At 31.3% G+C, this 61945-nt stretch overlaps 2 protein-coding genes and 2 long non-coding RNA genes across 8 annotated transcripts; 1 reads left to right on the plus strand and 3 right to left on the minus strand.

The window, feature by feature from the left end:
* Positions 1–1164: 1164 nt before the first annotated feature.
* LOC146955290 (uncharacterized) lies at positions 1165–7703 on the plus strand. 2 transcript variants are annotated; one of them, XR_015016563.1, is made up of 7 exons: positions 1165–1574; positions 1655–1790; positions 2124–2721; positions 2943–5805; positions 5920–6071; positions 6958–7385; positions 7500–7703. It is a non-coding gene; the product is annotated as an uncharacterized LOC146955290 (long non-coding RNA). The 2 variants fall into 2 exon arrangements; XR_015016564.1 differs by having other exon boundaries at positions 2594–2721; positions 7500–7701.
* Positions 7704–10725: 3022 nt separating this feature from the next.
* LOC146955291 (uncharacterized) lies at positions 10726–13873 on the minus strand. Of its 4 annotated transcripts, none has more exons than XR_015009307.1 (8): positions 13514–13871; positions 13043–13129; positions 12601–12645; positions 11977–12003; positions 11791–11841; positions 11592–11658; positions 11188–11404; positions 10726–10943 (listed from the first exon to the last, which is right to left on the minus strand). It is a non-coding gene; the product is annotated as an uncharacterized LOC146955291 (long non-coding RNA). The 4 variants fall into 4 exon arrangements; XR_015009260.1 differs by having other exon boundaries at positions 11188–11416; XR_015009210.1 differs by having other exon boundaries at positions 11188–11658; positions 13514–13872.
* Positions 13874–19045: 5172 nt separating this feature from the next.
* LOC146955292 (putative pectinesterase/pectinesterase inhibitor 7) lies at positions 19046–21332 on the minus strand. Its single transcript, XM_085720978.1, has 2 exons — positions 20292–21332; positions 19046–19951 (listed from the first exon to the last, which is right to left on the minus strand). Exons 1-2 carry the CDS (start codon positions 21277–21279, stop codon positions 19260–19262), a joined length of 1680 nt encoding a protein of 559 aa, XP_085577104.1. The 5' UTR covers positions 21280–21332; the 3' UTR covers positions 19046–19259.
* Positions 21333–33363: 12031 nt separating this feature from the next.
* Positions 33364–37215, minus strand: LOC146955293 (protein trichome birefringence-like). Its single transcript, XM_085720984.1, has 5 exons — positions 36311–37215; positions 35720–35912; positions 35409–35602; positions 34962–35120; positions 33364–34091 (listed from the first exon to the last, which is right to left on the minus strand). Exons 1-5 carry the CDS (start codon positions 37000–37002, stop codon positions 33728–33730), a joined length of 1602 nt encoding a protein of 533 aa, XP_085577110.1. The 5' UTR covers positions 37003–37215; the 3' UTR covers positions 33364–33727.
* Between the last annotated feature and the right edge of the window lie 24730 nt (positions 37216–61945).

Consider the following 61945-nt stretch of genomic DNA (forward strand, 5'->3'; position numbering starts at 1 on the left):
ATTCTCAATCTCAAGACCTAATTACTAAATAAACGTTGTTTTCTATCAAACCAAGTAAGTAAATTGGACAATTATCAATTATTAGGAGATCTTGTAGATTGAATCAAAAGTCTATCTTTATCTTGGTTCATTTGCAAGGATTGTAGCAATAAAAGCCAAGTCTTTTCGGATTCCTGGTCAATAATTTCAATTGCTTGTTTTTAAATATAAATCTAACTATTAATTTTGTTTTAATAGGTTTCGAGTACCCTGTTGTCCAAAAAGTTTTGCTTATAAAAAAAAAAAAAAACATGGATGTCTTATAAAAAGTATGTACTGAAGTTCTATGGTCTATCATTCACACATTTGTCGCAATGTACCCTGCATGACTTTATTTAATTGCGCATGCTAGCCTTGGCCTTTTGGGCCTACTCACGTGTTTAGGTATTACTTCACTATCATCAATTGCATGAATAGAAAACAGGTTAAAGCAATTAGGTATGGAAGAAAGTACACCTCTAATAGAAATATTTAGACTTTTGAAATATCATCACATTCACATGGCTTCTTTCCATACTCCTAACATATATATAATAATACTTATTGAATGAAGTTAATAATTTCAACTTTCAAGTGATAGACAATGGCATGTGAAAACTGAAATGGTGATGAAAGAAAGAGTTTTTTTTTTTTTAATCAGCAAATATTATTAAACGACATCCCTTCAAGACGCAAGGTATGGACGAACAAGATACAAATGGTGCCGCATATAGACGGTACACCATAACCACCTAACAAAGCCCCTGAAGATAACCAACCAAAACACATCACCACCTAAGACGGACACCTTAACAGAAACAAACACTATAAACACAGTCCACAATCACCCATCATCACTACTCACCCCCAACGAACACCCCTAAAATAAAACTCCAAGACTTCAACACCTAAGTCGAGCCACAAGCGAAAAGCTCCTAACCAAATGAACATGAAAGAAAGAGTGTATGATGATTTATCATTATTGCTTTGTTTGCACAACATGATAAGAAGATGGAGAATAGTACTATACCATCTTTTCTCTTATTTCACAATCTTCATCTAAATAAGGAAGGAATCTAATTTCTAATTCTGGTAACAAATTCATTCATTCATTCATCCGTGACTATGCTATGCACAATTGCACATGGATGGACCACTGCCAAACCCAAAAGCATCAAGGACATTTGTTCACGGTCTCGTTTTTTTGCCATTGTACCAAATTGTTCACAGGTCTGTTTTATTTTTTATGTGTCAAAATTGAATATAAAGTTAGCTAAAATTGAGATGAGTTGATTGAATTAGTAGAGGGTTCACTCATATCTCATAATATGGTCTAAACATGGATTCACTACACGTGTTAAAACTACAACACAACCTCTGGATACCAATCACAATATTTTGAAGATAATATCTTTCAGCCACTTCTTCTCTATATTTAGGAGCTTAATGACCCTTTCACTATCACTTTCTACAATCACCTTTCATAAACTACAATCCTTCGCAAGCACCAACGTCTGCCGCCGTCAACTACCGCACCGGAGTGCTGTTGTGGTCGTGTAAGTCTTTCTTCCAGAAAATTGTGTAGTTTTTGCTTTAAATTAAATTTTTTTTTAAATATTTGATTTGATGTAACCAGCAAGGATTATGAAATGAGGAAGAAGAGAGGACAAAGTATAATAAACGGTCTACATTCAAAGGTGAGGAAAGCAGTTCTCAAAAATGATCCTTCAACTGAGGAAAGATTCGAAGGATTACTTTAATCTCCGGGCAAGGTAAAAAAACAATTTCTTTAGCTTACTAGATAGATATATTTTCTAAAATGATACATAAGCATAAAAAGATATTGAAAACTGAAATTTATATTAAATATATTTGATTTTTTTTAATCCGTTTTACTTATATTTTATTCTCATAAGGAGTATTAGTATAATTCCTTAAAAAAATATCATTATGATAACATCTATTTAATTATACTTTTTAGTAAAAAAATTAACTTTTCAATAATCTCATGAATATGCCTAATTTGTCAAATATTAGATTTAAATTTGGCAAATTGGTCCCTATTTTGATAAATATAAGAAATATTTTTTATCATATTTGTGCAGATTGGAAGGCATGAAAATCAAGGAGATAGGATGACTGCTTTTGTCACTGACACTCTTCTAAATTTATTGCAAACTAAATAATCAATTTAGTCTCTAAAATCAAACACATTAAACTCTATGCTGCATGACATTAACCGAACTTTCAACATAATATATAAAATTGAAAATCTTTGATCGCATCAACATAAGTCTTTTTGGATCGGTACATTTCTACATTAAATATTTTTTCCGGAAAAGATTAATGTGATCAATGCTTTTCAATTTCAAGAATTATTTTGAAGTTTCTTTAATTTAAGAGATAGCATTATACAAGGACTACAATTTTAAAGACTAAATTGATAATTATGCACACTTCTCATTCTCATAACTTGTAATTTCTTTTCTAAAGTTTCATTCATTAAAATCAAACATTTTTTGGTTAAGAATGTCAAACTCATATTTTCCACTTTGATTTGTTTTATGTACATCAGCATTGTTGGAGGAGTGGTGGTGGTCAATGCTTCTCTTTCTTGGGGATGAAGCTAACGTCAGCATCTTTTGGATCTGCTGTGATGAGCTCCGTTCCTTCTATGACCTTTATACTTGCATTAATTTTTCGGTAAGGCAATTATTCTAATTCAAATGATCATATTATTTAATTAAATAATAACTAGTTATGCATATTGCTCACGAACTTAGTATACCGTAATAATAGAAACAAGCACGAATATATATCATTTTCTTATGACAAATTGAGAGAATCCGACTAAAAGTGTTTTAGATACTTGAGATTTTAATAAGTGATTTAAATTCATTTATATACATTTTATTTTTGAGCAGATTGGAACGTATGAAGATAAAGGAGATTGGAAGTCAAGTGAAAGCGATTGGAACTATAGTCAGCCTTGAAGGAGCACTATTAATGATACTCTACAAAGGTCCTTTTCTTCAAGCTGCTAAGTCATCAGCACATACTATGTACCCTGAAAATGTGAATGACCCTAGTGGTTCACATTGGCTCGTTGGAGCATTGTATCCTTATTATAAGAAATTGTTTTGAGAATTTCTTATCACTTTGAAACATGTCATGAACTTGATAGTGTCTTCTAAATGAAATTAATGTACCATTTTGAAAACTGAGTGAAAATGAAATGCATATGTATTGTTACTTGAAATTGTGTACTTATTAATGAACTTAAGAATGACTACAAGCATTTGGAAAATCGATTTAGGAGAATTTGAGTAGTTGAGCCAAGGTAGGAGGAACTTAGACTGAACAAATAGTGCATTAGATGCGCAGGTAATAGTTGAGACTTTTCTGCATACATTTTACTATCCTAGTTGATATCCATATGCTGGAGCGTTAATGTTGGTTGCGAGATCTTTGTGCACATGATTAATAGTAATTCTCCCATGTAAAAAGACCTTCCTCAATAAAATTAAGTCCTATCAAGAATTAATCGGTCAATCAAGTTGCATGTAGAAATTTAAATATAAGTTTTTTTTTTAAACAAAATTTAAATATAAGTATAGACATATGGTTTTGCATATTATATACTTTGATGTTGACAAGAAACCAAAGTTGATAGAAAGGGAAGCATTTATAACACGACTCTTCTACATGTGGTGTATTAAACTATTTTTTTTGTTGAGCAAATTAAACTATTAATTATGAAAACTAGAAATATATTTTTGCAAACAACTGAATTGAAACTTAACTTCAATAAAGAATATGAAATATAACACAATAACTTGTGTTGCATACTGGCAAGAAACAATTACGTGTCCAGCCAAAAGCATTTCAATTCTATCTAAAATGTAACTGTAATCAGAATTTGAAGGATATCTCTGAAACCAATTTACTATAAGCATACGCGCTAGAAAATTATGACGAAATCGTATCATAAGTTTGCGACGGGCACACTCCTCTCTAAATTCTAGTGCTAAATTATATTATGTTGTTCCTTAAAAAAAAAATTATTATGTTAAGTGACTATTCTTTACGTATTTCGTGGCAAATCTGCCACTTAAATGTAGATTTATAGTATTGGAAAAACATATATTTGGTCTTAATAATATTTTTTTTAGTTACATGCGAAAGAAGAAAAAAGCAAAGAAAAAGCTATAAAAGTACCTCTTAATACAAGACACATGATTATAATGGATGATTCTCCATCACAAAATATTCATAATGATTAGCACCCTTGTAGAAATTGTATATTATTGAATCAGTACAATGTGTAAAGGCTTTTATATTGATTACCATACACAACAATAGATAGATGTTACTTTTGACTTTGTACACCCAAAAATGATAGATGTTTGCTTTTGTATATTGCTACTCGTTCTTTTTATTAAAGTTACAGAAAGAGAGAACAAAGCTTGGATGTCTTGATGACTAAGGTATGAACGAAGGAATTCCAAATTTCCAAAACTAATATGTTGCACGCTTATTGTGATTTAAGGCAACATATGTAATATGTTGTGAATAATTTTTTTTAACAAGAATTATATTTAAGACATAAAAATATGAATGTATGTATGTATGTGTATATAAATTGTGTGTGCGCGCGCGCGTGCGTGTCTAAAAATTATGTTATATTTTATTTATATTGTATTGAAAAAAGTATATACATATTCTACAATTTTTCTCTACACAGTGACAAGCCTATGCCCTGAGCAATGAGTGCAAACTTTTAACTTTAATTAATAATTACTACCTTTGATCCTTATTATAAGAAATTGTTTTGAGACTTTCTTATTACTTTTTTTTAAAACCCAATATTATAGCAAGCTCCTTAACCTCTCAAAAGAAAGCAGGTGCGAAGAAAAATACAAATCCCGAACGCTGAGACAACAATTTTTCAGTACTATTTATAAAAAAAATATCAAAAATTTTTAATTTATAGTTATTAATTATAACACTTTTTCCAACTCTCATTTAATTTTTTTTTATATTAATGAGTGTATTTAATGCTTTACTAATTTTTTACGATATATTTATAAACATATTTAACAAGTTACAATTATTAATAATCGTATTGATTTTGATATTTTTTTTACTTATAATAAAGACAAAAGTGAGTACATGGTAATGAACAAAATAGACACCATAGAAAAAACTTAAAAACTTGTTAGGTTTACATCTATTGAATGAATATAATATAATATTATATCATTAGCAAAATATAATATAATACTATACTATTAGTAACTAACTAAATTAGACACGTAAGAAAAAAACTGATTTGAAAGCTATTGTTGTGTGTTGTAGGAGGTGCAACAAATATTTTTCAGGGTGTTTATAGTGCATGAAATATCAGAAATTAGTGTGGATTTTGAAATTTGAGGGAATGCAGTTGCATCCCCTGTCTCCAACGTGCCTCCGCCAATGATTATACAGGTGAGTCACATATAAAATTTCAAACAATGTAGATCTATTTTGATTTTAACCCTTGTTTTTTTTTTCATATGGTGCTTTTAACCCTTGTTTTATCTTCTAGTTCTCTCTAAAGGGTTTTTGATTTTGTATCAATCGCAAGTCAAAACACTGAAAAAGTATCCAGCAGAAATGTCCCTAGCGACATGGATTTGCTTTGCTGGTGCTATTCAAAACAGTGTCGTAACTATCTTCATGAAGTGAAAACACCCGGAAGCGTGGTGTTTGGGCCTAGACTCCAGGCTATTCGCTCCAATATACGCGGTATTGCTAAATTTTAATTTTATTTTTTATTTTTAAGAAGTTAGGACTAAGTTACAACGTTAAGCAAATATTTAAATTTGTTTGACATTTTTTCTTTTAATGTGTTTTTCACAGGGAATAGTTGCATCCACAATTTCATACTTTGTGCAAGGCTATGTAACAAAGACTATGCGACCTGTCTTTGTTTCTTCGTTTACTCCGTTGCGAATGATTATCGTCACTGCCTTTTCTTGCATTTTCCTCAAAGAGAAACTCCACCTAGGAAGGTACCATTATAGCAACCCAGAGTGTATTGCAAACTAAATAATCAAGGGGGTTCAAACTTTTGAACTTTTATATATGTATGTATGTATGTATGTATGTATGTATGTATGTATGTATGTATGTATGTATGTATGTATGTATGTAGGTATGTATGTATGTATGTATGTATGTATTGTATGCGTGCGCGCGCGTGCGTGTCTAAAAATTATGTTATATTTTATTTATATTGTATTGAAAAAAGTATATACATATTCTACAATTTTTCTCTACACAGTGACAAGCCTATGCCCTGAGCAATGAGTGCAAACTTTTAACTTTAATTAATAATTACTACCTTTGATCCTTATTATAAGAAATTGTTTTGAGACTTTCTTATTACTTTTTTTTAAAACCCAATATTATAGCAAGCTCCTTAACCTCTCAAAAGAAAGCAGGTGCGAAGAAAAATACAAATCCCGAACGCTGAGACAACAATTTTTCAGTACTATTTATAAAAAAAATATCTAAAATTTTTAATTTATAGTTATTAATTATAACACTTTTTCCAACTCTCATTTAATTTTTTTTAATATTAATGAGTGTATTTAATGCTTTACTAATTTTTTACGATATATTTATAAACATATTTAACAAGTTACAATTATTAATAATCGTATTGATTTTGATATTTTTTTTACTTATAATAAAGACAAAAGTGAGTACATGGTAATGAACAAAATAGACACCATAGAAAAAACTTAAAAACTTGTTAGGTTTACATCTATTGAATGAATATAATATAATATTATATCATTAGCAAAATATAATATAATACTATACTATTAGTAACTAACTAAATTAGACACGTACGAAAAAAACTGATTTGAAAGCTATTGTTGTGTGTTGTAGGAGGTGCAACAAATATTTTTCAGGGTGTTTATAGTGCATGAAATATCAGAAATAAGTGTGGATTTTGAAATTTGAGGGGATGCAGTTGCATCCCCTGTCTCCAACGTGCCTCCGCCAATGATTATACAGGTAAGTCACATATAAAATTTCAAACAATGTAGATCTATTTTGATTTTAACCCTTGTTTTTTTTTCATATGGTGCTTTTAACCCTTGTTTTATCTTCTAGTTCTCTCTAAAGGGTTTTTGATTTTGTATCAATCGCAAGTCAAAACACTGAAAAAGTATCCAGCAGAAATGTCCCTAGCGACAAGAATTTGCTTTGCTGGTGCTATTCAAAACAGTGTCGTAACTATCTTCATGAAGCGAAAACACCCGGAAGCGTGGTGTTTGGGCCTAGACTCCAGGCTATTCGCTCCAATATACGCGGTATTGCTAAATTTTAATTTTATTTTTTATTTTTAAGAAGTTAGGACTAAGTTACAACGTTAAGCAAATATTTAAATTTGTTTGACATTTTTTCTTTTAATGTGTTTTTCGCAGGGAATAGTTGCATCCACAATTTCATACTTTGTGCAAGGCTATGTAACAAAGACTATGCGACCTGTCTTTGTTTCTTCGTTTACTCCATTGCGAATGATTATCGTCACTGCCTTTTCTTGCATTTTCCTCAAAGAGAAACTCCACCTAGGAAGGTACCATTATAGCAACCCAGAGTGTATTGCAAACTAAATAATCAAGGGGGTTCAAACTTTTGAACTTTTATATATGTATGTATGTATGTATGTATGTATGTATGTATGTATGTATGTATGTATGTATGTATGTATTGTAGGCGTGCGCGCGCGTGCGTGTCTAAAAATTATGTTATATTTTATTTATATTGTATTGAAAAAAGTATATACATATTCTACAATTTTTCTCTACACAGTGACAAGCCTATGCCCTGAGCAATGAGTGCAAACTTTTAACTTTAATTAATAATTACTACCTTTGATCCTTATTATAAGAAATTGTTTTGAGACTTTCGTATTACTTTTTTTTAAAACCAAATATTATAGCAAGCTCCTTAACCTCTCAAGAGAAAGCAGGTCCAAAGAAAAATACAAATCCCGAACGCTGAGACAACAATTTTTCAGTACTATTTATAAAAAAATATCAAATTTTTTTAATTTATAGTTATTAATTATAACACTTTTTCCAACTCTCATTTAATTTTTTTAATATTAATGAGTCTATTTAATACTTTACGAATTTTTTACGATATATTTATAAACATATTTAACAAGTTACAATTATTAATAATCGTATTGATTTTGATATTTTTTTACTTTTAATAAAGACCAAAGTGAGTGCATGGTAATGAACAAAATAGACACCCTAGAAAAAACTTAAAAACTTGTTAGATTTACCTCTATTGAATAAATATAATATAATATTATACCATTAGCAAAATATAATATAATACTATACTATTAGTAACTAACTAAATTAGACACGTAAGAAAAAAAAACTGATTTGAAAGCTATTGATGTGTGTTGTAGAAGGTGCAACAATTATTTTTCAGGGTGTTTATATTGCATGAAATATGAGAAATTAGTGTGGATTTTGAAATTTGAGGGGATGCAGCTGCATCCCCTGTCTCCAACGTGCCTCCGCCAATGCTCTTGCCCAAATAAATTGGTTTTTGTTATTTTTTTTATTTTAATTTACGGTTATCTGGTATTGTTTATGGTGAGATTTAGCCTGGGAAAGACAAGTTGTTTCCCATGATGGGAAAGGCTGGTTTTTTAGGACAGCTGGAGGTTGTCACCTGTTGAGTCCAAACAAAAAAAACTGTAGATTTCATATTTTAATATTGTCTATCGTTCTACTAATTCACCACCCCTTTTATCATGACAGCATAAACTACTTTTACTAACAATTTATTTTAATATACAGCATCTTATTTTGTTTCAGATTCTTTTCTAACTCAGACATAAAACTGCAAGTTTGGTGAAGTTCTTCATAGAAAAACCCAGCAAAGCCAAAAAACCAAATACTCTCCTACTATTGTTTAACGAAAGATTCCTTGAAAACATCCATTTTTCTTTCACTTGCTGATAGAATTTCGACAATGGCAGTTGGAGAATTTCCTTAAAATTTGTTCAACCACACCCATCAGATCTAGAACAACTATTGTTTTTAGTCAAAGAAATGTAAAGTTTTTCACAATATGTACGATTTACCCACTTAATATGTACAGTTAAAAAGGTTATGGTTCTATTGATGTGGTGATTTTCTAAATCTTTACATTTTCTTCTTGTTGTGGTTCTTTAGATCTGAACTTTTAGTAAGAAAAATTGGTGGAGATAATGAAGATTCCTTTGTAGAACACATGAAGATGAATAATTAATTTTTAATTAAAAAATATGTTAAATTAAGTTCACAAATCTTAATAATCTGGGTTTTTTTTTTGGGGACAACTCTTAGAAAGAAGAAGAAAAAATTACAGGGGTGATGGTGAGCGGCCAAAACGCACAGTGTTGGGAGCAAAGAAGAAGAGGAAAAGCATGTTTTCTGTGTGAATATAATATTCATTTGATATTTAAATAAATAAAAAGGGTAATTTAATTAGTTAAGGCAATTAAATTTTCTCACCAAAAAAGTAATTGAATTTAATTAGTCAGAGAATGATCTCCTTTTTCAAAAGAAGAACACCGTACCCAAAAAAGTAAACAACCGGTTGCCAGTGTTTAATCTTATCCGTTGAATATTTTTATTATTATATCAATGGTTCAAATTCAACTTTCCCATGATGGGAAAATACTTTGCTTTCCCAGGCTAAATCTCACCATTGTTTATGGTTTGATTTTTCATCTTATAATCTTATCCTTGTGTGCATGTCTTCCTCAATGAATATCAAATTGGCAAAATCAAAAAAATGATGAGCAGAACTTTAGCCTTGGCATTGATATGGATAATGTATCTTGGTACGAAAAAATGTAATATGCATAGAACTTGTTCTCTGATACTAACCTTATTTCTAAATTGAGCAAAAGCATTGCATGAAGGATTAATTTTGGTTTTGTGCTATCTTCTTTGATTCCCTTCATCACGGATTTATATTCAGTCTTTGTATATCAGCTTTGTCTTCTTCGCTGTTTTGCCTAGAGATAGTAAAGTTCATAGTTTGATCCTTTGGAGGAAACAGTTGGTCAAATCTGAAATCTACCATGAGACGGACACTATATTGGGCTGCCATTCATGTTATAATAAGAACTTGACAGAACTTGGGTTTAACTTTCCTTATCGCAAAAGAATCACTACAAAAAAACGCGTGAATTCCGGCGGTTAAATTTTGCATATTGCGGCGGTTTTAGCCGCCACTATTAGCCAAACTGGCGGTTCAGAAAAATGCCGGAATTTTGGCTGCCACAAAGATTAAAACGGCAGTTTAATACTAACCGCCATGAAAACTGCCGTAATACGCAATGCATATAGCGGCGGCTAGTTGATTGATTAAAACGGCGGTTTCAACCGCCCTATTGTACACAATTTCAGAAGAAAAAATTGCGCATAGTGGCAGTTTTAACCGCCAAAATTGTTGTAATTTAATTTTTTTTAAAAAGGAACTATGGCAGTTTCAACCGCCACAATTGCCTCTTTTTTAATAAAAAAATTGAATAATGATTATTAGGTAGAAAGCAAACATTTTTTTGGCCCAAAAATCATAAAGGAAATGATAAGAAACGTAGAAAAATATGGACATCATATAAAAATATAAGAATTGTAACAAATCATATAAGTATTTTTCTTTTTAATAAGCAAATGAATTAAATGAGTACAAGGGTCTAACCCATACAAAGAGAGTTTTTGACATACAACACAGGAGATGATTACATTGCCAACTAGAGTACAAATAGCTAACATCGCCATTCTTTTTACTGCAAAACCAGTCCCAAAAAAATTTAGTTCTCTCCCAAAAGCCATTGATGTCAGCACCTCCTGCAAAAGTGATATTATTTCTGTAATTTCTGTAACAAATATTTATCACAACATTATTTACTTCTTAAACTGTTGTAATGTTTCATGCCATGATTCAACAAGTTTATTGTCATTGATTCATTAAGTGTTCCAACATACTTATCCTCCAATTGAATCCCAAATTTCAAGTAATTAAAATGATGGTCAATGCTAGATAACATAACTCAGAAGAAACACATAGATTGCAAAGTAATAAAACCAATACCTTGGACATGTCGACAACAATGTATGATTATCGTATTGCCCTTGTGAATTTGAGCAGTAGCTGTGTTTGAAGCAAGGGTGCGAAGGCGCCTACAATACTAGGCGTGTTGAATAGAAATCGTATCTATGGGGTGAAGAAGTCCAAATTCATCTTCCAGCAAGGACTCCCATGATCTATCTCTTATGTATAAGCTCTCTCCCAAAGATCAATTACATGCCTAGTAGAAAACCTGAATTGTCTTTAGTAATTCAATATCTTACTTTGTATTGAAGTTTTATATATCCTATACTTCAAATGTTATCAAGGTTAGTAGTTGCAAACACAAAACTCCAATGTTAGACATGTCATTTAAGTTTCTTAAACCAGGGAACAAAGAAAGAACCAAAATCCTCATTTGTCATTACCTGCCTCTTGAGAAGAAAGCTAATGCCAAATGTAAATCCCCAATGGTTGCAGTTGCCATGATTCAAGCTAACAAAAAAAAATTCAAAAATAAAAATTCAAGCTGTTAGAATAAATTCACAACAGATAAAGCTAACAAATTCCCTATAAACCCAACTTCAAATTCTTCATTTTCCATTCAATTGTATATCAAATCAATACCTTAATCATCTCTACCAAATGATGGACCCCCCTCTCTCCAAGAAACAATGGCTGAAAAAATAAAACATAGTCACTTATTATATAAATTCAAAACAAGCAAAAACAAAAATGAAATCGTTGGTGGCAAAATAGAAGACAAAGCATTATCCAAATCAACAATCATTAATTTTCTTCAAACATCTATACCATGTTGTAATGTAATGAAGCTGGCACCTGCAGCCACATAACACACATTCAGTTACTTCAAAACTCTAAACTTTTGTAGTTCTATGTGAATTCACAGTCATATTAATAAAAGAACCCATCTGAAGATTAATGATAATCAGGACAAAATGTATAGACACCAAAAAACAAAAGAATATGACAACATCAGACACAAACAACTTCAATAAAAGGTAAATCAATTTCAGAAGCATGTAGACTAAATAATGAGAAGGATTCACAATTGAAAACAAGGAATTCATCCCAACAACACACCAAATCTAGAATTTATCAATTCAGAAACCAGTTCGCAAATAAACAAGCAACCTAGGGTTGTCCAAAACAGAAAAAACCTAAAACATAGAACCACAACTTTTTGGATTTAACAAAAGCAAAAGTAATTTAAAACAAAGAGAGCGGAAATAAACAGTGCAGAAGCAAAAGAACTAAAGTTGAGATATGGTTTTAGGATCAAATCGAGTTCAAAACTGAACGAAAGAGGTACAATCAGTTTACCAAATCCTTGAAATGCAATAAGCACGAGAAATTTAAAAAAGAACAAGAAAACCAATGCGAAAAAAAGAAAGAAATACAATACAATCAATTTACCCTAATTCAAGGAAGCCTCGGAGCATCAGAGACTTGATAGAAATCCTGAAATGGTAGAGAATATGAGATCAATATATTCCATCAATCGTTTCAGCATTACTTTATTACTTAACATCCATAGAATGACAAACAAACTATGATATACAACAAAATGTTATTTCATGCAATGGAGGACTCAAACATCATTGTTTACAATATACAGTACACCACAACTTTCTTTCTTTTTGTTTGTTTATCATTTAACTGATTAATCCAACCTAATTAATATACTAAAATCTGAATCACAAATCAGCTAACAAGATCAAATGAGTTCAAACCACCATATGATACAACTTCAAATAGCTTCAAAACTTAAAAATTAAATTGAAATTGCACTAAACAGAAAGTAATAAATCCAAAGATACACCAAATCAAAAAGTTCATATCAGAAGTGGTAACATACACAATATTTGTTCAAGAACCTGGATGAAGGGCTCTTTCTATTCTGACTTTGTCCTCTTCGACAGCAGGAGACTGAGGTAATTTTCAACTGCATGAATCACAACACCAACTAAAATAAAGAATAATACAAACCAAAGATTAAGCAAACTTCATACCCAGTTTCAGGTTCCAGATTAAGCATAGATATATTATCTTAAATTTATCTCTTCACTCCAATTTCAGTAACTCATTCATCGATATAAAAGACAAAAGTTATATATGATTAAGAAAAATAACACAAACTAATCCAAAATTAATAAATTCATAAATAACATTTTAAAATCATGAAGAAAAACAAATCAGTAAATAATAACAATATTACTAAAAAAAAATACCAAAGAATCCAATAACACTTCAGAAATAAGCTTCGTGAAATTTTACAAAAATTAAAATTAGAAAGTGAAAAAAGAAAAAAGAAGCATTATCGCAATACCAGGGACATTTGTGAAGGTAGAAAGTGAAGAGAATGTGAGATCCGAACAATCTTTTACTGGATTCAAAGGTGAAGGTTTTGAGGGTTTTGGAAGTTAGGGATTTGGATTAATCGATGGTGTTTGAAGTTTTGGAATTGAGGGTTTCGGTGTTTGAATCGATGGGTTTTGGATGAATCGATGGTGTTTGAGGGTTTGGAATCGATGAAATTGAGGGTTTCATCTTCTGCATGTGGTGTTCTGGATTGAGAAAAAAAATTATGTGTTGAGAAAAAAAAGATGAAGGTTTGGGTTTTTAGTTATAAAAATATATTGTGTTGAGACAAAAAAGATGGAGGGATTTTCTAAATAATTGGGAAAAAAAGAAGAGGGAAGCTAGTGCGCCAAAGTAGTGGCTGGAAAAATTAGAAAGGTTAATACCGGCAGTCTAAAATGCCATTATATACAAGGAATATTATTCAATTAAATTTTGTTAATACTGGCAGTCGAAACCGACGTAATGTACCGTAAAAAGCGGAGGCTATAAAAACTGCCGTAATACACTAGATATAGCGGCGGTCAACACTGACCGCCGAAAAAAAACCGCCGGAAAAAACGCGTTTTTTTGTAGTGAATGAAATATGTCACGAACTTGATAGTGTCTTCTAAATGAAATTAATGTACCATTTTGAAAACCGAGTGAAATTGAAATGCATATGTATTGTTACTTGAAATTGTGTACTTATTAATGAACTTAAGAATGACTACGAGCATTCGGAAAATCGATTTAGGAGAATTTGAGTAGTTGAGCCAAGCTAGGAGGAACTTCTAGACTGAACAAATAGTGCATTAGATGCGCAGGTAATAGTTGCGACTTTTCTGCATACATTTTACTATCCTAGTTGATATCCATATGCTGGAGCGTTAATGTTGGTTGCGAGATCTTTGCGCACATGATTAATAGTAATTCTCCCATGTAAAAAGACCTTCCTCAATAAAATTAAGTCCTATCAAGAATTAATTGATCAATCAAGTTGCATGTAGAAATTTAAATATAAGTTTTTTTTTTTAAACAAAATTTAAATATAAGTATAGACATATAGTTTTGCATATTATATACTTTGATGTTGACAAGAAACCAAAGTTGATAGAAAGGGAAGCATTTATAACACGACTCTTCTACATGTGATGTATTAAACTATTTTTTTTTTGTTGAGCAAATTAAACTATTAATTATGAAAACTAGAAATATATTTTTGCAAACAACTGAATTGAAACACAACTTCACTAAATAATATGAAATATAACACAATAACTTGTGTTGCATACTGGCAAGAAACAATTACATGTCCAGCCAAAAGCATTTCAACTCTATCTAAAATGTGACTGTAATCAGAATTTGAAGGATATCTCTGAAACCAATTTACTATAAGCATACGCACTAGAAAATCATGAGGAAATCGTATCATAACTTTGCGACAGGCACACTCATCTCTAAATTCTAGTGCTAAATTATATTATGTTGAGTGATTATTCTTTACGTATTTCGTGGCAAATTTGTCATTAAAATGTAGATTTATAGTACTGGAAAAACATATATTTGGTCTTAATAATATTTTTTTTTAGTTACATGAAAGAAGAAAAAAGCAAAGAAAAAGCTATAAAAGTACGTCTTAATAAAAGACATCCCCTTTAAGACCAAAATACCCATAAAGACATCCCCTTATAACATCAACTAGTAAAGTTGAGGAGACACATGATGATAATGGACGATTCTCCATCACAAAATATTCATAATGATTAGCACCCAAGTACAAATTATATATTATTGAATCAGTACAATGTGTAAAGGCTTTTTTATATTGATGACCATACACAACAATAGATAGATGTTACTTTTGACTTTGTACACCCAAAAATGATAGATGTTTGCTTTTGTATATTGCTACTCGCTCTTTTTATTAAAGTTACAAAAAGAGAGAACGAAGCTTGGATGTCTTGATGACTAAGGCATGAACGAAGGAATTCCAAATTTCCAAAACTAACATGGGATAATGATTAATGAACATGTTGCACGCTTATTGTGATTTAAGGCAACATATGTAATATGTTGTGAATAAAAATTTTTTAACAAGAATTATATTTAAGACTTAAAAATATGAAACATAATTTAAGGTAAATGTACTAGATTAAAAGACAATTTTGATATTAAAAATAATAATAAAATCAAAGATTAAGCATTCCAGGCTTCCAAATTACTACAATATTGGCCATTCCTGCAGGCCTCATGATCAAAGAGTCAGCCTTTGCCCAAAAACCATAACATCAATTCAAAAGTCAATTTGATTCAAACCATGAAAAAACTAATTTGTAGAGGAAAACTAATAAAGTAATCAAGCTATCGAAAAATGTTACTATTCCAACAGCAATGTAGACAGAAATAACATACATCTTGTAAAGTTCAAATTCATTTTCATATCTTGTTGCTATAAAACTGGAGAGACAAATGTTTATACACTGAATGAATTTATCCAGGCACTATTCATTTCAGAAAGTACAATTTCTTAAATGTAAAATCAATTCAATATCAACTAAATACCTATGTTCTAGAAGTGCCACCATGTTCCCTCTCAACATGCTCCACAAGGGACACGAGATCTGTGAATCCTTTACTACACTTAGGACACGCATCAGATCGGCTGCCACTTCTTTCATGAACTTTTTGCACATGATCGATTAAAGTAGTGATTGAGGAAAACTTGGCACCACATTGAGGGCATTGCTCCACTTGACCACTGTCGTTGCTCTTTCTCCCACCATCGCTTGATGTCCCCCATGCTTGGTTAATTTCACCACTCAACTTTGACATTCCAGCCTCAGCCGAAGCTCGAATATTAGAAGCGGCATTAACAAACCTCTATTTTCTAGATCCACGATTGACAACACTGATTCCTTCCAATTTTTCCCCATGATAATTTGATGATATTTTTATTTTGTGGGTTTTTAAGCTTATTAAAATAAAATAAACCTGAAGCTTCAATTGGTTTTGATTTCCCAGTTCCCACTGTAAACCATCACTTTCCTATCATATAAACTATAAAGGCCATAATATAACTGCTCTGTGCAAAAATTCTCTTGGAAAACCGCTTTTTTTCCTTCAAACTCAGTTTGAAATGGAGGCAAAGAGAAAGTGGCTTTTGCAAACTCGGTTTGCAAGCAAATGAGGTTGGTTCAAATTTCAGTTTACATTCTTTAATCCAAACATGCAACTAGATGACATCTAGACGAAAATGGTTGGGACGAGAACATCTAGATGACAAACCACCTTCATGACTACGTGCTGGTATTTGTGGAAATGGAGGAACAAAACTATCTTTGAAGCTGATTTCCAAAGGCTGAATAATCCAAATATTTTAATCCAGAGATTCGTTAGAGATATTGAAGACTACAACTTGGAGCACCTTCATAGAGGGCCTAAGGTGAAGGACACTATCTACATAGGATGGAAACGACCTCAGGAAGGTTGGATCAAGCTCAACAGCGACGGTGCCTGCAAGGATCTGGGTCATATTTCCGGTTGTGGTGGTATTTTTCGTGATGCAGATGATAAATGGATTAAAGGCTACACTAAGAAGATTGGAGCTTGTAATGCCTTGCATGCTGAGATGTGGGGGGTTGTATTTGGGTATAGAGATGGCTTGGAGGGAGCATTTTGATCATCTTATAGCGGAAAGTGACTCGAAGATATTTATTAGAGTATAGTGAGTAAACCATAGTTGATGTGTAACCTATGGTTAGTTAGTAGGTTAGGTGGTTAGGAGTTAGTTAGACTAACTCACCCTATAAATAACCTTCACCATTGTATCCCTATATTGATCGACATGATTTCTGACAAGTTCAAGTTTAATGGGAATATTCCTATTTTAGTTCATCGTATCAGGAAGCTGCTGAGGATGGATTGGCATGTGCAAATCAACCATACTTGACGCGAAGGAAATAGAAGTGCGGATTGGCTTGCTAATTTTAGCATTTCTGTGAATCATTTGAATTTGATTATTTTGGAGACTCCTTCTATCGAGCTTCAAAAGCTCATGTTTGATGATATTTCCAGGGGCTTGCATGCCTAGGAATGTCCGGTTAAATTCGTAGTTTCTTTTCTTTTGGGCTTTGCCATCTTTTTGTACAAAAAAAAAAAAAAATCTTACACAGTCAATGATTCAGGGTAGGTCATTAATGATTGATTGAACCACTATCTTATTAGTTGAACCACATGATTGAGTTGGATAGAAATAGATGACTCAAAATGATCATATCTAGAGGTGTTCCCGGTTTGGTTTGGTTTGGTTCGATTTTGAGACTAAAAGTCATCCGAATCACAAGATAAAAAACATGTGGTTTGGTTTGGTTTGTGCAGTTTTTATCGGTACAATATAATTTTTTTTTCAACAATAAAACAAGTTAATAAACTAAAACACAACATTTTTTCAGCAATGTTTTCAACAATTTTTAAATTTCATCGGACATTAAAATTTCATTTTCATCTAACCATATTCTCAACAACATAAACCAAATTAAAAACATGTGCAAAAAATAATTTTATTCCGTAAGAAATGCAAATACTAAGATTTTATCATTCTCTAAAGTTCAAGTAACACAAATATATATTTTTGAAATGAGAAAAAACATGTCATTTTATAAAAGTTTTGATTGAGTTTAGTTTCTATGTGTTGGAACAAAATGTGTTGGAACAAAATGTGTTTAACATTATCACCTTAAGTTTTGATGATAACAATGTATTAAAATGTCAATTGGATATGATAATATTTGTTTAAATGTGCATGATCATAAACAAAAATTTATACGTCTTTAATTCAAGTATTGGTTCTGAAAAAACAAATGAGAGCAATGGAATTTACAAAAGAAACTTTTGTTGCAAGATTTAAGACAGAGTCTGAAGACAAAGAGCGTTTGAAGACCATCAGAAGCTTACTACCAAAAGTTGACGTCATCACAGAGTCTGAAGAGCCTCAAAAGCTGGAGTTCATCAGAGTCTGAAGACTGCAAGCTGGAATTAGTTAAAAGTTGTTATTTTGAATTCATATCATTGCAGAAGGAATGGAAGCCTGGAGCAACGGCTATTTCAGAGGAATTATAAGGCATTGTATGCTTATCCACTTAAGAGCGCAGGAAAAGGACATAGTACAATTGTACAACCACTAGTCCACTACTCCACTCCTCATGTCTGCAGTAGTACAAGATAACAGTTGTGTCTACGCTGGTTATTCTCTATTCAAGGAATGAATTTGAATTTGAATTTGTTCCCTCCTAGGACAATAACCAAATCAAGTAACATATCAGTGGTGATTATACAGCTTCAGCAACGACTCTTTTGATGTGCTGACAAACAACGTCTCTTTCACACCTCTATATAAAGGAGTGAAGGATTGAAGATTGTAAGAGACTCACAACAATTTTAAAACAATTTTAAAACCAATCCCTAACTGTGTAAGATTTTAAAACATTGATAATCATACCTACTTTAGAGAGAAAAGAGATACGGACAAACATTAATTATTAATTAATTAGTTTAGAATAATCTTTACAATGAATTTTCATATCCCCTTGTGAAACTACACACAAATGTCTTTTTTTTTGTTACAAGAAATGTTTATAAAAAGAAAACGTACCATTTGCAAAATAAAAATAAAAATAAAAATAAAAATAAAAATAAAAATTCAACAAATTGATATAGTAGGTGTTTGAATTTGACTATATCAATCCACTCATGTAAGGGACACCAGTTTGAGGAATCCAATCATCACCACTAACAAAGTTAGACACTGTGAAATTTGCTGCATCAGTGGCACCAATAACATGATAACCAGGCCATGTTACTCTATTTGCAGTGCTTGAACCTGGTCCTCTATTATCATATTCTGCATAATATAAAGTGCTCAATGCAAAATCACCATTCCATTCACGCCAACCAGAAGGGTTTATGAAACTATCCATAAAGGATTGCATATAAACTGTTCTTGAATATTCTTTCCATGGTCTCCCTAGGTATGTTTGAACAGTTCCAACTTTAGGAGCCAAATCATCTGCTGGTTTAATAGTTGCATTTTGTATAGAAATTCCAGTGTTTTGATTCGGGTCGGTTCGACCTTGAGCTGTGATAGGATTAAATTGTCCACTTAAAGGAAGGCGAGGATAGATGTTACAATTTTGCAAAACAACTGCACCATTTCCAAATATGAAGTCAACTGTTCCATAGATATCACATTCTCTATAAAACTGCCTCAAAGAATGTGTATATAGTGTGTCTTGATACCCTTCAAAGCTGCAACTATAAAAGGTAGACATGTCTGCTCCACTTCTTAGTGCAACTGCTTGATGTTTTGCTGCTCCAGCGGTGTTGCGAAATGTTATGTTAACTGCCACGAACCCTTGAGCAACCACAGCTGCAAATCCACATGAACCATCAAGTTAGTGAAATTGTTGACAACTAACGTATCTTCATGCATGCCATAAGTCATGGCATAGTATAGATTAACAATATGTTTGTGTGATTAAATGTGGACTACCAAAAATCCGTTGTTAAAAACCAACCAAAATTATCAATCGTTATTCAAAACAATTTTGTGAAATAAATTACTAAATTATTTTGTGGTTTGATGTCATTACGCTCTTGATTCAGCAAAAAAAAAATATTTTATGATTTGGTCACTAAATGAGTTGTGAATATGTAGCAATTTATGGTTTGTGGTCTATTTAATACGTCTAAATATTAATTTTTCTTACCGAAGGTGGCTGAATTGAATGTTGTGAAACCATCAGCGACATTGCGATTGCCTGTAATAATTGTTTGATTGATTCCTTCTCCAATCATCATTAAGTATTTCTTCTTTTTGTCAATAGAGACATACTCTTCATACACACCTTCTATGATAAAAATGAGGAAGTATCCATCACTTGCAACTGTGTTATTTGGTGCAGCAGCTATTGCATCATTGATAGTGGTAAAGTTTCCACTTCCATCTTGACTAACAACAACAATATCACTAACCAAAATACTATCTTCATCAGTTTGAAGTAGTTTTCTCCCATGGCGTCTAGCAGAATCATAAATAGTGCGTGCTTTATTTGACATCTTCAATGGTAAATTACCATTTTTGAAATTCAAGTGTTTCCCTTTTTGTGGCCATGATGTTCTTATTTTATTCTCGGGCATCCAACCCTTCAGGAACAAGGCTAGGGTTACGCTATGAAGCTTTATGTCATCAGAGAGAGATAATGACAAGTCATTTTTCACTCTTTGATCAGAAGCTGTGGTGTTTAGACCATCCAAACATGTTTGTTGGTTAGTCAAAACGGCGCTAAGGAAAGTTTCAAAATCTTCGGCTTGAGAAGCTGGAAGAACGTTACTAGATTGATTTGTTGTGCCATAAGTATTTGATAAGTATTCAAAACTTAGGTTAGCAAGGTATTGACAATCTTCAAGAGCGCGAATTGTGGATTGAGACAAAGATGAACTACCTTGAAGATATGAGTCCAATAAGTTCACAAACTTACGGGATTGGGATAAGGACTTTCGAATAGAAATGCGACCATAGTCATATATGTTTCCATTTTGACTACCAAGAACGGTTTTACAATAAGTAGGGTTTATGGTACCCTTGCAAATGGTTTCTGGTGGAACATTATTTGCTACACACAATGATACAAAGAACAAGATTGAAAGTAGAAAGGAAACATACAACTTCATAAAGGTGAAGTTTTTGAAAGCCATTGGTATTTAGATGAATGGATAAAAGGGTTGTTATAGCTAGATTGATGAATATAAGATGCATGGCTTCTAGGGTTTATATAGTAGCTATGAAGATTTTTTGTCACATTAATAGTATAATATCATTAGTGAGAATGAAGAAAAGTCAACTATATTCTTGGTAGCTAGCTACAAGGAATTTGTCTTAATTTGTATCTTTGATGTTGATATTTTGGCTACCGTGAATGCATTCACCAATACCAACCTACTATTGTGAATATTTAATTTCATTAGACATTTAGGATGAACTTAAACATTCATCAAGTTCAATGTAATGGTGTATGTATACAAATATTCCTTGGGATTTTATTTACTTGTTTACATTTGGTACAAGGTTAGTTCGGTACACGACTTGTGATCTTATATCCTTAGAATATAAAATTATAGCTTAGTTGTCAACTGTGAGGTTGGTTCCCAGCAATCACAAGACACTAATATTCAAATGAAAATATTTTCGACAAGACAACATAAACGTGGATGCCATGTATTGTTGCTCGACGTTATGTTTGGTAAAACCGCAAATGTGATGTGAGTGATATTTCTAATTATAGCTACTACATATTTATACGTACGAACATCCTTGTGCTAAGTTTACTAAAATAATATAGGGGAGCAGCAGTTGATTATAATTCCATTTTGTATAGTATTTTGTTTTTTTTAAGGAATTTTGTATAGTATTATATTAAGGATTAAGGATATATATATATATAGGGTTATGATAGAAGACACCTTTTATGAAGGTGTCTTTTATCAAGTTACTCTATGAGCATTTGCGAAAAGACACCAACTTACTTTTATGAAGGTGTCTTTTAGCAAAGTTATAACTAAAAAGTGAAAATCACACCTTAAGGTGTGACTTGTTAAAAGACACCACCAAAGGGTGGCTTGTAACAAAACTCATATACAGTTAAAACTCTATAAATTAATAATGTCAGGACCGGAGAAATTTATTAATTTAGAGAGTTATTAATTTATCGATAAATTAATAATTATTAATTTAAAGAGTTTTTAAGTAATTATACTGTACATACCAAACAAAAAGGCAAATTAGTCTATGCCTCTTAGAATTACGTTGCAGCGAACCTTGAGACTCAACGTAAATTAGTAACTACTGTGTTCATATGCATTGGAAATCAATAATGACTTTTGAACTACAGTAAATGTAAACAAGAGGAACAAATGTGTTCAATGTATTCTTAATATATTTTTTTCAGTTTCTATGAATTATTAATTTATGATTTTCTTGGGACCGAAAATTATATAGGGATCTCCCGAAAAATTATTATCTTATTATTTTATCGAGTTTTTCAATTTTTTACATTGGCCCAAGTCGGGACCGGACAAATTTATTATTTTAGAGAGTTTATTAATTTACCGAGTATTAATTCAAAGAGTTTCTACTATATATATATATATATATATATATATATATCATTTGGTTTCTTAATTTCTTAGTGATGTACAATATAGATTGCAATCCAATGGTACCTGCCAAAATAAATAGTCAATGACGCCTGCCAATGAAAATAGTCAATGGCAATCCAATGGTTCTACTTTCCTATTTGTTAGTTGAATTTCTCACTATTGGATATTAATGAAAATTGTTGAGAAGAAGATTCAAACCTTTACCAACTTTTATTTTTTGTTATGTTAGGTTTTATCCAATATTTTCTTTGAATATAGATATTCTAAAATTAATTTGTGCGCACTGATTTAAGCTAAAGATAAGGGGTTGAAGACCTTGAATTCAATCCAGAACGAATGAAAAAAAATTAATCTAACTATATTAACATTTTTTATTAAAAAAAAAAAATTGTGGGCTGAAGTTGTTTTGTATAATTAATTAGTGAAGAGTATAGTTAAATCTGTCCTTCGTTGAGATTAGACATAAACATGAGGACAAATTTAATCGAGTTGAAATAGTTAATCACATAAGATTATAGTTAATTACATCTACTCTCAACAAAGGACATATTTAGGCACCCGAACTCATGGTAACTTTACAGAAATGAGATGAAAACATCAATAGTTGGAGTCCTCCTTCCTTGAATTCACTATGTTTATGTCCTCTCTAAGAGTGTACATATCAAAATGAGTGAGCTTTGATCTATTTATACTAGCAGGGTAAGTGGAATTCCACTAATTGAATTTGTAGTTTGTTTAGCGAATTGACTTTTCTTCATTTTAAAGTAATTATCAGTTGTTCTTAGTGAGTCACTAAACCGCCATAATTTGCTAAGCACAATATTCACTTTGCTAAGAGAATTTTCCTTGTTTTACTTCAAATATCTCTACTTGCTTCGCTAAGTTAGCTTCCGCTCACTTATCGAGTTGACTCATATCCTTGTCTTTGGCTCAAGAATCATCTTATCTCTTCCTCATTGAGTGAATATGAGAGATAAGTGATTCAACTCGATATGAGTGTAATAACGGATGCACACCTATAATTTGTGTGGTGTTTCCGTTCGTTATTTGTTTGCGAGATGTCCCAAGATGTTGAACGTATGAAATGACATTATTAAATTGAGAAATCTTTGGGTTGGATTGCCAATTTTGCATAAAGATGAAAATAAAGAGACTAAAACTGTAATTATTTATTAAAAACAAGCAATTGAATTATTGACCACGACGAATCCGAAAAACAAAACTTTTATTACTACAATCCTTACAAATGAACTAAGATAAAGATAGACATTTAATTTAACATACCACGCCTAAGAAATTAACCACTTAGTCATCGACCAAAGCCTCGTTTCTCTTCGATTAAATACATCAAACCGTTTTCAACCACTAAGATTAGACACTTTTTTAATTAGGCTTAATTGCAATTTTGATCCCCTTATTTTATTTTTTTGTGAAATTGGTCCTCCTATTTTAAAATTCAACAGTTTTGGTCCTTCTATCTAAAATTTTGTCTAAAATATAGTGATATAACATGTGTTTAAATGGTGTTTTCAAGGGAATTTTCTGACGATTTCATCGATGTTGATATTATCTCGTCTTCATATCATATATCACGACATTTAAAATTTATCACATCACCTTTTTTAGTTAAAAAATATGATTGATTGAGAACCAAAACTGTCGCATTTTAAAATAAGAGGATCAATTCACAAAAAGATGAAAATAGGAGCACCAAAACTGCAATTAAGCCTAAATTCTAACTATTGATTTTTTTAATAGGTTTTGAGTATCCTCTTGTCCAAAATGTTTTGCTTATAAAAAAAAAAATGGATGTCGTATAAATATGTACTGAAGTTCTTCTAATTATGGTCCATCATTCATACATTTGTCGTTTTACCGAACATAACACGTATAAACAATTCATGGCACCCACGTTTATGTTGTCTATATACTATTTATTATTATTATTATTAAAATTAATGCCATGTGAAATTCCAATATTGCCCCTATGAGGGGCAATTCGGTAATTATATAATTCCATACCCTTGGAGAGTGCCACTTCATTATAAATATTATATTTTATATTTTATTTTATAAAATTTATTTTTTATTTTATATTTATTTTATAAGAATAAAAATAATCCTAAATTCAGTTGCTTCTACATTGCCGTCGTTGTGGGAGATTAAGGTGTCGTTTGACCCGACTTTTTTTCAACTTCTCTACATTTTTAAGGAGAAGTTAGGCCAAACACAATATCAATTAAGTACTTACTAAAAAAATATTTTTTTTGAATGCATAAAATTGAATGGAATGAGCTTTGGCCAAAAGTTGTTGAATGTTATTTTATAAAACTACTTCTCGACAATTTATTTCACAAGCATCTCTTTTCAACTCACGCTAGGAACCTTTTCTTTTATTTTATATAATTTTATTTTTTATTTTATATTTATTTTATAAGAATAAAAATAATCCTAAATTCAGTTGCTTCTACATTGTCGTCGTTGTGGGAGATTAAGGTGTCGTTTGACCCGGCTTTTTTTCAACTTCTCTACATTTTTAAGGAGAAGTTAGGTCAAACACAATATCAATTAAGTACTTACTAAAAAAAAATACTTTTTTTGAATGCATAAAATTGAATGGAATGAGATTTGGCCAAAAGTTGTTGAATGTTATTTTATAAAACTACTTCTCGACAATTTATTTCACAAGCATTTCTTTTCAACTAACGCTAGGAACTTTTTCTTTTATTTTTTAATATTGTATTTCAATATGTTTTTTTTCTTCCATTTAACTTTATTTTATTTTAATTTTTGAACCGTTCCATTTAATTTTTCAAGGAGGTTCCATTTAATTTTATTATCTTTTTTTCAAAGGAATTTTATTACTCCCTCAGTTTCACAATACTTGTCCATTTTGAAGAAATTACACATACCAAGGAATCAAATAAATGTTGTCATTTTTGATGAAATTCTTTGTGTTTTTTCTATAATACCCTTACTTATTTATTACTGTATTTCATTATATTATTTCTCTCTTTACAATAAATAGGTAAGGGTATTATTGATAAACCAATAATTAATGTTGCATTGAAACTTGAAAGTGACAAGTAAAGTGAAACAAAATTATTCTCTAAAATGGACAAGTATTGTGAAACGGAGGGAGTATCTTTTTATCACTTATATATTTAATTTCAATATCGTTTAATCATCACAACCTCACAAATATTTTTATTCACGCCGTCATTTAATGATACCAAATATTTTTATTTCCTTTATTCAACCACATGAATATATACATACACATTAACGTTTAGAGTAATATTTTATGTCTGGCTGTCTGTTTTTTTGTTACGTTAATGCATATAATTTTTTTAGTGTTGCTTGGTTGAATGCTACCTCACCGATTTTTTAACTACTTTCCAATTTATATATTTTTAATTTTTTTTTAACTATTTTCCAATTTTTTTATTTTTAACTATTTTCCAATTTTTTCTCCCAAATTCAGTTGCTTCTACACTGCCGTTGTGGGAAATTAAGATATCGATTGACCCGGGTTTTTTTCAACTTCTCTACTTTTTTAAGGAGAAGTTAGGTCAAATACAATATCAATTAAGTACTTGCTAAAGAAGACACTTTTTAAGGAGAATTTTATTACTCCCTCAGTTTCACAATACTTGTCCATTTTGAAGAAATTACACATACCAAGGAATCAAATAAATGTTGTCATTTTTGATGAAATTCTTTGTGTTTTTTCTATAATACCCTTACTCATTTATTATTTCATTATATTATTTCTCTCTTTACAATAAATAGGTAAGGGTATTATTGATAAACCAATAATTAATGTTGCATTGAAACTTGAAAGTGACAAGTAAAGTGAAACAAAATTATTCTCTAAAATGGACAAGTATTGTGAAACGGAGGGAGTATCTTTTTATCACTTATATATTTAATTTCAATATCGTTTAATCATCACAACCTCACAAATATTTTTATTCACGCCGTCATTTAATGATACCAAATATTTTTATTTCCTTTATTCAACCACATGAATATATACACACACATTAACGTTTAGAGTAATATTTTATGTCTGGTTGTCTGTTTTTTTGTTACGCTAATGCATATAATTTTTTTAGTGTTGCTTGGTTGAATGCTACCTCACCGATTTTTTAACTACTTTCCAATTTATATATTTTTAATTTTTTTAACTATTTTCCAATTTTTTTATTTTTAACTATTTTCCAATTTTTTCTCCCAAATTCAGTTGCTTCTACACTGCCGTTGTGGGAAATTAAGATATCGATTGACCCGGGTTTTTTTCAACTTCTCTACTTTTTTAAGGAGAAGTTAGGCCATATACAATATCAATTAAGTACTTGCTAAAGAAGACACTTTTTTTTTAATGCATAAAATTGAATGGTATGAGCTTTGGCCAAAAGTTGTTGAATGCTACTTCAAAAAACTACTTCTCCACAATTTATTTCACAAACATCTCTTCAATTCACGTTGGGAACTTTTTCTTTTATTTTTTAATATTATATTTCAATATGTTTTTTTCTTCCATTTAATTTTTTTTTGAACCGTTCCATTTAATTTTTTTAAGGATGTTCCATTTAATTTTATTACCTTTTTTTTCAAAGGAATTCTATTATCCTTTTATCACTTATATATTTAATATCAATATCGTTTAATCATCACAACCTCACAAATATTTTTATTCTCGCTGTCATTTAATGATACCAAATATTTTTATTTTCTTTCTCAACCTCGCTAATATACACACACACACACACCTTAGCATTTAGAGCAATTTTTTTGGGTGTCTGTTTTTTTGTTACGCTAATGCGTATAATTTTTTTGGCGTTAAATAATGCGTATGATTATTTTTTACAAAATTTTGATTTTAATTAAAAGTAAAATTGTAGATGTCTTTTCTTCAAAAAATTTATAGCTGCCTAAAATATATATATATATATATATATTGCACCTTTATATTGTAACAAACTATGCATATCTTTTTCTTATTCAAAAAAATTAGACATATTTGTTTCCATGACACCAACAATGTAACAAATATAATATCATATAATATAAATGCTTATATTTTTTAAAAACACCAAAATTATGGTATTCTTATAACGAAATTTGTTATTGAGTATAATTGAAATAGAAAAAACCAACTATTTTGATATTATTTATGTTATTATTTCAGGCTCCTTAAATTGTTTCTCCTATTCAAATATTTAACAAGTCATTTATATGATGATACAAATTTGTATTCATGTTACACAAAATAAACGTTATTGAGTAAATATAGTATTTATAAAAAAAAATATCTTTTATTATTTAACATTTTTAGCCTTCAGAAAATATTTTAAACATTTTTTTATTTATTATGTTAATTCATAATAAATTCAAAGTTTTGTCATCGTGAGCTTAGCTCAGTTGATAGGAACAATGCATAAATATATGCCAAGTCCGGGGTTCGGACCCCGGACACCATAAAAAAAGTAATAAATTCAACGTTTGTACAATATTTTGTCAAACAACATTTAACTTAAAAATAGCTTTAAAACTAAAGAAACCAAACAACTTTAGCTTATTTCTTAAAGGCCTTTATTTTAACTTTGTTTTGAAGTAACTTTTAGACCGTAAAAAACCTTTGCCAAACGGTATCTAAGTTCAGCTGGGAACACTGTTTCACTTTCTTCTTCATAAAAGGTCATTTTCTTCCTTTTTTCATAGTTCTGAGAACATGTATGACTTGAGTTGATTGATTTTTATGGCTTGAGGGGTTCATTTTTCGACACTGGTTTAGTTTTTGCTTCATCATAGGTGGTTTTCTTCATTTTTTCACGATTCTGCATTTTAAGGGTTTTGTTTTTTGTTTTTTTTTTTCAATTGTTAGTGGATTATGTACCAGAAATTGTTATGTTGCATAGATGTAGAAAAATCTTCCTTTGTTATGTGGAGTATAGTAGAGGTCATGATGATTGAATTTTAGCTCATGGTAAAGTTTTGACACAATTGTTATTTTAGCTTCTACTACTGTAGTTGAAAAAAATTGATGCATGTGGGTTATTTTATTTTTTTTGAGTAATCCTAAAGCTATTTTCATATTTGGTTTATTCTTTCCTATATGATTGTGTCGTACGAAAGTTGATTGGTGTAAATTTGTTTTGGTCATATCATTGAGGTCCAGAAAGTTGATCATACAGAAATTTGTGCATTTAAGATCAGGTTGATTTGATGATACAAAAATTGATCACATAGAAATATGCTAGCTTCTTTCGATATCAGAATGAACAAAGGGAATAAAATTAAATGATGTATTATTGTATTTCTATATAGGACTTTCAATGTCAAGGAATTATCACTACATTAAGGATCTCAAAAATGATTTGGACATTTGGAAAATAGGATTTGGAGTGCTAGATTCTTGGATTGTGACTGGTAGTAATGAGAATCAACATATGAAGCTCATTATTTATGATGCAAATGTTAGATGAGTTAGTTAAGATTTGTTGTAATTTCCTTTATGATTTATCAACGGTACTTATTAGTATACATTTTGATTTATTTATATTTTTTTGGTTTCTTTCTCGGATTTAGGGTGATCGAGTTCATGTAATAACTCGATATAGAGAATTGGAGCATTGAAAGGCTTTGATTGAGGAAAACAAGACTTATATTTTGTATAATTGTCATGTGTTTGATAATGAAATTGCATTTAATCCCTTTAAGGTTGTTTTTGGTTATGGTACAAAGGTGCAGAAGTATGACAAGTTAACTATCGTTCTTACTCGTGAATTTCGCTTTAAGTCATTTAAGGAAATTCAAGATGGAAAATTCAAAACTGACGTTTTATATGGTATAGTTATGTGCTTTAATTTATTTCTGTGTTTTCTCCGATTATAATGTTCTTATAGATGTAATTTTTTTTTTAAGAAATCATCGGGCTTCTTCATGAGATTGTCAAGACAACACGAATTGGGACTGGAAAGAAACCGTGTACGAACATTGTGTTGAAAGATAAATGGTATTATTTTCTAATTTGTCAGCATCAGATGATAGGATTTTGTATACGTTTGATAATGACCTGAAAGATGTATTTCCTTATGCAGTGGGAATGTGGTTGATGTAACACTATGGGAAAAATACTTCGTAGCTTTATCATTTACCATCTATTTACCTTGAGTTCTTTGCTTCCATTTTGTAGTCAATGACAACCCAAATATATGTAACAATTGGTCAGGTTCGATGCTTCTCATCAACCTACATCATCCGGTTGTTGAGAAGTTTAAGACTTAGTAAGTTTGCATTATGATTTCACAATTAAGTGTTAAAGTAACTTATTATTTCACAATCTGATTTGATTGTTTTTTGACCATGTTTCTTGAATTGTTGTCGTGACCTTAACACTTCTCAAGCTCTTCAGTCAGAACTTAAGTCAGAGTTCGGCTTCTTCTCAACGTACTTCGTACAACGATTTTTCCAATCTGTCTCAAGTTAGGCCAATTGTTGAATTTATAAACTTAGTCAAGGTCTGCTTTTTTTATGAACAAACATGCTTTGAATTTTTTTACGCACAAATCAAAAATATATATTGCATTATTCTTTATTTCATGTGCATAATTTGTGTTAGGAAACATATTGCATCACTATTTGGAAAACAACTAAATTCAATCCTAACCAATTTGGATGGTATTATGAGAGTTGCACCAAATGTTCGAAGACATCAATGTCAAATGGTACTAGCTATAAAGCACATGCAGGAGCGATGCTTAATTTCCGTTTGTTTCAACAATGTTAATTGGACAACGGGGTACATATATACCACATGCATGCATTTATCTAGACTTTATAGGAAGATAATAGGAAGATAAATTAGAAGTCATGGTACATTTTCTTTAGCTTAAAATCAGTTATGCTACCTTCATTTTATAAATTATATGTAACTATATTCGCATACATTTTATCCATGTTAATATGCATTAGACTAATATTGTAGTTATTTCCCTGTTTAGCATTTCTCAAACGAGGAGTCAAGAACAATTCTGAAAGAAAAGCGCAAAACAATCACTCTTATTGATGATCAGACACAGAGAAAGTATAAGTGTCGCCTCATTACCGTTGAAAGAGCAAGCTATGGAAAATACTTGGGTGGGCAGTTGTTCAATTTCTGCAGAGAACGTGTGATGGAAGAAGGTGGTAAGCTCATCTTTGATCTCGAAAAGTCACCGAAGAACTTGCATGTTCGAGTTGTTCCAAAGTAGATCTTTGCTGCTGGACTATTTGAACTTCTACTATTTTGGCGTATCGCTTTGGACTGTAATCGTAAACTATCTTGACTTTGGGATGCCATTTGTTCTTTTCATTTTGTCTGATGTAAATATTGGCAAAAATCCCTTTTTGGTTAGTCTATGACACTTCCAGTCTCTTTTATAAACCTAACTATTATGTAACGTTAATATGCACATTGTTGGTTACTTCATTGGTTCCAATTAGTATCATGTTAATTATAATGTTGTTTTCCTAATCTCTTGAACAAAATGAGATTTGTGCAATATGCTTGCTTGATTTTCACATTTATGAACGACAACAATTTCTTAGAAAGATGCAGTTATTTCCCTTAATTTTCTCATTTCTCCTTTATAACAAAGTTTTTTAAAAATATAGCAAAAGTGATTTATTTAGAATATCCAAGTTTCTGCAATATTTATTAATTTGCTCATTTTTTCTTTGGAATTTTTTTTACAAGATACGTTATTCAACCCGTGCAAAGCACGGGTTTGTAACTAGTTTCTTCGAAAAAAAACTTTCATATATTTCTGTCTTGTGATTGCTGTGAACCACATTGGACAATTAAACTATAACATTTTATGTTATTTTAAAATAAAATAAAAAAATCAAAGTTTTTATACGACAAAAAAGAAAATCATATTTAATAACTATTAGCCGATCACACCTCAATCACCATGTCCAAAATCATCATCGTTCAAAGTTATGGAGGAGCAGGAGACAGTAATGTATATTTAATGAAGAAATTGTGTGGTAGGTGGTGAACACAAAGTAAACCAGTATCGGTTTCATATTGTAACAGGGTGTAGGTGCTCATATTATTTGGAGAATGCGATCATATAGGTTGGGTTTTATTTTATGGATTAATAATCATAATAATAATTAAAATTTTGTCAAAAAGAAATAATAATTAAAATATCAATAACTATATCAAGAAAAATTTCTTTCAAAAAAAAATATCAAGAAAAATTTAGGTTGTATATCAATTTTTAAAACAACTCCAATTTATTAATGGAACACTAATTCAAGCATAAGTGGTCCTCGTGAGCTTAGCTCAGTTGATACGGATAACGCATAATATATGCAAGGTCTACGGTTCAAACCCCGACCACCACCAAAAAAATTCAAGCACAAGTGGTGCTAAGTTTTTTCATTATTTTGTTGGTGTGTCTGAAAATTGAGAATTTTCAAAAGGGTCGTGTAATTGAATTTCTAAATTTGTCAAAATAGTTAATTAGATCTCTAAACTGAAATTTTTTAGCTTTTAAATAATTTATAACTAGGCTATTAGGACCATAAACAATCAATATAATTTTATATTTTATGTTACAAACTAATTCACGGACATAGAGAGTACATAAGCCAAAAATCTAAAAATAATTCACGGACATAGACAGTACATAAACCAATAATTAATGATACTTTTTTGAGACGGACAAATGCATACAACAAGACAGGCATTTGTCAAAGACTTCATGTGATGATGATGAAGAAAAGTTCCAACATCCATTCCAATTATTTATAGACATGGAATAGTTTATTGTCAGGCTAAAGAATAGTACAAATACTAACAATTACAAAGACTTCATCTAGTTATTGTTTGACTTTGGAAAATGTTTTCTAATTTAATGTATTAAATTTTAGGCTAAACTGCACTTTTCACCCCCTAAGTTTCAAAATATTGCGATTTTGGCCCCCTATTAAAAAAAATTAAAATTTGGCCCCTTGCATTTCAAAATTGCTGAGAAGACGCCACGTGTCCCAAAAAAGGGGCCATAATCGCACCTATTTGTAAAGATAAGGGGTCAAAAAGCATATTTCCCTTATGTTAGGGGGTTAAAAGAGTATATTTCCCTAAACATGGAGGGTCACTTTTTAATTTTTTTTAATAGGGGGCCAAAATCGCAACATTGTCAAAGTTAGGGGGTCAAAACTGCAGTTTAGCCTAAATTTTAATTACATAATGTTACATTGTTTTTTTCTAAGCCACGACATCGGGCAACTTTAGAGACTAATTCCTAGAGGTAATTGGGATCCATTGCTCTCTCAACATATATTTTTCTATCCGCATCAATTAGGAATCGCCTGTGAACCAACTTGTTGAATGTCTAAGTATCTACCACTTGTGCCATAACGCGCTGAGATACAAGGTGGCATTGATGGTTGAAGTGGGGGAGTTAAGGTGTGGAATGAAAATATTATTGCTAACCAAAGTATAGTATCTAATTTACTCTTAAAATTACCAACGCATTACATATTATAATATAAGATTTTCAATAAAAAAAATTCTACATGATGGCTCTAAGAGTACTTAGTTATAGTATATGACCCTATTCAAAATTATTCAAAGTAATCTTCACTTCACTATATATATCTGAGATGGCTAAATAAACAGTTTGTCTGAATAAATCGGTTTACATTATACAAAAACTAAATAGGACACTGCCTTTAGAAAGAAAACTGTGTTGAAAAGGAGAGAGGGTGGTTTACAATAATAACAATCTTAACCACCCTTTACATTCTATCTTTTCCTAACTAACCAACTTGTATGAATAACAGTTTCTTAACATTTACAAAAATTTGGAAAAAAGAGTCTTTTTCTCTATGGTTTGTTTCTTTCCCTATCCTGAAATATGGAAGGGACAAAAATTGTATATATGTGGCCTTGAGTTTGGTAGTTTACCTCAATGGTCTCTTCTTTTAATCAATGCTGATTCTGATTTTGATTTTGATTTCGATATTGATACTGTTTCATTAAAAGCTCCGCGTAGAGTATCTCATTCCACGTATCAGGAACACCAGGGAGGCACCAATGGCTGCAGTCTTGGTACATCAACGGCGATTTCCTTTCGTCTGGTGATAGGTTTTGCTTCCTATAGATAGAGGGATGACCGTCTTTCCGGAAATCTGTCATTTTCGTGACATTCAAGTAGGTCACACGAGTCTTCATATTTCTCAGTACCTTTTCCAAAACTCTCATCTTAGGAGGGTATTGCCTCAAGTATTTTTCGTTCTTGATTGGCACGATTTCGCTGTCACATTGTCCACCTGAATTCCATTGCCCGCCACTACAGTTTGATACAATTAGAAAAACATTTATATGTGTCAGCGTTCTTGTTCCATAGCATAATAGGCTCATAGGTCAAAAATATGTCTACAAGTCAAAAACAATTGAGATGACAAAATTATAAGTTGATACTATCTTACACGAACTTAAAAATAACTCAAGATTCAAGTCGTATATTAAATGACAAAAGAAAAGTAATTGATTTTACAAAGCTGAAAAAAAAGATTAGTTGGATACACTAAGTTTAAGTAGAGATTCATTATTTCTGGATTCACCATAATCAGGGCCGGCCTTGAGGGGGTGCAAACAGCTCAACCTAGCTGGGCCTCCCTCAAGGATGGGCCTCCAAAAAAAAAATTATACCCAGTAGTATACTATCCAGTAGTATACTATCCTGCAATGAAGGGGGTGCAAACAGCGCATGACTTTTGATTGTTTTGTGCAGGTTTAATTTTCCTCTTGCTTTTGGTGTTAGGTGGAGATTCCTCATGTATACGGTAATTATTTTCACCTATGGGTGTACCGCATATATACGGCACGTTGTATTTATCTTTTAAAAAATATAAACAGAGCATTGCTCTTTTAAAAAAATATGTTTTGATTTTATCACTGGCCTCTTTTCATTCCCAGAGCCGAGCCTCCGAATTCTCAGGGACGGCCCTGACCATAATGATACGGGATTCATGTCCAAATAGACTGACTGAGTTCAATTTAATATCGAATCAATATATGGCTCGCGTGTATTGTAATATACTGATAATCGTGATTAAGACAACTAATCTGAACCCGAAAAAATGACACTGAAATTGAACCCTTAAAGTAATGCATCAACAAAATAAATACAACAATCACAGATTCATTTTTACTTTACCTAAAATGCGAAGAAGAATATCCTCTGAAGAAGACCATAGACTTGGATGTATTTATGTTGGCATCAATCCATCTGCTCCAGGTTGTTATAGCCTTTCGAAATGCCTCCAAAACATTCAATTCATTATACACATGACTACCTTCTTGATAATAGTCCTTCCTGAAAAAAATTATCGAGGTTAACTGTTAAAGAGGCCTAGAGACTCGAGTTGACAGAAAACGAAATCAGAATAGACTCAAGAGAGTAATGAGCTTCAGTGAAGGTCGAATCGATGGGGAGTGCCCAAGTTCAAACCCTGACTGAAACAACTATTGGTCAGGCTTTATTTGCCTCGTACCCGGAGTCCGGGTAACCAAGGGAGAAAACAAAATCAAAATAAGGTTGAAAATAAGGCTTGACTGCTGTCACTTCTACGTTGTAAGAGGAAATTGAAATGCATCTGTTTACCCTTTAGAAGTTTTATCATGAGTCCACCAGTGGCCAGTATTGAAGATGATTATATCAGCATCTTTATATTGATTAGACGATCTACCAACCAAATCGAGCCGAAGTGTTTCCTTCTTTGTTCCATTCTTGACAAGCATCTCCCACTCCTGAACTAAGAACGGCGATACAAAAAGCTCGACCGTGAAGTTGTAATCCTACCAATCAAGGAAATCAATACTCAACATTGATACAGCATGAAGATGAAATTGCACAAAGCAAAACGGATAAACTGAAACTTAAAATGCAGAGGGAATCAAGGAAACAAAACTAACCTTGAATATGAATGAATAAGAGGATTCTCCTTTAAAATGAACTCTTCCATTTGCTTCAAAAACTTTACTTTTATCTTTCACAGAGTTTCTGAGGATGCAAATAAGAGATTCCCACATATTCCTATTGATTGAATCACCAACAAAAACAAGTCTCTTGCCTCTCAACAAATCCAACATTCTTTGTCCATCCAACCTATTAGCAATTGCAAGAATACAAGTATCAACAAATTAAACAAATTAAGTTCCTAAAAAACATTCTCAAAGCAATTTGAACAACATCAAAATTAATCATCAAACATGAATTGTTGAAAGTCTCGCATTAGATGTGACGTGGCCTAAAAATATGTCCGTAAGTGGTGGACAGTCCTCTCCTTACAAGTCGGTATTGTAGGAGTTGATTTAGAAACAACCTAAATTCTAATATCGTATTAGATCCTATCTAAAATCTTGTGTCATTTCTATCAGACTACTCGGGTCACGCTCCAAATGTCCAGGCCTTCCAATTTTGCAGCGATTGAGTTAGGCTCGACTAGAATTCTAATGCTAATAAGAAATCTAGTGCTAATAATAAATTCATCAAAAGTCTCTAACCTTGGAAGGCTACACCCTTTTGGCTTCCACTTTAATTTCTGATAATCTTTATCAGGCCTTCCATTGCTTATACAACTGAACTGTTCATCAATCAAATTGCAAGAACCAGGTTTATAGAGAGGATAAGATTCATCCTTAATCCATTTCCCATCAAAAAAATCACACTTCATCAAAGTCTCCATCATATGAATCTCATCTTTCATACTTGCAGTTTGATTTTCCTTCTTCTGATGTTTAACTTCATCAGAAACATGAGAAGAGGTTTGGTTGGTGGTTGAAACAGCATCTTTAGATGAATTGAGAGAGTTTTGAGTTTTGTTTCCAACATGGGTTGATTTGAAAGTTGTTGTATTTGAGTTAGAAGATTGAGAAGTGTTACTATTAGATCTAGAAGTGTTACTAAAAGTGTTGCTAAAAGTGGAAGAAGAAGAAGTGGTTGTGTTGTGGAAAAAGAATGAGAAAATAGAAGAAAGATGAGATTTAGAAGAATCAAAAGTGGAAGTTTTTGTGGTGAATATGTTAGTAAACCAAGGAGAAGAAGCATTAGAAGAAGGAGAAAAAGCTAAGAAAACAGTTAAAGAAACAAAAGCAAGCATAAAAGCATAAGTAAAAGCGATAGTTTTTCTGGTTTTGAGAATAGAAGAGAAGCTTTTGATGTTTAAGTGTGTAACATGTTTGGTTGTTTCAGCCATTGAAGTTAAAGGGTTGTTTTTGTTTGGGACAGAGAAAAAGAAACAATGAAGTTAAGTCATGTTATGTTACATGTGTGAAACAAAGAAGGTTGTGTAACTGTTTGGTTGAAGAAAGAGTTGGTTTTTTTTGTTTATGTGTGTGAAAATGAAAATGAAAATGAAAATGTTGGTGTTGAATTTTCTGGGTTGAGTGGACAAAGATGATTGTCGATTATTATGCTTTTTGTGATGATGATATATGAATTTGATATTTGATCGATGCATTGATTAGGATTTGATTAAGATTTAATAACTGTTAACCAATAAGAGTGTGACATGTTTTTTTGGTACAAAACATGTTTTTTTATTAACAGCAAAATTGCCACTGTTGGCTCCATGGTGTCGTGTAATAATTGAAAAGAATATTGTTGCATGACCATTTACAATGGTCACCAACATTAAACACCCTTCAACACCCACTTTTTCAATTCCCAACACTCCACATCATCTTCTCTCTCTTAATTCAACACTCATTCAACTTTAACCTCTCCAATGGTTTTTTTTCATTCAACACTCTACCCCACCACCTTTTATTTCTTATTCTTATTTAATTTTATATTTTTGTTTTTATAATTACATAAAATTACAATTATCGATTATAATTAAATTAAAATAAAGAAACACTTAACATTTTTTTTTGTAAAAACAAAATTTATTTAAATAATTTATTTTTATTTTCTTAACTTAAAATGCAATACAACAAACTAAGCACGCAACACACAAATAACTTAAAATGTAAGAAAAAAAAAAGCACACAACACACAAGCAATTTATTTAGTACGATACAAATCATCTTCAATCACGAAACATTCCAAACTTTGTCCATATGTGCTTCACTAGATCTGCTTGCAATTCGTGATGAACATTTGGATCACGCAACTCGGATCTAGCACGCACATGATTTGCAAAAGTGGGTAACACCTCGGTTGAGTATGGTTGCGGTGTACTAGATCCACTTCCCTCAGATTGCTCAAAATCAGTCCAACGTTGAGCATATGTATCTCGTTCATCCTCAACAATCATATTATGTAATATGATGCATGACCTCATGATGATACCCAAATCAGCTATGTCCCACAAGCGAGCTGGTTCACGGATGATTTTAAATCGAGCTTGAAGCACTCCAAAAGCACGTTCGATGTCCTTCCTACAGCTCTCCTGTTGTTTTGCAAATAACTTATCGGGTTCACTTTGAGGAAGTCTAATCGATTTGACGAAAGTTGGATAAGAAGGGTAGATACCATCAGCTAGATAGTATGCCATATTATAGGGACGTTGATTCACAAAGAAATTCACCCTTGGAGCCTTACCCTGTTCCACATCATCAAACACCGGTGACCGGTCTAGAACGTTGATATCGTTCAATGTTCCTGGACATCCAAAAAAGGCATGCCAGATCCATAGATCATGAGATGCAACTGCTTCAAGAATAACTGTTGTGGTTCCCTTATCCCCCCTAGTAAATTGACCTTCCCATGCTTTAGGACAATTTTTCCACTCCCAGTGCATGCAGTCAATACTCCCGATCATCCCTGGGAACCCCCGCATTTCACTAACATGTAGTATTCTTTGAAGGTCATCTTCGGTTGGTGCTCTCAGGTACACTGCCTCATACAATCGTATGATTCCTTTACAGAATCTACGTAAGCACTCCAATGCTGTAGTACCTCCTATTTTGATGTATTCATCGACCGCATCTGCTGCCACACCATATGCTAACATTCGCATTGCAGTTGTACATTTTGCTAAGGGTGATATACCTTCTTTGTCAGTGGCATCAACTCGCTGGGTGAAGTAGTTATCACTACTTGAAAGGTCTCCAACGATTCGAAGGAAAACGTGTTTTTGCATCCGGAACCGACGACGAAACATTGCGTCGTCATATGTAGGCTCATTGGCAAAGTAGTCGTCAATGAGTCTTTGGTTTGCCGCTGAATGATCTCTATTTAAATATTTTCTACTACGAGATCCACTACCTTCCTCTATTTGTTTTCGACGCTGAATAAATCGGTTGACGATATAAGTGTCTTCAGCATCACGGTTTTTGAAGTAGGCTGTGAAATCATAAGGATCCATTGATAATTTTTGGTGATATTGGAAGTAGATATGAATAAGATTTGTGATATTGGAAGTAGATCTAAATGCAATTTGCGATATTGGAAGTAAATATGATAATTTTTTGTGATATTGGAAGTAGATCTGAGTCCCTATATATAGAATATGTGTGGTGGACAGTGATGATAATTAAAGTCACGTATGCATAGTATAGTATGTGTAAAGCAACTACTGAGGAATACCATGGGCTGTGATGCATAGTATGTGTAAAACAAGTAGTTTGGAATACCATGGGCTGTGAAATTAAATTCAAGCTTGCAGGCTTTCTCAGACTATCTCAGACTTTTGTGTGTGTTTGTAATTTTATTTGGCGAGCATGTATATTTAAGTATTTAATTTTTTTTTTCCATGTTTAACATATCAAATGGCGCCATTTGTTGTTTTTTTTTTACTATTTTTTTTTGTTTGCCATGTGAAATGGCGAGCATAATATTTGTTTTTTTTTTTTTTTTTTTTGCATGCCATGTGAAATGGCGAGCATCCTATTTGATTTTTTTTTTTAATTTTTTTTTGCATGCCATGTGAAATGGCGAGCATTCTATTTGATTTTTTTTTTTAATTTTTTTTTGCATGCCATGTGAAATGGCGAGCAAGGAAAGGCTATTTTTTTAAAAAAAATGCGAACATGTTTTTTTTGCGGTTTTAAATTTTTTTTTATGAAAAATACCATATTTATTGAATTTTAAAAAACAACCTAAAATGATTTTTTTTATTAAATATTAAACAAAAATACATTAAAATAAAACATTGTTACAAACCTAAACATCTATTACATTTATCTTCTCCTAATTTTGTGCCCATGAGTACCACATCCAACAGGTTTGATTTTTCGTTGAGGTCGACCGGGTGGCGCTATTTGTAGTTGTGGCTCCTCCTCCTCGTCCTCATCATCATCATCCTCATCCTCATCCTCCTCCTCTTCTTCTGTTAATACAACATCCTTTTCTTGTTGTACTACGTCTTCATATTCTTCTTCTACTTCTACCTTTTGTTTGAGATGGATATCTCATCATCGATCCATAATATCCATGAAAGTTTGGAACAGAGGATGACTGGTTGAAATTTGGTGTAAAACCAAAATTAGGTACGTTTTGAGGTACGTTTTGAGGTATGTTTTGAGGTATGTTTTGAGGACGTTGGTTGAAAAATAGATTTGGATTTGGATGATTGTTGGGATTTTCGTAGTTAAATGGGAAATTAGAATAATTTTGGCTGTTGAAAGGGTTATTATTGGGATCCATTTCACAAAAAAGAAGATTAAAACTTCACTTAGTTTGCTAATAGAAAGATAATAATGAGATGAAGATAGTGAAAAACTTGGTTTTTTTTTCTGTGTCCAAATCAAATGAACCAAGTCTCTATTTATAGAGGAAAAAAAATCATGAATTTTGGTATTTTTTTTTTTTTTTATAATTATTTTTCACCGAAATAATTGATTTAAAAAATTAAAATCATAAAATCTGCGTGACCAATCAGAGCGTGACACGTCTGCAGGCTTATCCAAAAAGCAATCCCTCTCTCTTCTGGTTTGCAGCTCACACGCTGCTGTCTGCGCGTGTGCTGCACGCGCCTGTGCGGTCCAATTGCACGCCGCCACGTGGCATCCTGTGGCAGATTAATTGGTGTTGAATCCGTTAATCCTCTCTCTCGTCCAGCAGTTCATTCAACACAGTTTCAACATGCCATTGCAGTGCTTTTGCTTGTTTAATGTCAGGTTCAACAGCACCATTGCACATAGTCTAACATAACATAGGATAAAACTAAGATTAATAACTTTTCAACATTAATCAACGGGAATTCACCGTCTTATCATGAAACTAATTTTATAACCATTTTTAAAAAAAATTAAAAATAATGTTTACATACTCTTTTTTTTTTTTTTTTTTACAAGTTAAACTGGAAAATAGTATAACGAACAATGAATTATATTGAAGACAATGTACATTAGGATAGAACAAAGATGTTTGAACAAACAATTACAAAGACACAGGTTTGAACAGACAATTACAAAGACACAGCGGTTTAAATATAAGCAACAAAATTTATAACATGAGTGAGAAACTCAGACACATTAAGGGGGTTAAGCCACCAATTGTGAAAATCAAAAGCAAGGGTAACATTCTTTGTTTTCAACCACCAAAAGATAGTAGCTTAAATTTGTCCAACATATGCTGCAACGATTCCTCGTTATGTTGAAAAAAACGACCCTTCAGTTCTTTCCAAATTACTCGCACACACGATAACCAAAACAAATGTATAAGAAGATCGTAAAGCTTTAGAAAAACCTCCCAAATGTTCAAATTGAATGAGATGATCCGATAACCTCAACATATTCAAAGAGGAGATGCATAACCAATGTCGAACAAGATGTCATATACTCCTAAAGAAATCACAACCCAAAAACAAGTGATCAACATTTTCCTCCATACCACATCCACCCACACAAAGTTTAAGTAGACTAAATGATACCTTGTTAACCAAGTTGTTCTTGGTAGGAATCCGATTACGAAGAAGACACCAAGCAAGCGGAGAAACTTTTAACGAGGTTGCTTTATTCCAAATAATGTCACTATAATCGGAACGAGCAATCGGCTCCACCTGAGCCAACAAATGATAAACTCCACTGATTGTGTAGCCTTTGACTGATTCTAAATGTCATTTCCACCTGTCCGCCACGCCATACCGCATAACAATATTATGTAACACAACACAACACTCCCCAACCATCTCTTCCTTCTACCCAGACAAGACAATATTATGTAACCTTTTCTCTCTCAAAATTATAGTATCATCTCCAAATTGTAGGTGAATAATATGAATAAGCTCAATCTGACCAATAAGATAACTTGTAAATAGCCCTGCCTCCACCATAGCTTTCATCATAACATTTAATCCCTTAATATCAATCAAAAAGAGGAATGGAGATAAAGGGTCTTTACGATGAAACTCTAATAGGAAACACATTATATCATCTTTGAGTTTGACCTAAAAATCCTTGACAAACCCAAAATTTATACCATCCAGCCCAGGACTTTTGAAGCTGTCATAATTCCACACGACTTGTTTAACCTTTTCTATATTGAACAGTTTGATCAAATCCCCTCTATCCACAATACTAAGAGACTTGAAGAGGAAATTTCTGATTAAACATTGCTGATTAAAAAATTTCTACCCTCTCCATTTGAGCACCGTTGACATTTATCGAAATAATAGAATTGACGCTACGTCTACTAGACATAATCCCATGGAAAAAATTTAGAGTTAGTATCACCCTCCTTTATCTAGTTCAGTCTAGATTTCCACCATTGCATATTAATGTTGATTTTATATAAAGAGAATAAACTAGTTGAAAGACTGTGTAGCTCCTACACTTCATCCACCCCTAGATTGTCTTCCTTTGCCCTTGGAATCAAGGGAAGAAATGAAATATGTAACGGTTGAGGCTGACGACGGTGTGGAGTGGTCTCCGGTGCACAAGACATGACAATTAGCGGCTCCTAGTAGTTTCTAAGCAAACTAAATCCACATTGGAATGAGAGGGCTCATGAGATCGTGTAGGTATGTGACTGCATGGTTAAAGGGAGGCTTATGAGAATTGTTTAGTACTACATATACCTACAAGATGCATCTTCTTTTTGGCAGCTCATTTCATAAGAACTCTACAGTTAAACGTGCTTGACTTGGAGTAGTCTTTAGACAGGTGACCTTCTGGGAAGATTCCCGAAAAGCGTATGAGTGAGGACAAAGCACGCTAAAAAGACTCGTGTTGGTTTGTGGGGTCATCCGACAATACTTAAAGTCGTCTGGAATGTTACACGATCCTTCATCTCCTTAACTCTTTCATCTAAATTATGTGCATGATTTTAGTGCCAAATTTTTAGACTTCCTTTGATCATTTTAAACTTCTAAAGCACTTAACTGCCCCAACTATCCACTTGAAAAACCACCACTTATCACAAACAAACTGGTTATACCCAGGAATATCCGACCAATATCTCAACATACACAGAGGTTTTGAACCCCGATTTTCTTCCCTCCACAGACAGCAAAACATAACGATGATTAAATAATCCACGAACCTGAGCAACCTAGTAACAATTAGACCATTGTAAACACTAATCTCCAGACTGTAGGAATCTATCCAGGCGGCTCATAGAGTGATCATCATCACGATACCAAGTAAATTGTTTCACACATAAAGGAAGAACAAGCAACAAAGTATCACCAATAAACCTGATAAAGTGCTCAAAGTCTCCATGGTGAGAAGTCGCCCATCTAATCTTTCTTTCTTCCTAAGAACTAATATCATTAAAATCACCGCAAACACACCAATTAATACCCAATCTCCTTAACCTCCCCCGTGACAAATGTTTACCGACATTATCACAAGGTGCATACACATTAGCTAGGAAAAACTCTTATCACTTTTCAATAAACGACCATGAACGATGAGAACATGGTCAAAACTCATCATCATTCACACCTCCACCTCAGAACAATCCCCATAAGCTCAAAATACCCCATTAGGCCCCAAAATAACCATGAGAATTGGTACCCAAATGAAATAACATATAAAATCATCAATAACTTTCATTTTGGTCTCTGAATACATAAGACTGACAACCTTTTTTCCCCAAACTAATTGTTGAACTTCATTCCTCTTCTCAAAAGTATAAAACTAGTTTATGGTGTCGTTGTTAAGTGTATGCTAAAATTGCGTGAATGATATTATCCTACATACTATGATATGCATAGTAACATACAGTGAATATTCACTATTCTACCAGGACATCTCACTCACTAAAGTGTATTTTAAGTTTATTTGTATGAATTAGTAAAATTGAGTTTTTAATATTGTCGGTGTAAAAATACGTTTACAATTAGAGAGCATGCTCTGTTAACTTCTTTTTTTGTGTCAACTTTCCCTTCTAATTATACGTATATACTAACGGATAGAGAACCAAATCAAGCAATTCGGCTCAATTGGTTAATGAACTCCACGAAAAGACGAATTGTTGAAAAATCTGAGTTTGATTCTTGAGCGAAACAATTTTTAGCAGACGGAGAGATAATCACATTGTTTTCTATTGTATTTCTTTATATTTATATTTTATGTATTTTTAAATTAGAAAAAGAAATATTAGATTGTTATGAACAAATTTGCAACATTAAAATGATTCAACTACAAGATAACTTTCAAATTTCCTGTAATTTTAAATCGAGTTAAACAATCAATTGGATTGTTAAGGATAATTTTGTTCAGAAAAAAATATTCAACTAAAATCAACTAAAAAGTGGTTAACAGGGGTTAACTTTAAGACTATTTTATATTCTTCTGGTATGGGTCGGCGTCCAAACCACACATATGTTACAAAGGATCCCTTGCGCAAGGAGTCTTTGGGGTCGTGGAACAGATGCGTATGGGACCAAAGGCGGACAACCAATATGGTTTGTGGCACAAATATGCATGGGCCCGAAGGTGAAAACCCATTCGTGTTTGCGAAACCAATCCTCCACACGGACGAGACACTCACAGTTGTCCTTAAATGGACTATGATTGTCCTTCAAGAACAACTTTTTAGGTAAAGGTACAAGGACCAAATTCTTAAACCTACACTATAATACCATCTCATGGACATGGGTCAAGTACGTTCATTTTACCCACATATACCTACCGTTCTATGATCTTGCTGACTTGAGCTTCGGAGTGCGTGTAGATACACCATCCCAATTTGCCTGGAGAAGAAGGCCACATGCGACAAAGAAGACGATTGCTGCTGACGAAAGTGTTTCATTCAAATGTCATTCATGTCATCAACACTAAGATCTCATGTCCAAAAAGATGCTATATAACGGTATAAAATACAATCTAATATGTAACATGGAAACATTTGTTAAAAATATATATATTATCTCCGTCCCTAATATTTGGTCTTTTAAAGATTGAACACATATAGTAAGAAATAATAAGCTAGAAAAGTGTATACTTTTACTCTTAATTTATTTGTTTATTTTGTATAGTAATTTAGTAGATAAAGCTCACACATTTTATTTTGGTCTAAAAAGCTCGCACATTTTAAATGTTGAGAAGTTAAGAATTTGGGATTCGAACAATATTATCGTTACAACTATCAAGTGAGTTGTGCTTACAGAACCCCTTAATTTAATTTTTATACGAGCATAAAAGAAGAACATCATTAATTATATCTTTATCTTTTAAAAGAACAAATATTTTTGACAAAATTAAAAAGCTAAAATGATCAAAGACTAGCGACAAATTTTTTTTTTTAGAAACAAAGATTACGACTATGGTGGTATATTGTAAAAATAAATAAAAAGACTATTGTTGTAATTACTCTAATTGGTATAATAACATGAAATCAGTTGGGCATTTGTGAGTTTAACCTTAATTGGTAAAGACATTGTATTATAAATGTGTTTGATAGGGTTTAAACCGAGACTTTTCAATTATTCATCGTTATAGCGTGATTTTTTTCTTGAAAAAAAGATACCATAAATTTTTAAAAACTAGACTATTTTACTTTAAAAAAAAACATGGAATAAGTTGGAAACATGTCGTTGTCTCCAATCTTTTTTAAAAAAGATAAAAACGCGTAGTCATTAGGCATGGCAACAAAACTCATACCCGTGGTTACTCACCCGAACCAAACCCAATTTGACGGGTTTTCCCCGTTTTGATTGGGTTCGGGTATGGGTTTGGGTTTTCCCCGATGTCAAAACACGGGTATGGGACGGGTAACGGGTATATAGGTACCCACCCCGAACCCGTCCCAAATGCAGAAAACTATTATATGTTGATATATCATGTTATTTTGTTTGATAATTGCCGTGTTATAAAAACTGCCATTGATATTTAAAGAAGCAACTAAATCAAACGGTCTAACAAATGTTAAAGTGAGCATATTGTTGAATAATGCATTACAACATTTCTCTAAGGGTTGCAAAAAAACTTATTTTTTATTAAAAAAATTTATTCAATGCGGGGATGGGGATGAGGCGGGGATACCCGAACCCGTTGGGGACGGGGATGGGGTTCAATTTCTCATCCCCGTTGGGTATGGGTAGGGTAACGGGTAAGTATATGAGAATCGGGTATGGGGATGAGGAATGTAAAACCCGTCCCCACCCCGCCCCATTGCCATGCCTGGTAGTCATGTTTAGGGAAGAAAAAAAAAAAACAGCTGCAAGCCACTCTTTGACCTTTTCGTTTATTTGTTGTCTTTTTTGGACCTTAACCCTTTAATTTTTTCAAAAGAAAAAGAAAGACTAAAACATCAACTGAGTTGACTTCTATTTTTAACTTTTTTGGACCTTAACCCTTTAATTTTTTCAAAAGAAAAAGAAGGCTTAAATATGATTTTCGTCCCTGTAATATAGGCGCGTTTTGATTTTCGTCCTTGTCAAAAAAAAAGTTTGAATTACGTCCTTGTAAAATTTTTTTTGTTTGAAAATGGTCCCTGGGCCCACTGTTCAGCTGAGTTGGCAAGAGTTTGGCCACGTGGCAGTTGCTGACTGTGCAACTTTTGTCACGTGGCGCTGACGTGGCGTGCCACATAATTAAAAAATAAAATTCTGAAAATAATTTATTTAAATTTAAAAAAATCTGAAAATAAATTTAAAAATCATAAAAAATCTAAAAATAATAAAAGAAAATTCCGAAAAATCCCAAAATAAATTTAAAAATCATAAAAAATTTTGAAAAAAATCTGAAAATTATAAAAAATTTCCGAAAAATCTGAAAATAAATTTAAAAATCATAAAAAAATTTCGAAAAATAGATTTTTTAATTTGAAAATTATATATTAAATTTTTTTCGAAAAACATAATTTCAGAAAAATATAATATATATTCTGAAATTAATATATTATATTCAGTTTTTTCGAAAAATTTCAGAATATATATATTAATTACAGAAAAAAATCAGAAAATATATTTCATAATTTCAGAAAAAATTTATTTTAATATTTCAGAAAATAAAAATTTATGAAAAAATTTATTTTAATATTTTAGAAAAAAAATTTATTTTAATATTTCGGAAAAAAAATTATAATTTTTAAATTTTTTTTTGAAAATTTAAAAAAATTTCGAAAATTTATAATTTATTTTTTTCGGAATTTTTAATTTTTAAAAATTTTTAAATTTTTTTCGGAAAAAAATTAATTCTTAGCTACAACATTCTTCGAAAATTTTCACATTTTTCTAAATTTTTCGGAATTTTTTTTTCACATTCTTCGAAAATTAATTTTCGAAATTTTCAAAAATTTAAAAATCCCGAAAATTAATTTTTTTTAAAAATTATAAATTTTTGAAATTTTTTAAAATTTTTAAGTTTTCGAAATTAAAAATTATAAATTTTAAAATTTTTGAAATCTTTTTATGATTTTTAAATTTATTTTCAGATTTTTTCGGAAATTTTTTATGATTTTTAAATTTATTTTCAGATTTTTCGGAAATTTTTTATAATTTTCAGAATTTTTTCGGTAATTTTTTATGACTTTTAAAATTATTTTCATATTTTTTAATTTTAAAAACAATTTTCAGAATTTTTAAAATATTTTTTAAAATTTAATATTATGTGGCACGCCACGTCAGTGCCACGTGGCAAAAGTTGCACAGTCAGCAACTGCCACGTGGCGAATGCCATGCCACATCAGCGCTACAGTGGGCCCAGGGACCATTTTCAAACAAAAAAAATTTTACAGGGACGTAATTCAAACTTTTTTTTTTACAGGGACGAAAATCAAAACACGCCTATATTACAGGGACGAAATTCATATTTAAGCCGAAAAAGAAAGACTAAAACATCAACTGAGTTGACTTCTATTTTTAAAACTCTGAGTAGTGACAAATATACAGTACTATGAGTATCCTAAGTCGGTGGGTATAACTTATAATAAAACAATAATTTGAGGAAAAACACTAGTATTTGTTTTTTTTACTATTATTCTTACCAAAGATATGAATATAAATACATGAAAGTTAAAATAATAGATTTTAATATGAGTTTAATATACAACAACGTATTCACATGTCTTATAACTGTGTAATATCCAATTTTATATTTTAGTATAGGTATAACTAAAAAATTAATATTTTAGTATATGTAAAAATATGTCTACGGTCATTTAAATTTGACCCGTTATTAAAGAATTGACTCTTTTAGAGTGATCAACTCACTTTATAGCCTAAATTGAATAATATCAATCATTAATTAATAAATTAAAATATATATTGTATGTATATTGGTATAACTAAAAAATTAATATTTTAGTATAGGTAAAAATATGTCTACAGTCATTTAAATTTGACCCGTTATTAAAGAATTGACTCTTTTAGAGTGATCAACTCACTTTATAGCCTAAATTGAATAATATCAATCATTAATTAATAAATTAAAATATATATTGTATGTATATTATAATAAATCATGAGTTTGTTAAAATAATAATCGATAATTTTTTTACTTTATATTTCACTTATTTTAGAGGATTCAAATCCCATTTTTTGATAGATAATAAAGTTATTTTCTCAAATTGATCAATTATGTTACTTGTACGGTTAGTCTTTAATTTTTGATCCATTTGCACCGGTGCCTCTTCAAAATATCTCTATCGTATTTTCTCTTTCCTTTAAAAGAACTGTTTTTTGATAAATTATTTGTAGCAACTTCACATTTAAAACTAACTATTGTGTGATCTATTTTTATGAAGAAAAAAAAAACCTATAATAAACAGATGCAATATGCTTATAAATGATTATTTTTTAAAAAAATGATTTTTTTCAAAAAAAAACTGTGATAAATGGGTTCTTAAAGCATTCACATCCATGTCACTCAATTGGATGGTATAAATGGGTCTCACTCAATATATTAAACTACTTTACACTTTCTAATTATTTAAACAAATCAACTATATTTATTAAATATTCATACAATTCATCCAAAACTCTAGAATAAATCTCACTAATCTCACAATATACTCCAACAATTGAAATGGTAATTTCTTTTTAATTATTTTATTTCACAAAGTTTTTGGAAAAAGTTAAAACATGATGAAGGACAATACCATTGCCAAACTCGGGAACATGGTAAAGGAGTGACGGAACTTCAAGGGTACTTTGAATAAAAAACAACATTTGTGTTACTTTTGTGACATGTTCAACGACACATTGAATTATCGATAATGTTTCATGGACACCATTTTTTCTATACACACATTGTATCACTCTCATGTGAGAGTGTGTGAGAGACAAAAAATATGAGATTTTTGTGTGTGGAGACCATATGGACACGTGTCACAATTGTATGTGGGTGTACAAATGGTATATGTCACCTAAGGTGGTCTATGTATCACTACCCTTGAATAAAATATTAATATGTGAGTTAAAATTGTGGGACCTGCTGAGTATTTTAGAGTTGCACCGTTGAAGAAAAAAATAAAGGGTTAAATATCTTTTTTATCTTTATAAATATATTAAATTTTTGTTTTAATCTCTCTAAAAAAATTCTTTGACTTTTAGTCTTTATAAAATTTTCAATCACAACTTTTGATCTCTATTTTTAAGATAAAATTGTGCAGAAATGTGTATAATTTTTTAAAAAATTCTCACCGAAAAATTAATTTTTTTTTAACAAAACATGAATTAAATATGAATTTTAACCGCCAAAAATATATAATTCATATTTACTTCATGTTTTGTTAAAAAATTCTAATTTTTTTTAGAAATTATTATAATATTATATTCTTTTCTGCCAAATTTTATTCAAAAATATGAATTATACATATGAGTTTACTACTTGTCAAAAAAAAACATATGAGTTTATTTAAAAGGAGGGACAAAAAGTTGAAGAAGTTTTTTAGAGAGACTAAAACGAAAAGTTAGTATATTTATAGGAAACTAAAAACATATTTAACCCGAAAATAAATGAGTTACTTCAAGATGACGTGGCTTCGATGGGACCCATAAAATACTTTTAGGTGGTGTTCACCATTGGAGATGCTCTAAGAGCGTGTTGTTAAAAATACAAAAATAACTTTTTGTCTGCTAAATATCGTATAAGACCAAAAAATATTTAATACCTTTGTCCTACAGTGTTCTGTCTTGTGATGTTCTGTCCAGTCCATACTATTTCGGAAATCAAACGCACACTTAGAAAAATTGATAGGCGTAAGAATTGGTAGAGCTTATACCCTGTATGTCCTCAGTTTCTACAACCTTACATGGAGCAACCAAATACATGATCTAATCCTCTTAGCAATCATGCATGCTTTCTGGGTTATCTGGACTTGCAGGAACCATATCAGGTCAAGACAGATATATCACCAAATTAACAACAATTTCTATCATTGTGGCTTCAGTCTCTAACAACAATTCTTTCTCCAAAAGTATCATACAAGTAAATTGGATATATTACCTGTTGTTGGGTAGATCAAGGCAAATACACATAAATATGCAATAGGAAATCCTTCAATAACTGCTTGTGACGCAATATTCAGAGACTCTAGAGCAACTTTTGTTTATATATTCTTTTTCAAAAAAACTTTTGTTTATATATTCTTTCTGAACATTAACCTAAACAATGCCCTTTATACTGAATTTATGGCAATAATTAATGCAATAAAACATGATAAACAAAAAAGGTGGACCAAATTATGGATTGAAATGAATTTAAATTTGCAATATTAGCCTTCTCTAACACAAATATAGTTCCTTCGAGCTTACGGAACAAATGACAAATGACATCACTGTACACTTTTTCTCTGGTTTTCTCCATTTAAAATACTCTCATTTATATAGAGAAGGGAATGAATTTGGTGTTCTAATTTTATTAGGAGTGATTTATGTTGGCCGATATGACGGTAACAAAAGGAAGCTAGAGGGACGGGGCGTAATCTATACTATGAAGGTGATTGAATCATCAAACTTTTGAAAAAGGTTTTAGAATTTATTCAATCACACTACAACTACCGATTAACCTAATTCATAGTGAACATATATCAAAAATTGATTTGTTGAAATTGAAAGAGTAAGCGAAAAAAGAACATCGAGATTTATAAAGGTTTCCCTTTTTTGTCCTCGCTAGGGCTACATCCTCTCTTTGTAGAAATAAAAATTTCACTTCTACAGGCTTCCACTATGATGAAAATGTTTACAAGTGTATGATTGCAGAGATTCTTTTGATTCCTAATCTTCTATCTAAGAAATCACACTAAATCCAATCTTCAACCTCTCTTGAAATCAGACAGCCACAAGGTCATCAAATCTTAAGTTTGCATGCAATCCTTTGATCTTCCACTCTGAGAAATCGTCTTTGTTATGCCTATGCTTCGATCCCCTTGAATGTTTGAGAAACAACCCCCGAAATTACCTTCGGTGGTGAAAAGCACCTCCTTTTGTTTTAGTTCATTGATGCACCACCAAGATCCTTGAAAGAAATCAAACTTATAAGTAACATAAGCACTCTAACAATCTAGATCTCAAATCCTATAGGAGTTCTTTGAAAAAGTGTTTAATCTAGAGAAGGTTGTAGAAAAAGGAGAGGTTGGAGACTTTAGAGTGTTTTTGCTAATTGATTCTATGAGTGACAAAATGAATGTGTGAGGTATATATGAGGGTGAATGAAAGAAGAAAGTTTGCCTCAAAATAACACTAAAAGCAGGAGCTTGAATCAAATAATGTGAAGCATAAATCGATTCAATTAGTGTAAAATCAGAAATCAGAATGCTATGAACATTGACATGAAGGTCAAGAACATCGAATCGATTCAAACCAATTCCAGATAAAGAATGAATCGATTTAATAATGTATATTTAAGCTTTTGAATCGAATCATGGTTTCTAGACGAAGATTGATCTAATTCAAAGAACTTTGATATGATTCAAGTGAGAGAGGCTAAAGACCCAAGACATTGAATGAATCAATTCAAAATCATATTGAGTCGATTTAAAACACTTAAACTAAACACCTGAGGCAGAGAATGATTCGATTCATAATTTCCAAGATATAATTTGAATCAAATCAAGTGTTTTTAAACATAAAAACTTGAGAAAACTTGAATAGAAAGAAACACCTAAACTTAAGAATGGCTAATGTAGATGATTTCAAGACATAGATTAGCTAGGGTTCTTTTACATGTTAAGCAATCAATAGTAAGCAAAATAAATACAACAACAACAACAACAACAACAACAACAAAAACATCATCAAAACCAAACTAAAGGAGAAACTACATACCAAACTACCATTTTTATTAGTCTTTTTCTTTTGTTAGGCTTTGGTTTGGTCCCCAACTTGTATTTTTCTTTTATTTTAAGATAGGCGTTGATGACAGGTCATCTGATATTATTCTTAACATGTTTTTCGGTCAATTTGAAAATGTTTTACATCCAGAATAGAGGATTATTAAAGCAATTGCTTATGATTTCGGGACATTTGTAAGATTTTCTATATTTGAGTCTGTAATTTTATTCTTCCATAAACATAGCAATTTTAGGGTGTTTTGTTATAATTCACGAAGAAATCATGCAAATTAGCAAAGCAAGACATCTGAAGTTTTGTGAAAACCTTGGGAAGATGAAGAATGAAGATTCAAGAGGCCTTAGAAGACATTACAGAGGGAGGAATTCTGATCCCAAGTTCCAAGACATCTTATATGGAAGAAAACATCCAAAAAGAAGAAGAAATAGGCGTTATGGGGCCCAAACAACACTCACATGCGCCTAGGCACATGTTGAGGCGCTTGGCGCAAAAAATAACACACATATGCGCTTGTCGCATGGTTCGAGGCGCATGTCACATGATTCTTGGCTTCTTTCGCCTGTTCCTTGCGGGCCAAGGCGTTGTTTTGTGTGTTTTTGTTGCGAAATGCCCGATATTTTATCTCAAGTTCAGGTGGAAACTCTCCCTATAAATACCGCATTCCTTATTCACAATTTCTCATTCAGAACGAAGTGGTTCAAGAGGAAAGCAAGCACTAGGAGCTTCAAGGAAGGAGTCTCTCTCCTCACTCAAGGTTTTTCAATGGTATGTTTTATTTCTTTTGTAATTTGTCTTTAGTTACCATGAGTTACTAAATATTTGTAGGCTAAGGTTCTAAGATGAACCTCTGTTCTGGTTGTTGGATAATTTATTTAATTTAAGGTGTTTATTTATTTATTTATTTATTATGTTATTGGTTTTACTGTTGTTGCGTAAGATTTTTCTCCTCTGAAGCATAACCCTAACTTAGGCACTTAGGGAGGTGACATTACCTAATATTGATGTATATCTGTCAGATTAGGAAGTAATTAATTAGTAACTAGGGAAAGATGTCGAAAGCGAGCAAACCCTGAAAGTAAGTACTTAGGGAGGTGACATACGTAATATTGATGTATATCTGCTAAAATCATGAAGTAACTAGTTGAGTACTTAAGGAAATAGGTGACTTCACAACTTAAATCAGCCATGTAACTCCGCTCTTATTTCACCTCGGTAAGGTAGACGTTGATAGGGCTTCCTATTTGTAGAACTATCGAGAGGGAGAGTGTATTATGTGTTTCTAAGATTCATAGATGGGCAGACCTTTAGGAAGATCGGGAATTCACTTATGGGAATTTAGGAAAGCCAATTTAAGTCTATGTTTCAATTACCTATGAGAGAGTAAGACCCCACACGTACTTCCGTGTGATCAGCAGGTGCAACTCGAAAAGTTAGAGGGGAATGAGGCCATATCTCTAAGAGAGTAAGACCTCACACGTAATGATCACCGTGTGACCAGGAGGTGCAACTTGAGAGTCGATAGGTAGTAAAACCCCTCGAACCCATCACTTAGATAGATAACGATAAATAACATGAATAAGACTTGACTGTTAAATAATTCCAACAACCAAGTAGAGGGGATTGGAAGAATCCTAACCGTCGCTAACATTCTACAATCAAAACAGGTAAACTTTGCTCTGTTACAAACATATTAACTTTGCAAAACTCTAAACCCTGATCTCTTTTATTTTATTTTGTTCTCAAATAAGTAACGTGAATTGTTTGGTTGAAATGACAATCACTGTGGATACGATACTTTACATATCACTTTATTACTTGATAAATGATTTAGTACATTTTCTTAATCCGACCATCAGGTGTTGCAAATGATTGGTGAGGTATATGGATGTCAACCTGATCGGGATTTCTAAATTTCACAATGATGTTTTGCACTTATCATGTTTGCAAAAAAAAAAGTTATATGCAATTCAAGATTTACATTTAATTAGATTTAATTGTCATAAGTTAATGTAAGCTAACTCAACTTGTGTGTGTTAATGCACCTTGGTTCCTCAATAGATGGATATGATAGTATATTTCATAAATTAATGGACTTAGTTGCATGAATTTGCATAAGTTAAGAGACCAAATTGTATGATTTTAAAGTCAACGGATCACACTGAACTGTTAAAATAAGTTAAGGGACCAAAGTGATATTTTAAGCCTAATTTTTTTTTATATATTTGTAAAAATAAAATTGATACATTAAATGTCAAATGAATTAATATCAATTAATTTAGAATAATGTTTTGAATTTAATTATTTAACTAATATATTTATAAGAAAAATCATTAAAAGCTTGACCAGAAAAAAAAGAGGTTGACAAAAAAGTTTCTTTTTTTTAAGGAAGGTTGACTAAAAAGTTTTGGTCAACATAAAACTAAAATCTGGTGTGATAACTTTAAAAACACTTAATAAATTAATTTTCGAATGAATCAGAGGTTGACAAAATAGATTTGGTCAAAATGAAACTAAACATATGTAGTAATAGTGTAAAACATTTTTTGACAAAAATATTTAAAACATTAAATATACAGAATACTATAATAAATACTACATATACCAATGATTGACCATAAAATTATTTGATATTTAAAAATTGTAACAAAAAAATTATTAATTAAAAGTTTTTTTATTACAATATCTACATATAGTAATAACGACTAATTCAATATTACGTTAATTTAAAAAAATTATATTATATATTAATTAATATTTGTAATGACTAAATTAAAAAAATATATATATAAAAAAATTTCTTTCACTAAGTCCAATAGTATATATATATAACAACAACTAGATAATATGTTTCATTGTGAGTGCATCACTTAACATATTCCGCAAGTATGATGATTTCAATCTCCAAAATTGTGTTGTCAGTTTCTATATTTCTAACAATTCTTGTTGCTTTGCAGTTTCAGGAAGGTGAAAGTAACTTTTTTCATAAAAAAAGAGTATTTGTTTACATCACCAGCAACATAACTGATGCACAGCTTAGTGTTCACTGTAAAGATAAAGATACTGATCTTGGGCTGCATAAACTAAATTTTGGAGAAACTTACAACTTTTCATTTAGGCCTATAATATTTATAGAAGCAAAATTATACTTTTGTGGATTTTCTTGGATGAATGAACTTAAACGCTTTGACATTTATGTTGAAGCACGAGATGACAAAGATTGCAAAGGAGAATGTCGTTGGAAAATAGATAAATCAGGACCGTGTAAGTTAAAGGGTGATGATACTGAATGCTTTCCTTGGAATCCTGACAAAGTCATAGAAGGAACACAGCTTTGTGAAGAGAATAGTACTCTTACTGTGTAACTTGTTCAATACGTTCTTCAATAAAAATTTATGTGGAAGAAGGAATAATAATAATAATAAAATCATATACTATAAGTTTTTCTATATTTTCCATTGACCATAAAAAATGGTGAGTTTGATTTACCTTTATATCTCATAATTTCCTTCTCATTTCTTGTGATGAAAAACGCCTTTTTACTTGTTTAAAGTCTTTTTACTTTGATTTTCTCGTAAAAACTTACTTGTTTAAAGGTGAAAATTGTATGGTTCATTTCATTACATATGTGAGTTTATCAATAATAAAAAAAATACTATTAATGAGTTCACCTTTTTGAAATCTAAAAATTTATTGAAGATAAAAGGTAGAAAAAGAATAGAGGGGCAAAAATTTAACCCAAGAAAGAAAAATTAATGTAAAAATAAATTAAAAATTGATCAAGCATTATGTAACATAGGTCCTTCGACATATTTTTTCTTCTTTGCCTTAGTGGTAACTTTTATAAAAAGTTCTTCATTTGTGATAGAACAGTTTTGTAAATCTTTAGTAGTTGTCGTAAGGCCCGACTCTTAGCAAGTGCAACTTGAGCTAAGGAACCCGGCCTCAAAATTTTGATGGCCTCAAATATTTTTATTATTTTTTAATATAAGGATTAAAATTGTTAGTTATATATAAAAATTAATCGGCATCTTGCAATGGTTCAGTTGTAAAACATAATGCATTTAGGTGTGTGGTCCAAGATTCATTCACAACCGTTTGTGTTTTTCTTAATAATTTTAGTTTTTGTCAATCTAAAATAAAACATAAAAATTGTAAAACACGAAATTTGAACCTGGTACAAAATTCTCAATTACATACATCATTATTAAGCAATTACAATGCTTTTATAAAATTAAAAATTAATACGCATTTCAGAGTTCTATACTAAATGTAGAAAACTACTTTTTTTTAATAGAAAACTACTATATGCATTCAATTTCTTGTCATTTGTTTGTATTAACACAAATTAATCCCCTTAAATAATTAGTATTTCTTTCAATTGTTTTAAGTTTAATCATGCATGCTAGTATTAGTTTGTTACTTATTTTTCCCCAAAAATATATAAAGATAGGAAGGACCAATACACTTTTTTTAAGCAAAAAGGACCAATATACTTGAGATCTATTTTGCACTTATTCTTTTTAATTTTTGGTGTTTCTTTTTATTAGGGGTCCTATTTTTAATATTAGAATAATTAGTGGTTAATGAAGCTCAACACAAGTTAGTTAGTTACTCTAGTATAAACTAATTTCACTTAATTTATAAGGATGACTAAGTTTGATGTTATTTACAATTTAAATATGGGATAATTCTTTTTTTAAAAAAAATTGCATTTTTATTAGGGCTTTGATTTTAGTGTTTAAGCAAGGCCTCCAATATAATTAAGACGGCCTTGGTTGTTGTTGTCTCTTTCTATTATGTATATATCCTATGCTTTGTGTCTATAACAATTGTATCCTTCAAATTCTTTAATATCTCCATGTCATTAGCAACAATGGGAGTCATGCTATCATCACTAACAATAATATTTGAATATCCACCACTTCAACAGGATCACAAACATAGCATAGTCCTTCTTTGTTGCCGTATAATTCCAAGAGACAACAATATGCATATCAAGATATGCATTACCATGATGTTCCTCTCATTGTTTCATGGCTTAATAATAGACCGTGTGTGCACAGTTTCTATCATGTAATAAAGAGTATCGAAGCCCATAGATACTAGTGTTGATTATCAATTCTTGTATCTAAATTAATTATCTAAAAAGATTAGATTTTATGGGATGATTGTTGGTATAAAATAAACACTAATAAAAGGTGTGTTAATATTTTGGTTTATCATAATCATAGAAACTCCTATCCAAATTCACTTTGTATTCTATGAAAATTAATGTGACCTACCTCATTTGAGAGATGCATAAGAGTGTTTTGAACCAATGAGATATCATATTTTAATGGTGGTATTATTGACAAAACTCGTTAAGCTTAATTGTAGGAATTATATTTAATTAATTTATTTTAAAGTATTATTATTTTTGTTAATTATTATAATTAAGCAGTTTTCATTTGACCAAGTCCCATACACGTTTTTATTTTTCTAATTCATTGTTCCATTACCGTTGCAAGCTTGAATAAATTGCTTTTACTCTTAGTTATTTCCCTTAATTGTCGGTTTTCTTTTCCACTTAATGAGGAGCATTTTTTCATGTGTAACATAGAGCATATATATTTACGTGGGCTGTAATTACAGAGGTTCCCATGAGTATCCAAAAGTGGTTCATGAGACCTTGCTAATTCACGTGCGGTGCTAGCAAGATGTGACTGTTGTATCCTGTAGAGTACTAGCTATGAGACCTACTTCATCGGGTAACCTATCCGAGGTGGTGAAATACTCTTAAGCCCAGTGCATTTTGCACGCCTCAGTCAAATTCGATAAGTTTTTTATTCTCTATTTAATTTGATGAAGAGTCGTATATATTTGTGCTTATATTTGTGTTCTATTTATTACTTATAATAATTCTATGTCTAATTTTTCCTACAATCTTAAGGGTATTTCGGCATAGAATTATTATTGTAAAGAATACTTGTTATTAATTCTAATTTCAGAATTCTTTATATCTTTGAATGAGAAACTACTAGCACTGATCGGTTGTGATTATTTTGATGACCAGGAGTTTAATTAGTGAACTTGGTGTACATGGAAATGACTAATAAGTATCTATAAATGTTGTTGATTTTGAAAGACGGGAATGGCGTGTAAGTTGCTGAAGAATGTACTATAAATATTTCATCCAGGTTCTATCTATAACCTTACTATCTTTGTGGTTAATAGAAGATTTCTTTGTGTTTATTATCACAGTATGTGTACCTAATATATTGGATGCAAATTATGCCTTTTTTAAATTGGTGGATACGTGTATCAAATTTTTAGTTAAAATAATATTTTTAAAATTTGATTTGATTATTTCATAGTTGTTGAGAAATTTTGCTTGATATATTATCTTACAACTAATTTGTGAAAAATGGATATGAGTTTAGATTACTTATATGCAACATGTGAAAATAGTTGAATTTATCTAGAAATATAGTGATTATATGGTATAATTGAAAATGACAATCTTTGTTTCCTTTTGATGAGAATACTATGTTTACCTTTATGATTAAAATCTTGTATTAAGGTTGTTGTTGTGTTCCTATTGCTTTGAGAAATATTTGTTGTGGATGAAAAATCTGTTTTGAGGAGCTATTGTAACTGAATTGTTTTATTGTTACTATCATGCTTAATTATTTTGAGACCATGATGGTAGTTAATATGCTTCTGGAAAAATAGAAAGGTGATAGGTTATAATGGCATGAATCAGTTATTGAATCTTCATAATAAACTTGTCTTGAATCCAATAATAATATTTGTTGTTGGATACTTACTGAATTATGTATTTATTTTCTGGTGTCCTTACTGCTACGTGTATAGTTACAATCTCTTTATCATTTGTCATTTATTCTTGCTATGACAATTAATCTATTTTTTGTCGATAAGCAAACTTGGACACAAGTGTGAGGGTTTTATATTGAGTTTAATAACATGATTATTGATATCTCATACACAATGATTGAATTCTTATATTGTTCTTCAACTAATAGAGATTTGGTTTAGAACCTCATTGCATTTCGGTTTATATGTATTATGTAAAACCAATGTCTATGAATGAGCTTTATATATATGTGACTAACTGTGTATGAATGAACTTTATGTGACTAAGTGTTTGAGTGATATTTGCAGAAGCATGAGAATTTTGTTAGTATAAATTTTTTGTGATATATACTTCAATTTGTGTGAAATTTTCTTAACTATATTTATTGTAGGCGCATATAATATATTTATGATTGGGAGAATTTAGTGACGTGTGTATATATGCTTTGTATGCATGAGAATATATATTTGAGAATATTGTTTGATTGTGAAATATTATTTAATATATTATTGAAAGAAAAAAAAAATTTGAGAAACTTATAGAGATACATATATGATATGCACGAGTGAAATAAGTGCAATAAAGATGTTGTCGCTTAATTTAAGCAGACCTGAATATATTTGTTATGGCACTTGATAAACTCATGAGATATATAATGAGATACACTATAAAATATTGGTGACATATATTGTGAATTATTCATTGTATTAAAATAATACAATGATGTTTAATTTATCTATGTGTGGATTTATTTTTCCCAATGTGGGGTGTCGTCACTTGAAAAATAATTCAAGCAGACCTGCATAAAATTCACACATGAATTTATATTTACCCAATGTGGGGTGTTGTCGCTTGAAAGTATTTTCAAGTAGACCTGTATAATAAATCTAAATGTAGATTTAATTTCCTCCGATGTGGGGGTGTTGTGGCTTAGAATTTATTTAAGCAAACCTATGATAATATATCATGGATGATTATTTGATAATATATATGAGATACTGACTGAGAGACGTCTTGGTCAATGTATTATTTGTGATACAGCTGTATAGTGAAAAATATTTATACATCGAAGGGGGATGGATTATGTCCAATACAAAAATTGAGAGTGATGGTAACCCAACATAGATTGTGAAAATTCGCAAGGCTGTGTTCATATGGGTAAGAACAAGTCACTTGTCAATTTGATGAGACATTATCCATTTTATTTTTGAGAATTCATCCTTATGGTGTAGGATAGTGTATACTACAGCGTCGTAGGTTGAGTTCATACTCTTAATAAATCTATAGCTCATACATTTGAGTGGTATGCTTGAATGTGGTGTACACTTGATAGATTTATCTATATGAGTGTTGGAGGTGGGGTCGCCTCTATGAACGTTTGGGCAGACTTTCTAGAGCCACTCATGAAATCCAGGCATAGGTGCAAGGCCAAAATGCACCACACCGCGTTGAACAAACTTTGGACGAGAGATCAATGTGAGTGATGAGGTCACTGATTCACATACGGAATGAGGTTCATAGAGGTTATAATCTCACCGACATTCTAGTGGATCAAATTTCATTTGCTCTATGTGCTAGTTCATAGTCCAAAAGACACTAGTGCTTATGCATTGATTTTTCACGCTCTTAGGAACACCTAAAATTTAAAATAAATTGTGGGGGATTGTAGGAATTATATTTAATTAATTTATTTTAAAGTATTATTATTTTTGTTAATTATTATAATTAAGCAGTTTTCATTTTGACCAAGTCCCATACACGTTTTTATTTTTCTAATTCATTGTTCCATTACCGTTGCAAGCTTGAATAAATAGCTTTTACTCTTAGTTATTTCCCTTAATTGTCGGTTTTCTTTTCCACTTAATGAGGAGCATTTTTTTCATGTGTAACATAGAGCATATATACTTACGTGGGCTGTAATTACAGAGGTTCCCATGAGTATCCAAAAGTGGCTCATGAGACCTTGCTAATTCATGTGCGGTGCTAGCAAGATGTGATTGTTGTATCCTAGAGAGTACTAGCTATGAGACCAACTGCATCGGGTAACCTATCCGGGGTGGTGAAATACTCTTAAGCCCAGTGCATTTTGCACGCCTCAGTCAAATTCGATAAGTTTTCTATTCTCTATTTAATTTGATGAAGAGTCGTATATATTTGTGCTTATATTTGTGTTCTATTTATTAATTATAATAATTTTATGTCTAATTTTTCCTACATTAATTACCCTATGTCACCTCAGAGGAAACTAGACTATTTTCATGTTTCAAATCTTTTATTTTATCTTACAAATCTGACACCAACCTTCACCTTTTAATACTTCAATTGGTATCTAATATTATGAATAATACTATTAAGGGAGACCCTTTTTCGCCACTGCAGGTGCCATAATTGACGTTCAACATGATAAGTTGGCATTCAATATAGGTGAGGAAAAGATTGAGTTTGAAATTTCTAATCTAATGAAAAGTCCTTCTGTTCAGGACTCGTGTTGTATGATTGATGTTACTGACCATTGTGAGAAAGAATGTTCTTTAGCATCATATGCAAACAATGGTCTGTATGACCTAGACTGAGCAAAAGAATCTCTTTTTATTCGTCAAGCTAGTGACGTTAAAAGAGCGCAATGTGGGAGACAACCCACGAGTTAATGTTATTTCT

Source organism: Medicago sativa, chromosome 1 (assembly GCF_051527215.1).
Source record: "Medicago sativa cultivar Bolivia chromosome 1, Bolivia_mono, whole genome shotgun sequence".
Classification (NCBI taxonomy): domain Eukaryota; kingdom Viridiplantae; phylum Streptophyta; class Magnoliopsida; order Fabales; family Fabaceae; genus Medicago; species Medicago sativa.

Coding starts and splice junctions, on each gene's coding strand:
- LOC146955293 (XM_085720984.1), bottom strand. CDS start 37,002: ATGGCTGAAACAACCAAACATGTTACACACTTAAACATCAAAAGCTTC. Junction 35,913..36,310: donor AAAGGGTGTAGCCTTCCAAG/GTTAGAGACTTT, acceptor AATTGCTAATAG/GTTGGATGGACAAAGAATGT. Junction 35,121..35,408: donor CATGATAAAACTTCTAAAGG/GTAAACAGATGC, acceptor AATTTTTTTCAG/GAAGGACTATTATCAAGAAG.
- LOC146955292 (XM_085720978.1), bottom strand. CDS start 21,279: ATGGCTTTCAAAAACTTCACCTTTATGAAGTTGTATGTTTCCTTTCTA. Junction 19,952..20,291: donor ATTCAATTCAGCCACCTTCG/GTAAGAAAAATT, acceptor GTGGATTTGCAG/CTGTGGTTGCTCAAGGGTTC.